Below are 70,702 nucleotides of genomic sequence, written 5' to 3'. Positions count from 1 at the left end.
TATTCGGCTTGGTTGTTGGAGGCCTTGAAATCGAACCGGAGGGCGTACTCGGTGACCACCCCATCCAAATTCGTGAGCAGGAGCCCGGCCCCGCTTCCCTGAGCGTTTGAGGCTCCGTCGATGTGGAGTACCCAGGTGGAGATCGGGTCTGGCTCAGAGACCGCATCTCATCCTGGATCTTCAGCTCCCGACCCTTGGTCGGTTGTCGGGCATTCGGCGATGAAATCGGCCAAGACCTGAGCTTTCAGGGCAGGCCTTGGTCGGTACTGAATGTCGAACTCGCTGAGCTTCATCGCCCACTTTACGAGTCGTCCAGATGTGTCGGGTCGGCGCAGTATCGCCCTCAGGGGCTGGTTGGTGAGCACCACTATGGCGTGGGCCTGGAAGTATGGACGGAGTAGTTGCGCGGAGACAGTCAGGGCAAAAATCATCTTTTCCGTCTCCGAGTATCTGGCCTCTGCGCCGTGGAGCAGCTTGCTGGTGTAGTAGATAGGCTGATGGGTTCGGCACTCATTTTCTCGGACGAGCACCGAACTGATCACCTCAGAAGATGTGGCCAAGTAGAGATACAGAGTTTCCCCGTCCTGCGGCTTTACGAGCAGCGATGGGGAAGCCAAGTACCTCTTCAGGTCTTCGAAGGTCTGTTGGCACTCATCCGACCAAGAAAATCCATTTGCGTGATGCAAAGTTTTGAAAAACGAGAGGCACCTTTCAGCTGATCGAGAAATAAATCGGCTAAGGGCGACGATTTTTCCATTCAGCTGTTGGACCTCCTTCTTGGTGTTCGGATGACGCATGTCGAGGATTGCCTTTATCTTCTCAGGGTTGGCCTCAATCCCTCTCTGAGAAACGAGGAATCCGAGGAACTTCCCTGAGATCACCCCAAAAGCACACTTGGTCGGGTTGAGCTTCATTCGATGTCGTCGAAGGGTGTGGAAGGTCTCCTCGAGATCCTGAACATGGTCCGGGATCTGCGTGCTTTTCACCAGCATGTCGTCCACGTATACTTCCATGTTGCGTCCGATCTGGTCTTTGAAGACCTTATTGACAAGTCGCTGGTAGGTGGCGCCGGCGTTCTTCAGTCCGAAGGGCATCACCCGATAACAGTAGAGGCCCTTGGGAGTCACGAACGCGGTGTGCTCCTCGTCTTCAGGCACCATCCGGATCTGATTGTACCTGGCAAAGGCATCCATGAAGCTGAGCAGTCAAAATTCGGACGTCGCATCCACCAGCTGGTCGATCTTGGGAAGCGGGAAGCTATCTTTTGGGCAGGCTCGGTTGAGGTCGGTGTAGTCGATGCAGATCCTCCACTTTCCGTTGGCTTTTTTGACCATGACAACATTGGCGAGCCAATCGGGATACGTGGATTCTCGGATGAAGCCTGCTTCGAGTAGCTTGTCCACTTCTTCGTCGATGGCCCTCTGCCTTTCTGGAGCGAAGGACCTTTTCTTCTGCCTCACCGGTCTCATCGTCGGGTCGATGTTGAGTCGGTGGGTTATGGTTTCTGGGGGGATGCCCGACATATCTGCTGCCGACCAAGCAAATATGTCGGCATTGGCCGTCAGCAGCTCCGTCAGTCGGCGTCGCTCGGTGTCGGGCAGTTGGGACCCGACCCAAACTTTCCTGTCGGGATTTTCTCCTATCGGGATCGCCTCGAGCTGCTCGACCGGCGAACCTCGTTCTTTCTCCTCCCGTTGGTCCAGCTTGTCGATTGTCAGAGAACCCCTCGACTCGTCGCTTTGAGCGGAGATTTGGAAGCATCGTCGAGCGAGCTGTTGATCTCCGCGCATCTCCCCGATTCCGCTTTTGGTCGGGAACCGAACAAGGAGATGGTACGTCGAGACGATTGCCCTGAGGGCATTCAATCCGGGCCGTCCGAGTATGGCGTTGTAGGCCAATGGAACTTGGACGACCGCGAAAGTTAAGTGGATCGTGCTTTGTCGTGGTTCGGTGCCGACCGTCACGGGCAGGGTGATTTCTCCCTCTGTCGTGACGGCGTCTCCGGCAAAGCCGATCAAGGGCATGGAGACCCTCTTAAGTCGGTCAGTTGACAGTTGCATTCGGGAGAAGGTCGAGTAAAACAAAACATTTGTCGAACTTCCATTATCAACAAAAATTCATTTTACATCATAATTGGCTATTATTGCCGACACAACAACAGCATCGTCATGGGGAGTTTGGATGCCCCGAGTGTCGTCTTCTGTAAAGGTGATTACGTCGTCCGGGCGCGGCTTTTTCGTCGGCTCCCCTCCCATAGACGTCCTCGGGCCCAGTCGCTTGGAAATCATGTTGATGACTCCGACCGTCGGCTGATTGTTCGCCGCTTCTTCAGTCGGCTGGGGTCGTCGATCGGCAACTGGTTGGGTCGGCGGACCCTTCCGAAATTTGCCGAGATACCCCCGGCGGATGAGAGCTTCGATCTCATCCTTCAGCTGGATGCACCGCTCGGTGTCGTGGCCGTGGCTTCGATGAAATCGGCAGTACTTCCGACGGTCGAGGCCTTTTGCCTTCAGAGGCGGAGGCCGTCGCAGGTATTCCTCCCCCTCGATCTCCATTAGGATCTGCGCACGAGGAGCGGAGAGAGGAGTGTAGGAGTCATACCTGGGGCGTGCCGGCCTCGGAGTCTGTTGCCGGGGTGACTTTTGGATTCATTGGGGTGGCGAGACCCGACTATCGGTCGGGGGCCTGCTTGGTTCGGCGGGCTCCCGACCTTTTCTCCGCTTCTCTTTCGGGCCTCTGGGCTCGGCCAAGCGTCGGTCGGACGCTCCTTCATCCGCACGCATGTACTTGTATGCGCGCTCCAGTAGCTCGGCATATGTCCGGGGGAGGGTCTTGTCCAGAGAATAGGTGAATCGGGTCGCCCTCAGGCCCCGCTTCATGGCTGAGACAGCAATGTCTTCATTGAGGTCCCGGACCTCAAGCGTGGCCGCGTTGAATCACGCCACGAAGTGTCGGAGCGTATCATTCTCCCCTTGCTTGAGGGAGAAAAGGCTGTCCGACGTTCGCGGTGGCTTTCGGCTGGTGCTGAAATGGGCCACGAACGAGTGCTCGAGCTGCCCGAAGGAGTGGATACTTCCCGATCGGAGACCGGAGTACCAGGCCCTGGCAGCCTTGCAGAGTGTGGCGGGGAAGCCGATGCAAAAAAGAGCGTCGGTTGCCCCTTGGATCGTCATGAGAGCTTTATAGCTCTCGAGGTGGTCGACTGGGTCGGTGGAGCCGTCGTATGGCTCCACGTGCGGTATTTTGAACCGACTAGGAATCGGCTCGTCGAGAATCAGTCGAGAGAGAGGTTGGGCGGTCTGGAAGTCGACGTTGTTCGAAGACTTCTGGCCGTCCATCTGCAACTGGGCGAGCCGGCGGTCGATTTCCTCGAACCGGCGCTCGTAGTCGTCCGCCCGTCGATGCTGGGAGACCCCGGGAGTGGAGTCTCCGGAAGATTCTGAGAGGGAGGCCGACGGCGTGCGCGGTCGTTTCTCCTTCCTTGCCCGTTCCAACGGAGAAGGGGAGGGCCGCTGGGACCGTCGGTCGTCGCGCCATAGTCGTCCCTCCTCTTCTCCGTGGGAGCGCTGTTGAGGGCGCTCGCACGGAGGCGACGGGGATCGGCGCGGTCGTCGGCGGCTGCTCCTGGAGGGCATCGGACGGGCCGCCGGTTGCTGCCGGAGGCTTTTGACTGCGTCCGTCAGTACGGTCATCTGCCATACGATGGCCGCGATCTGCGCCTCCGTGGTCACTGCGGGGCGTGGAGAACTGGGCTCCGCCACCGGCGGTGATGGGGGGGCCTCTTCCCGGCGGGAAGAGCGCCTCGCCGATCCGGTGACCCTCGATCGTTGAGCTCTTGTCTTTGTCATGCCCCCCCTACCTGGCGCGCCAATCTGTTGCGGCCAATCGCCTCCGTGGTCGCCCGATCGTCGGGGAACGCGCACCTGCAAAAACGAGAAGTCCGCACTGACCGAAGTCGGCTCCGGCGGGGACCCTCCGACGGTCAAGTCAGAGAGGTGACTGGGCAACAGTGAAATGAAGACAGAGGGCTCGATCGAGAGAGAGAGGGAGGGGGAGGAGGAGCAAGCCTGTGGTTTCGAAGTCGAGAAGTGGGAGCGATGGAGCGGATCCCTTGCACTGTTGCCTTCCCCGGTTTATATAGTGGAGCACGGTATGGCGCCGTCATTAATGGCGCAGACAAGTGAGGAACTGTCAACTCACTGTAGACTGTCAGAGTCGCCGTGAAAGTGTCATGTCGCCGTATGGCCGTCAAATCACCAGGGTTGACAATGCCCCCGGCGGGACAATGCCCCTAGATAGCCGTGCCGCATGTCGCTGTCAGCGCTGACAAGGTCTTGCGGCTGTACGGCGATTGGAGGAGTCGTCCGACCCTAAGTCGGTGGCCAGCTGAGTGGCGTCGGGCCCCTCCGATGGTCGGAGAGTCTTACATGAGTCGGCAATCAGACCTCTTGGCTCAGTCGGTCGGAAAAGGTGCGTCCGACACATCCTCAGTCGGTCGTGAGCCGATAATTAGCCGGTGATGGCATCCGTCAGTCGATCGCTCCGACCGCCAATCGGTCGGTCCGGCCGTCGGTCGGTCGGTCGGGCCGTCAGTCGGTCGGTCGGGCCGTCGGTCGGTCGGTTCTTCCGGCAGTCGGTCGGTCGGTCGGTGGGTATCCCCCAACAGGAGTATTATAGAAAAGCCCAACATGAAGGGGAGGAAAATGTAATATTGGTCATGGTTTCATAACTTTGGTGTTATAGATTGATTAATTGGTCACTCCATTATATCATCTCCCGCTGCCATACGTTGAAATATGATTTCCTTAAGCCTAAAATGACATGGATCGAAATGGCTCCAAACTCATTTCTATCCTTGATTGTACTGCATGTTGCACTATCAAATTCACTCAAATTCTCCTTTTCTATTTTTTTTTTCTCGAAGCCATTTATGATATACATGTATATTTATATAAAATTTAATTTTTTTTAATATATAAGTTAGGAGAAACCTTGCAAAGCCATTCTAATAGGGGGACGCTGGACAGTTTTTTAGGTTTGGTAATTAAGATGAAACGGATTCTTCCTCTCATCTTGTTTTATAAATGTGGCTCTGCTTCTGTAGTATATAAGTTTGTATCTGAACAACAGCATCGTGGCTCTCTCTCTCTCTCTCTCTGTTTTAATAGAAGTAGCATTGTGGCTCTTTATTATGCCATTTTGTACAGTTTCTCCTCGTTGATAATCTTTGTCACAAAAGCTCAATTTCTTGCATCGGCCACCATCCTGATGGCGGCCCAGACTGTTGTGAATAGCTCAACTGCCCAAAGCTCCCTTGCTTCTCAAATACTTGGGCTTGCTTCTCAGTGGCGCCAAACCAAGGAAGTCAGACTGGCTCATGCTAAGTACTTGTCTTGTGGAGGCCGACTTACTCTGATTAACTCAGTTTTAACATCACTGCCCCTCTATTATATATCTCTGTTCACGCTATCGGCATGGGTAGTTATAAGAGTCGACTGGTGCTTCTCCTTTCTCTGGATTGGTGCTTCTTCTGCCTCTGGGCTTTCATGCAAAGTCAATTGGAAGAGTGTTCGTTTGCCTGAAGAGGAAGGGGGACTAGGAGTAAAAGGCATCTCTTGCCTAAACAATTCATTATTGGCAAAATGGGCTTGGAGATGTGTGGTCAAGGACAAGGGCATTTGGAGGATGCAAGTGGAGTTGGTCTACCATAAAGAAGTGAAGCTTTCTAGATGTCGGAACCCTCCAAGGGGATGCTCCAATTTTTGGAAAGAGGTTGTACGTCCTTGCGGGCATTTTGGAACTAAATTCATTATCAAATTGGCAACGGATGAAACACCTCCTTTTGGAAAGATAGTTGGATCATGGATGCTCCTCTCAAATCAATTTTTCTTGATTTGTATGCTCTAAGAAGAATGGCACGGCCTGTCCGTTTCGGATTCAACACCAACGTAGCTTATTGTGGTGTAGAAGAAAGAACTTTATTAGTCCCATATTAATTGTGAGCCGAGATAAATTCTTAGTTATATAGAAAGAAATCATGCTTTCCATGTGAAGCACAAAATCATGAGGTTCATGAGCTAAAGCAGATAATATCTCACGTCGTGTCGAATCATAACCTTTTGACTGTAATAGTAGCACGTCAAACCAGCAAAAATTCTCCTTCATATGAAAAAAATGATCTTTTCTTATATAAGTTATAATTATTCTTAACTCACAATTAATATGAGACTAATGAAGTCCTCTTTTTTATACCGTAATACAGATCTTTAGTGGCCCTGCTGCAATCGGTCTTTACCCCATCGCTCCAGAGTGCACTTGCGGCATTAAAAATCAAGTGTTTTCTTTAGCTTGGATGGACGAAGAGGCGAATCTCATAGGACACAGGATCAGAAAGAATTTGGGAGGTTGTTTGCTGTGCCAATTCAAGGACTGGCCGCGACAGCTGATCATTTTTCTCGGGGTGTAGATTTTTTGGTAGCATTTGGATACGCTTATGTCTGGGTGTTCAAATCACTATTCTTTTGACAGCTTTGACTGGAGAATGGAATAGTTTAACAAACAATCCCGGCCTCTAGCCCTAATGTAGGTGGCTGCCTTCTCTTGGGCATATATTGGCGAGAGAGGAACGCAAGAGTCTTCTTAGATGAGCAAGGTTCAGTGGTTTCGGCCTGCGAGGAGGCCCCACAGCTGTTCAATTTTTGGTCGAACCTCTGCAGTGCCAAGCAACTAGCTGAGCATTCCAAGTTCTGGCACAAACTAAGATGGCTGAAAACTTTTCTAGATGGGTGAAGATTCCAAGCCGTGCTCAGGGTGTCTCAGATATTCCCTGGTGATTCAATATGCATGGTGGCTTTTCACGTATTTGTTTATGCACCCATTTTGGAGGGCTCTTTGCTTTAATCTTTGAAGGTATTTGGTTTGCAATCAGAATCAAAATGAGAATAAAAATCGAAATAACTTAAAATCAGAATCGAAACAGTCAAATCTTTCAAAACGTTTAGTTCGTGATCGAAATTAGAATTAGAATCAAAATTGAAATGAAAAATTGAATCCATAAAGATTCTATATAGATTGAGTCATTTTCATTTCATCCTGAAATCGAAATTGGAATGAGACTCCTCCCAACTAAATAGTTAGAATGAGAACCATCCATTTCGATTTCGATTCCAGATCCCACTTCTTTCGATCAAACATCCTTCTTATTTTTTTCACAGTGGATTGATCTCTGATTTTAAAAATTTTTGAGTTTCAATTGCTCTGTTACTAACTCTGTACGAGCGACAGTAACTCTTTCACTGGTGTCTCATCAATCTCCGTACATACGATTCTCTGAATAATCGAAAGGTGGCTGCTTTCTCAATCTCATATTGCATTAAAAAATAATAATAATAATCTTATTGCGAGTCTGTGAAAACACAAATTGGAGCTAAACTTTGAGTTTTTTTCTTTTTTTAAGAGATAAAAATAGGAACAGAGTGCCTAAAAAATATTCTGAAAAAACTTGAATGTGCGTCATCTTTAACATAGATTTTCTCATTTCGCAGTATAGGTGGCATCTCTGAACCATGCTATTGTTGATGCTGGACAAAAATCATATTCAATTATTAAGTACATCAGTAGACATGTCCAAATACTAGCGTGGAGGGGCCCCTATCAAGTGATATCTTCTTCTTCTTTTTTTTTTTTTGTGTTCTTGTGTATTATGTCCTCCCTTTTCTTTCTTTACTTTTTTTATGTTCTTGTGTACTTCTTACAGGGAGGCAGGGGCAGGGGCAGGGGCAGGAGGGTTGGTGATAAGAAAGCTCCACTTAATGTGCTCAATATTTTTTTTTTTTTTAAAAAAGGGGCGTGAAACACATGTCATGTGGGACAACTGATCTCGTAACTATTATCTTATTGTAATAAGTACGGTAAATTTTTGCCTTGAGAAGAACTGATCTATTTTTGTGATGATAATGTTGGCTGGAAAAGTGCTGGCGTTTTATGAAATGTCCAGAATCAAGGATTCGGTATCGGTTGATGTAGCCAAGATATTGGGTTATTCCCAATACAATGTCTTAAAAACCCAACCCTTATTATATTGGTCAGGCCAACATAAACTGATATTGCTGAGATCTTGGGCTGCACGATCTTAATGTCTTGGATCGGATTTTTCCGCCTTTCTTTCATAGAGTTGGTAAATGCTGACCCAGATGTACAAACCCGGAGACTGACTTGAAATAAAAAGGTTTAGACTACGATTTTTCGCAATTGCAGCGGTAATTGTGTTCTTGAGGCTGTGGGATTTGGCTTCAGCCTCCAAACCAATGGATCACCATGCATGGGCCTCTAAAATAGTGATTATAGTGCTGTGGTTAATGGGTTACTTAAGGGTTGATTGAGATAATTAGGAAGAATGTCCATTCTTTTTTGATGGGATGGAAGGTTGTGCGGCTACTTGATAAGAGACTTAACAAAAATATGGAAGAGAAAAGTGGCATTGATATTATATTCGAGATTATTATGTTTTCTTTTCCGCTTTTATTTAATGACTAATCCTACATCTCTTTTGTCAGCATTAATTTTCTTTTGTATTTTAAGTATATGACAAAAAATATTGAAGAAAAGATTTGTGATACCTCTTGGATGTGTTAGAAAAAAAAAAAATCCAAGACCAACCTGGGCCAGCCCGATCTCACTTGCAGCTCGTTGGGCTAACCATCCATATTGGTTGATTACAGGCTGATGTTTGGCCAATTGTCTAGAAATATAGGTCAAGCTGGACACCATGTTGAAGTATTAATCCATCAAACGTTTGAGATCACTCATTCCCATTTTCATCCTTAAATCTGCCCCCACGCACCCTTGGAGTTCAGGTAACCAAGGGTTTCTCATCTTTAGTTCCATGGTACAAGTGTTCCCAAGTTTATATTTATGGAATCATATCTAGGGCATCTTTGATGGGTATTAGGAATGGGAATGACTTTCCTTCGAGCCATTTGGTTGGAAAAGATTCTATTCTTATTCAACTCTAAAGAGAAATAAAAATATTTCAATTCCAAAAAACTTAATCCCCACTCTTTCTATTATTCAAATTTCATTTCAATTCTAATTTTAATTTTAGTCATGAACTAAATATATCAGGAAATATGACTATTCCAATTGCTTTTATAATCCATCCTAATTTAAATTCTGGTCACTAACCAAATATGCCCCTAATGTTTTCTAAATCTAATGAGTTGTTTTGTGAATAAAAAATTTACATGCCATTTGAAAAAGGAGCGAGTAGATTTTATCCACCACTTGATGGCTAGACGAGATTTGAAGCAATATCATGAATATGAAATACAAGTGTTCAATAATGTTTTCAGAGGCACTCAAAATCGCTAGGTCATGTAGACAGTAAATTATATTTTTCTTTAAAAGAATCATCCAGATCAGCAGCTCAATATAATAGTTGGTGTTGGGGGATACCCACCGACCGACCGACCGACTGCCGGAAGGACCAACCGACCGACGACCCGACCGACCGACTGACGGCCCGACCGACTGACGGCCCGACCGACCGACCGACGGCCCGACCGACCGATTGGCGGTCGGAGCGACCGACTGACGGATGCCATCACCGACTAATTATCAGCTCACGACCCACTGAGGATGTGTCGGACGCACCTTTTCCGACCGACTGAGCCCAGAGGTCTGATTGCCAACTCATGTAAGACTCCCCGACCATCGGAGGGGCCCGACGCCACTCAGCTGGCCACCGACTTAGGGTCGGACGACTCCTCCAATCGCCGTACAGCCGCCAGACCTTGTCAGCTCTGACAGCGACATGAGGCACGGCTATCTAGGGGCATTGTCCCGCCGGGGGCATTGTCAACTCTGGTGATTTGACGGCCATACGGCGACATGATACTTTCACGGCGACTCTGACAGTCTACAGTGAGTTGACAGTTCCTCACTTGTCTGCGCCATTAATGACGGCGCCATACCGTGCTCCACTATATAAACCGGGGAAGGCAACAGTGCAAGGGATCCGCTCCATCGCTCCCACTTCTCGACTTCAAAACCACAGGCTTGCTCCTCCTCCCCCTCCCTCTCTCTCTCGATCGAGCCCTCTGTCTTCATTTCACTGTTGCCCAGTCACCTCTCTGACTTGACTGTCGGAGGGTCCCCGCCGGAGCCGACTCCGGTCAGTGCGGACTTCTTGTTTTTGCAGGTGCGCGTTCCCCGACGATCGAGCGACCACGGAGGCGATTGGCCGCAACAGATTGGCGCGCCAGGTAGGGGGGGCATGACAAAGACAAGAGCTCAACGATCGAGGATCACCGGATCGGCGAGGCGCTCTTCCCGTCGGGAAGAGGCCCCCCCATCACCGCCGGTGGCGGAGCCCAGTTCTCCGCGCCCCGCAGTGACCACGGAGGCGCAGATCGCAGCCATCGTACGGCAGATGACCGTACTGACGGACGCAGTCAAAAACCTCCAGCAGCAACCGACGGCCCGTCTGATGCCCTCCAGGAGCAGCCGCCGACGACCGCGCCGATCCCCGTCACCTCCGTGCGAGCGCCCTCAACAGCGCTCCCACGGAGAAGAGGAGGGACGACTATGGCGCGACGACCGACGGTCCCAGCGGCCCTCCCCTTCCCCGTTGGAACGGGCAAGGAAGGAGAAACGACTGCGCACGCCGTCGGCCTCCCTCTCAGAATCTTTCGGAGACTCCACTCCCGAGGTCTCCCAGCATCGACGGGCGGACGACTACGAGCGCCGGTTCGAAGAAATCGACCGCCGGCTCGCCCAGTTGCAGATGGACGGCCAGAAGTCTTCGAACGACGTCGACTTCCAGACCGCCCAACCTCTCTCCCGACTGATCCTCGACGAGCCGATTCCTAGTCGGTTCAAAATACCGCACGTGGAGCCATACGACGGCTCCACCGACCCAGTCGACCACCTCGAGAGCTATAAAGCTCTCATGATGATCCAAGGGGCAACCGACGCTCTTTTTTGCATCGGCTTCCCCGCCACACTCTGCAAGGCTGCCAGGGCCTGGTACTCCGATCTCCGATCGGGAAGTATCCACTCCTTCGGGCAGCTCGAGCACTCGTTCGTGGCCCATTTCAGCACCAGCCGAAAGCCGCCGCGAACGTCGGACAGCCTTTTCTCCCTCAAGCAAGGGGAGAATGAGACGCTCCGACACTTTGTGGCGCGATTCAACGCGGCCACGCTTGAGGTCCGGGACCTCAACGAAGACATGGCTGTCTCAGCCATGAAGCGGGGCCTGAGGGCGTCCCGATTCACCTATTCTCTGGACAAGACCCTCCCCCGGACATATGCCGAGCTACTGGAGCGCGCATACAAGTACATGCACGCGGATGAAGGAGCGTCCGACCGACGCTTGGCCGAGCCCAGAGGCCCGAAAGAGAAGCGGAGAAAAGGTCGGGAGCCCACCGAACCAAGCAGGCCCCCGACCGATAGTCGGGTCTCGCCACCCCGACGAATCCAAAAGTCACCCCGGCAACAGACTCCGAGGCCGGCACGCCCCGGGTATGACTCCTACACTCCTCTCTCCGCCCCTCGTGCGCAGATCCTAATGGAGATCGAGGGGGAGGAATACCTGCGACGGCCTCCGCCTCTGAAGGCAAAAGGCCTCGACCGTCGGAAGTACTGCCGATTTCATCGAAGCCACGGCCACGACACCGAGCGGTGCATCCAGCTGAAGGATGAGATCGAAGCTCTCATCCGTCGGGGGTATCTCGGCAAATTTTGGAAGGGTCCGCCAACCCAACCAGTTGCCGATCGACGACCCCAGCCGACTGAAGAAGCGGCGAACAATCAGCCGACGGTCGGAGTCATCAACATGATTTCCAAGCGGCTGGGCCCGGGGACGTCTACGGGAGGGGAGCCGACGAAAAAGCCGCGCCCAGACGACGTAATCACCTTTACGGAAGACGACGCTCGGGGCATCCAAACTCTCCACGACGATGCTGTTGTTGTGTCGGCAACAATAGCCAATTATGATGTAAAACAAATTTTTGTTGATAATGAAAGTTCGACAAATGTTTTGTTTTACTCGACCTTCTCCCGAATGCAACTGTCAACTGACCGACTTAAGAGGATCTCCATGCCCTTGATCGGCTTTGCCGGAGATGCCGTCATGACAGAGGGAGAAATCACCCTGCCCGTGACGGTCGGCACCGAACCACGGCAAAGCATGATCCACTTAACTTTCGCGGTCGTCCAAGTTCCATCGGCCTACAACGCCATACTCGGACGGCCCGGATTGAACGCCCTCAGGGCAATCATCTCGACGTACCATCTCCTTGTTCGGTTCCCGACCAAAAGCGAAATCGGAGAGATGCGCGGAGATCAACAGCTCGCTCGACGATGCTTCCAAATCTCCGCTCAAAGCGACGAGTCGAGGGGTTCTCTGACAATCGACAAGCTGGACCAACGGGAGGAGAAAGAACGAGGTTCGCCGGCCGAGCAGCTCGAGGCGATCCCGATAGGAGAAAATCCCGACAGAAAAGTTTGGGTCGGGTCCCAACTGTCCGACACCGAACGACGCCGACTGACAGAGCTGCTGACGGCCAATGCCGACATATTTGCTTGGTCGGCAGCAGATATGTCGGGCATCCCCCCAAAAACCATAACCCACCGACTCAACATCGACCCGACGATGAGACCGGTGAGGCAGAAGAAAAGGTCCTTCGCTCCAGAAAGGCAGAGGGCCATCGATGAAGAAGTGGACAGGCTACTCGAAGCAGGCTTCATCCGAGAATCCACGTATCCCGATTGGCTCGCCAATGTTGTCATGGTCAAAAAAGCCAACGGGAAGTGGAGGATCTGCATCGACTACACCGACCTCAACCGAGCCTGCCCAAAAGATAGCTTCCCGCTTTCCAAGATCGACCAGCTGGTGGATGCGACGTCCGGATTTCGACTGCTCAGCTTCATGGACGCCTTCACCGGGTACAACCAGATCTGGATGGCGCCTGAAGATGAGGAGCACACCGCGTTCGTGACTCCCAAGGGCCTCTACTGTTATCGGGTGATGCCCTTCGGACTGAAGAACGCCGGCGCCACCTACCAGCGACTTGTCAATAAGGTCTTCAAAGACCAGATCGGGTGCAACATGGAAGTATACGTGGACGACATGCTGGTGAAAAGCACGCAGATCCCGGACCATGTTCAGGATCTCGAGGAGACCTTCCACACCCTTCGACGACATCGAATGAAGCTCAACCCGATCAAGTGTGCTTTTGGGGTGACCTCAGGGAAGTTCCTCGGATTCCTCGTTTCTCAGAGAGGGATTGAGGCCAACCCTGAGAAGATAAAGGCAATCCTCGACATGCGTCATCCGAACACCAAGAAGGAGGTCCAACAGCTGAATGGAAAAATTATCGCTCTTAGCCGATTTATTTCTCGATCAGCTGAAAGGTGCCTCCCGTTTTTCAAAACTTTGCATCACGCAAATGGATTTTCTTGGTCGGATGAGTGCCAACAGGCCTTCGAAGACCTGAAGAGGTACTTGGCTTCCCCACCGTTGCTCGTAAAGCCGCAGGACGGGGAAACCCTGTATCTCTACTTGGCCACATCTTCTGAGGCGATCAGTTCGGTGCTCGTCCGAGAAAACGAGTGCCGAACCCATCAGCCTATCTACTACACCAGCAAGGTGCTCCACGGCACAGAGGCCAGATACTCGGAGACGAAAAAGATGATTTTTGCCCTGACCGTCTCCGCGCAACGACTCCGTCCATACTTCCAGACCCACGCCATAGTGGTGCTCACCAACCAGCCCCTGAGGGCGATACTGCACCGACCCGACACATCTGGACGACTCGCGAAGTGGGCGATGAAGTTCAGCGAGTTCGACATTCAGTACCGACCAAGGCCTGCCCTGAAAGCTCAGGTCTTGATCGATTTCATCGTCGAATGCCCGACAACCGACCAAGGGTCGGGAGCTGAAGACCCAGGACGAGATGCGGTCTCTGAGCCAGACCCGATCTCCGCCTGGGTACTCCACATCGACGGAGCCTCAAACGCTCAGGGAAGCGGGGTCGGGCTCCTGCTCACGAATTCGGATGGGGTGGTCACCGAGTACGCCCTCCGATTTGATTTCAAGGCCTCCAACAATCAAGCCGAATACGAGGCACTCCTCGCTGGCTTAAGGATGGCGAAGGAGCTGGGCGTCGACGGCCTTCGGGCATTCTCCGACTCTCAGCTGATCGTACGACAGGTCAAGGGCGAATTCGAGATGCGAGATCCGACCATGGTCAGGTACCTTCAGAAAGTGAAGGATCTCGTGGCACGCCTCAAGTATTTTGAAATTTCCCACATCCCTAGGTCGGAGAACGCCCGTGCCGACGCACTCTCCAGACTGGCGACATCGGCCTACGACTCTTTGGGTCGGACGTTCGTGGAGAACCTCGAGCAGTCGAGCATCGATCGGGTCGAAGAAGTACAGCAGCTAACGTCCGAACCAAGTTGGATGGACCCGATCGTCCGGTACCTGACCGACGGGATCAGTCCCGAAGATCCTGCGGAGGCCAAGCGACTCCGATCGTCGGCCTCACAATATGTCATCATGGACGGCCGACTCTACAAGAGGTCATTCTCCCTTCCCCTGCTTAGGTGTTTGGGACCGATCGACGCCGACTATGCTCTCCGAGAGGTTCACGAAGGAATTTGCGGGAACCACTTGGGGGGCAAGTCCCTGGCCTACAAGGTCCTGCGACAGGGTTATTACTGGCCTACCATGAAGAGGGATGCAGCCGAGTTGGTCCGGAGGTGCGAGCCATGTCAAAGGTATGCAAATATTCAACACCAACCGGCCAGCCAAATTGCCCTTATTGTCGCTCCGTGGCCCTTCGCCCAGTGGGGGGTCGACATTCTCGGTCCTTTTCCAGCAGCGTCGGGCCAGAGGAAGTTCATCGTGGTCGCCATCGACTACTTCACCAAGTGGGTGGAGGCCGAACCATTGGCGCAGATCACCGAGCGGAAGATGGAGGACTTTATCCAGAAATCCGTCATCTTCAGGTTCGGATTGCCGCACACCATCATCACCGACAACGGACGGCAATTCGACAACCAGGACTTCAGAGACTTCTGCGCCAGGTTCCACATTAGGCACCGACTGACTTCAGTCGGGCACCCCCAGTCCAACGGCGAGGTCGAGGTGACCAACCGAATCTTGCTCCATGGACTCAAGACCCGACTAAACGAAGCCAAAGGTCTCTGGGTCGACGAGCTGGGCTCCGTTCTGTGGGCTTACCGAACGACCCCCCGCGTTCCGACCGGGGAGTCGCCTTTCAGTTTGGCCTATGGAACGGAGGCCATGATCCCGCTCGAGATTGGCCTGCCATCTTCGAGGGTCGAGCGGTACCAAGAGCCGGACAACTCCGAGAGTCGGAGGGCCGATCTAGACCTCCTCCCCGAACTACGAGACGAGGCCCAAATTCGCATGGCTTCGTACCGACAGAGGGTCGCTCGGTATTACAACGCCAAGGTCAGACCGAAGCTTTTCAGGCTTGGCGACTTGGTCTTGAGGAAGGCAGAAGTGTCGAAGCCCTTGGACCAAGGGAAGCTGGCCCCCAATTGGGAAGGACCCTACAAGGTAGCAGACACCTACGGTCCGAGAGCCTACCGACTGGAGACCCTTGAGGGGAAGTCCATTCTCCGAACTTGGAACGCCGACAACTTGAAGCTGTATTACCAGTGAACTTTGTAATTCAATAGTCGGAATACAAATTCAGTTTGAAAGTTCGGAGTTTTAACTCTTCGACTAATGATCGGTGCTCATCAAGGTCAAGCCCCGACGTGACGATATGGACTTAGTGTCCTCCGGGAACCAACGGCCTTATCGTCGGTGATCCATCGGACCCTTACAAGGATCGATGCACCCTCATGGACGGGAGTTGACACTCCTTCGACGATGCGTCGGACCCTTACAAGGACCGATGCACCCTCATGGACGGGAGTTGACATTCCTTCTACGGTCGAACTTTCAGGCCAAACCATCGGCTGATAAGCTGATCGGGCCCCGACCAAAGAGAGGCGAAAAGCCTACACGACTGACGTCGCGACTTCCGACCAGGCTACGGCCGGTCGAGGGATATTCGGCTTACCACCGTCTATCGCATAACGCGACCTTAGTCGCATCCACGACTTGCCGACCGACCTACGGTCGGCTGGATGACATTCGGCTTGCTACCGTATGTCGAAAGATACAGAACGAGTACCCGACGCAAGAGCATGGGGATCTGACTTATTGTCGTTCTCCCGACACTGCGCCGGGCGACATTCGATTGAACGCGTCTATGGAAGCCCGACTACCGAACCTTTGCCAGGTTTGGTCGGCTCCCGACTCAACAAGACGCGCCCGACTGATGAGCTCGACTATCAAAAGCCGACCCAGAGTCGGGACCTACCCTTCCTTCGTAGCGGCACGAGTTGCCGAACGTCCTACCGACTTATGTGAGTTAGCGACTTACACAAGTTAATGACCCACTAAGGCATTCAACTATACATTGGGAAGGAGACAAAGGGAAAGTAGAAGAAACTTTCATTCAAAATTTTTATTTAAAATGTACGAAGTCGGGTCGAAGCCCGATTACATATATTTTGAAAAGAACAGAAAAAGCAAAGGAGTCGGTATGACCCGATCACCCATCTGAGTCGATCTCCTCGACCGACGGGAGATCGGGGATGACAGGTGTGTCAGCCACAAGCGGGGTCGGGTCGACGGCTGAAGCCGGTCCTTCGGTCGGTGGGGGACTGGCAGTCGGCGCCGCTTCCTCCGGGACGACTTCCTCCGCAGCAGCTATGCCTCCCGACGGTTGGTCGGCCATCTCCTCGGTGGCTTCCTCCTCGGCCCCCGGTGGGACGATGCTGCTAAGGTCGAGCTCCGGATACAAGGCCCGGACTGCCTCCCGACCGTCCTCGTACCCCACCCGGTACGAGGCGAAACCTGACTCGAGCATCTCCTCCCGATATTGGTCGGAGACCCTGAAGTCTTCAACCGCCCGGTCGGCCGACTCCCACGCCGACCTTGCCTCTTCCTCCGCCCGGCCGAGCGCTTCCTTCACCGACTCCGCCTCCGCCTTTGCTATGTCGGCGTCAGCTTGGGCGATCGAAAGTTCCTCCTCGGCCTTGGCGAGCTTCTCCAGGCTCACCCGAAGCTGCTCGCGCTCTCTTTGGAGTTCGGCAGTGGCGCCGTCCCGTTCGTGCCGAAGACGACGCACGGCCCGACCCTTATGTCTGGCCTCCTTCTTGGCCGACCTAAGCTCGGACCCAAGCCGGGAGACCTCGTCTACTAACTTGGCCTCCCGGTCGGTCGATTGCTGAAGGTGGTCGGCCAACATCGCCCTCTCGGCTTCGGCCGCCGCCGACCTCTCCTTATAAGCGGCCCGGACATTGCCGAACCTCCGGTACCCGGCCTCCAATTCCGACATTGTATAGATCAGCTGCCGATTGAAAATGCTTCGTTAGGATCACATAACAAGAAAAATTTCTAAGGAAAAGAGAAGGTGATGCGAAGCTTACCTCGACCATAGTCGGATAGAACCTGGACAGCATCTCGGTTACCTGCCGAGATCTCAGTGACTCAACGTCGGCCGGAAGAAGAATCCCCTGGCACAACCTCCTCGCCAGGTTGTGGTCGGCCAACGCCGACGCGCCTTCGGGGAACTGTGCGCTGGGCGGCACAGATCGGCTCCCCGACCTTGTCTCGTCCGCGGGCTCCATCGGGGCTTTCCCTCGATCAGCTGCCCCGACCGACGGGACCGGCAGCGAGGGGATGCTCGAAGTAGAACGGCACCCCCCGCTGCGGCCACAGACGCCGCCGGATGATGTTCGGTTTCCCGAACTACATCCGGCTCCACCGCCTCCGATGATGCCGCCGACATTCCTTCGACCGCTTCACCCATCGACCTCTCCTCCGAACGCGTCGCCGGAGCCGCGAGCGTGATGACGGGCTCGGATTGATCGATCACCGATGCTTCGATGACCGGCGCCGCTGGAGCAGGCTTCTTCGGGGGGCGCAAAGGTCCGGCCCCCGACGCTGGCCTCTTCCTCATCGCGAACTACCGTATCTCCGCGTCTGTCGGCTGCATTCTTGGAGGTGTCCCTGCAATGCCGATAAAGGTGTTAGCTAAAGGACCGGACCAAGGGTCGGATGAAAAGGAGACCGGGAAATCGGACGATACCTAGTCAGGGGACCAAGCTTAAGCCGGCGTCATAGAGAGCTTGTTCGGTAACAAACTCCCTCTGCTTTGAGACTGACATATCTTTTAGTCGGTGGAAGTCCTCCCGGTCGTCCGCTTCCACCCGACTGTTGTCATTGGCTTCGGTTCGGGGCACGCCCCAATGAGAAGGAAAGCCCTAGGAAGATGGAGAAGAAACAAAGAAGAATTGGTTCTTCCACCCATGAATGGACGATGGAAGACCGGTGATGAAGGAAAGACCCTTCCGGGGGTTGAAGAGCCACCACCCTCGGGCTTTAGGGTGGGGTCGGAGCACAAAGAAGGCCCGGAAGAGAGAAATGCGAGGGTTGGTCGGCAAAAGCTGACACAACAAAGCAAAACTAATGATGAGACGGACTGAGTTCGGCGCTAGTTGCGCCGGACAGAGTCCGTAATAGTTCAGAAGATTTCGGACGAACTCCGAAATCGGGAGCCGAAGACCTGTGCGGAGGTCCTCGACATAAAGCGCCAGCTGACCAGGCGGAGGGCTGTTAACCCGACCGCTGGCCCCTGGGGCGGACAGTTGAAACTGCTCCGGGATGCAGTATTGCTCCCGAAGCCGATCAACATTCGGCCCCGAAAGCGAGGAAGCCTCATCTTCCGGAGTCGAGCGGGAGTCGTCAGTCGAGTTCCCCGACCGAGCTCCCTGAGTCGGATTCCTGGCCATTGCACCGGAACCGAAGGAGGAAGAAACAGAGAAGAGGAAGAAACGGAGAAGAAGAAGAAACGGAGGAGAAGAAGAAGGTGAGGAGGACGAAGAGGAGACCACGAACCGGAGGAGCTCTTCTGGAAGCAAGAAAGCTCTGCCCGCGACGACTGAGAAATCGCCCGGACAGAGTTTCAGCAGCAAAATGGCAGTGGTGGGGTCTTGGATCCGAGGGGTCCTATATATATAGGCCCGACCGACGGCCAAGATGACTCCGCGCCGACCGAAGCTCCATGGATGCGCGACGCGTGGCGGCCTTCGGGTGGCTGAGGATTCGGCGCGCCCCGTCCCAGGACGGCCGCACCGCCCATATTAAATGCGGGGGGCGCCGGCCAACCACCTTCGACACGCGGCACGCGCGGATGCGGTTCCGCATTTATGCGCCCACGCCGATTCGCGTTCCCGATGGGACGCCTGACAGCGCCCCACACTCCCACGATCGGCGCCGGATATCCCATCGTCTGACGCCGTATCGTCCGGCGCTCGATCTTCTGACACCGACGTAACATCTGACGACGACAAGACGCGACGTCTGACATCTGACGCCGACGTGACTTCTGACACCGACTAGACGTCCAGATCGCTTGGCATTTATGAGGCGTCTGACATCGGATCAGCCGGTGGTACGGTCGGATCTGTGCATACGACAACCCCACTCCTAGTCGCCTAGGATTGCTGCCCGAGTAAGAGCATCGGCCAGCTCACCATCCGACTTAGGAGTGGAGGGGGGCAACTGTTGGGGGATACCCACCGACCGACCGACCGACTGCCGGAAGGACCGACCGACCGACGGCCCGACCGACCGACTGACGGGCCGATCTACTGACGGCCCGACCGACCGACCGACGGCCGGACCGACCGATTGGCGGTCGGAGCGACCGACTGACGGATGCCATCACCGACTAATTATCGGCTCACGACCCACTGAGGATGTGTCGGACGCACCTTTTCCGACTGACTGAGCCCAGAGGTCTGATTGCCGACTCATGTAAGACTCCCCGACCATCGGAGGGGCCCGACGCCACTCAGCTGGCCACCGACTTAGGGTCGGACGACTCCTCCAATCGCCGTACAGCCGCCAGACCTTGTCAGCTCTGACAGCGACATGCGGCACGGCTATCTAGGGGCATTGTCCCACCGGAGGCATTGTCAACCCTGGTGATTTGACGGCCATACGGCGACATGACACTTTCACGGCGACTCTGACAGTCTACAGTGAGTTGACAGTTCCTCACTTGTCTGCGCCATTAATGACGGCGCCATACCGTGCTCCACTATATAAACCGAGGAAGGCAACAGTGCAAGGGATCCGCTCCATCGCTCCCACTTTTCGACTTCGAAACCACAGGCTTGCTCCTCCTCCCCCTCCCTCTCTCTCTCGATCGAGCCCTCTGTCTTCATTTCACTGTTGTCCAGTCACTTCTCTGACTTGACCGTCGGAGGGTCCCCGTCGGAGCCGACTCCGGTCAGTGCGGACTTTTCATTTTTGCAAGTGCGCGTTCCCCGGCGATCGGACGACCACGGAGGCGATTGGCCGCAACAGTTGGAAATTAATACAATACAATGGAGCGCCGAATATTTTACCTGACTCCACACTTAAAAAGCTAGCCCATGATTCTTGGCTCAGTCAGCGTCACAGACTACCAGTTACGACTTACGACTCAATCAAAAATAAAAAATAAAAGAAACGAACAATTATATTTTTTTTTGAATTTTATTTTACAAAAAATATAAAAAAATCAATTGATCGGACGTCATTTTCATTGGACAGCAGCTTCAAATGGATAAGATCTGCATTAAAGATGATACTGCTACTATTATTTCTTAGATCTAAAGAAAGATGAAATATCTGAAGGCTCATCCATTCATTCGAGATGCCTGAACTACTATGCATTCTAAATACAGCATGTCTATCGAAAGATAAATATTATTATAGATTGGGTTGCAATTTTTATGGTGAAATATTCTGATGAATGGATTTGAATACAGGATGATATTTATTTTTTGATCTTACGAGATTTTTTATATTTTTATTTTTTAAATAAATTCTCACACCAAAATGATGTGGCTTTTCGTTCGTAAAAAGAAAATAAAATAAAATAAAATAAAAAAAATAAGGGAGCATAGGAACGTGTCCACGGCCCCACAGAAAACCCACCAATCCCGCACCACGTAACCCGTCGACGCATGAGAAAGAAAACCGGATCCAATCACTCGCCCTTGTCCTCCCTCCTCTTGCCGCCGGTGGTGTAGGCGGTATTGTGGAAATTGAGGAAGAGGGCGAGGAGCGAGGCGTTGAAGACGGCGTTGAAGAGCCACCCCTTCATCCCTCTACACCCGCCGCCGGCGAAATGGTACCAGAGGAACACCACCGACACGGCGAAGCTGAACACGAACTGCAGGATCTGGAGCTCCGTCACCGCCCGCTTCCACTGCGGCCGCCACCGCCACCCGGCGCTGCTCGATAGGTAGTACGCGTACATCACCACGTGCACCCCGGCGTTCGTCACCAGCGCCACCGGAACCAGCGATTGCGCTGCCGCCAGCCAGACGTAGCACATCACGACGACGCCGGCGTGGTGGTAGACGTGGAGGAAGGTGAGGCGGCGTCCACCGGCGAGGACGATGAGGAGGGTGTCGAGGAGCTCGTAGATCTTGGAGAAGTAGAAGACGTGGGCCCAGAAGAAGACGGGGCCGACGGCGGCCGGGGTGGGGGAGGAGGAGGGTGGGAAGCAGAAGATCCAGCGGGGTGAGGGGGCCTGGGCGAGGGTGGAGAGGGCGCAGCCGGCGGCCATGGCGGCGGAGAGGAGGAGGAGGAGAAGGTTGTGAGCGGAGGAGGCGAGGCGGACGGCGGCGGCGGAGGGGGAGGGGAGGGGGAGGAGGCGTCGATGGAGGAGGAGGGTGAGGGAGAGGTAGGAGAGGACGATGGCGGCGACGAAGGGTACGGAGGCGCCGGGGGTCTCGTTGGGCAGCCATTCGAAGCCGGTGATCGCTGGGTGGTCCACCAGCCACCGCCGGAGATGGCGGTACACCCACCAAGATGCCATCCTCCTTTCAGTTTTTGGTGGAAGGCGGAGACGGTGGTCTGTGGCAGCGGAGTATGCTTAGAAAGGCAGAAGTCTATGGCGAGAATAGGATAAGACGAGATGTGGAAGTGCCACGGTGTGGTGGGGTAAATGGGCTGGCTCAGATGGGGACGAGCCCAGCCTGATTAAAACCGAGAAATGCGGCCGGAGCCCAAGCTGATTAGGAAACGTTAGAGTGGAGGCGGTCCTGCAGAGATGACAATTTTATCCGACTTCTCGAATATCCAACCTAATCCGGTAGGAATGGATGAATTTTATCCGATCGTACCAAAATCCAGGATGGATATGCGTTTCAGAAGAAAAATATCTAAAATAAGTTCTGATTTAGATCAGCTAATGGTATATCCCATTCTAAATCCGACCTGATATTATTTTGATCTAATTTTTTTTTTAAAATTATAATTATTTTATAATATTTATATAATGAGCTCCTTATCAATCCGATCTAATCCTCTGATTCGATCTGACTCATACTATTATTTGACCAGTCTTAAAGTGGGTACAAGATGGATACATATATATAGTATTTTAATTATGGGATGAATATGGATATTGACCGATCAAATTATACTTGACTCATTGCCATCCCTACTGCCTAAATCCTACTATACGAATCATTCATTTTTTTTTTTTTTTTTTTTTTGAAGTAGATTGTTGACACCAGCCGAGAATGAGTATACAAAGTCAATATATATAGTTATCCTACCAGGAAAAAGAGAGAGTGTATACTTTATTTAAACACAAGAGGAATTTTTTGTATATTACAGGCGATACACAATCGCACACACCGCCCATGATGATTGATTCACGTGCAGAGCCAGAGTGCAATGGATAAATTTTTTTTTTTTTTTTCGTTAGCTCCATATGGAAATTAATCATCGTGGGTGGTGCACATGTTCTGCACCACCTGCGTTGCACAAAGAATTTCGCTTAAACACAAATATCATACATATGTAAAAACTAACTGTATAGGTATGGGTCAGGCCATGGTGAGTTTGGGTTTTTATCAACTTGGACTGGACCTGATATTCATTCAAGCATAAAGTTTAGAGCTGGGTACGATGCAATAAGTTTAAAACTTTGGGTTTGGGTTGCATTTTTTGAGCAAAAGAATGATTAATTTTCTTTTATGGCTTCAATTACTGGATCACATCTTCGAGTGCTCTATCTCTTTCTTATCGGCACAGTTCTTGAAGAGGCCATTACACAATGAGAAATTCTTTGTGCACCATCTGTAGTGTAGAAAATTTGACGTAAAGTGCGCTTCTTCATCTTATTGGACCACATAGCCACTGCTTTCCAACACGTATTTAATATTCGCAGTTCTACTTTTTCGTTCAAAATTTTGAATGACAAAAATACATATCTTAAAAATTATGATACATCTCATCCTATGAAAAAATTATGATATCCCATGCAGAAAGTTATTATTTCAATGCAGGATATCATAATATCAGCATATCATAATTTTTTTGAAAGAAAAAATATGTCATAATTTTTATGAAAAGATGTCATAATTTTTAAGGAGTGCCATAATTTTTTAAGAAAGATATTTTCGTCATTCAAAATTTTAAATAAAAATAAAACTATAAAAATTAAATACATATTGGAAAGCGGTGGCTACGCGATTCAATAAGACAAAGCGGTGTGCTCCGCATCAGATTTTCTACACCACAGGTAGTGCATAAAAAATTTTTATTATACAATATATTGGTGGACGTCATGAAAGAGAATCATTTTTTCTTATGAAAGATATAGCTCAAGCCCTAAAAGTATATTTTTTACAAGCTCGCTCAACTAATTTGCATCTCTATTTGGGATTTTGTTAGTTCAAAGGTTTCGGTCTCCACCTCACATAGGTTTTATCTAAATTTTTGGTGATCTAATTTATAAAAATTCCTAATAAAACATAACATATATAAATAGATAGGTATTTTTTTTAGCATTTTATTTGAATATTTTACACTAATTTCATGGTACAACTTTATAACTAAAAGGTGGATATTTATTAGAAAATGTTAGTAATATCTCTGTACCAATGTTTTCTTTTATTACATTGAAAAGAAATAGAACTTAGTAAATTATGATAGAATGTTGATACATACATATTAAATATATCATATAAATATATACATATTTTTTTCTCATATAATTTACTATCTCTCCAATCACTCTAGATTATATGGAGAAAGAATAGAATTGCTAAGATTGGAAAGATTCACTTAATAGGCCGTTTAGTTGGGGGTAATCTGGCATAAAAAAATGATTCCTATGCCAGATTACCATATTTGGTGTGAAAAAGAGAAGAAAAAGATGGTAAAAATGTTTGTGGGCCCTAAAAGAGAAGGTAAAATAAATACTATGGGAGAGTCGGTATTTGATAAATTCTTAAGTGACAGTAATCTATACTTGACAAAAATACCCCCAATAAAATTTCATATATAATTATTAAATTTATTTTAGATATTTTTCTAAATTCACTCAATAATGAGCTTTTGTAAAAAAAATAAGATAAAAATGATATTATGTAAAGGGCTATGTGATTATGGTCATTACATGAATACTAATTGAAGATAATAATACTCTCTTAGTATTAAAAAATTATTTTATATCGAAGGGTATATTTGTAAATTTGATCATATTCTTATGTAGTTTATCTCCAATCAAACGTAGTAATCTTTTTTCTAATATCATTTTTCAAAATAATTTTTTTAACAATCAAATATAATAAAAATTATTTTTTTTGTAATTATTTTTTTAGATAAATAATTTTTAAAAATTATCAGATTATACTGTAATCTGATATATTCTAACCAAACGGATTCCAAGAGAGCCTTCAATCTATTTACATATTCTGTTGTTTTATTTACAACTCTCCAACTTCAGATGTGTTGATGTTTTACTAGTTTTTACTGTATACTTCTTGTTTGTACTTTATTTTTATTAATAAAATGAGAAGATATTCATTGCAACAGTGATATCATGTTAAAATTGTCATAAGTCAGAAATTGATAGTTAGTATGGGATATCATTTACGAGAATCGATAAAATATATGATGTCTGATGAAATGCAGATGCTTTTATTAGATTGTGACAAATTGGATATAGTTTTCTCCAATAAAACAGGGGTCGTTCATTTCCCTCATTTGACTCGGGAGAAAAAGAAAAAAGTATGCCATTTCGAAGCAGTAACGTGCAAACTTAAAGTTTCTATTGGAAATGAAGAAAATATTGCATGAGCATTTACAGAGAAGAGATGATTGTTGCTTCCTGCATTAAATACTTGGCCATTCCTGCAATACTTAACATTTAATATTTGCAACCATCTGTGACTTTCCTCCATAACCTCTCTTTATTGGGTTATCTCTGCAGTATCATGGGGACTTTCTTGCAGAACTTCCTGTGCGTGGCTACATCTCCATGAATACCCACCAAAAAAGGCATGCATCATTGCCAAATTTCTCCATTAGTTGATCAGAACATTGTTTGACCAATTGAATGCCGGAACACTCCCAACGTTCACACTTTTTTGAATTAGAGGGAAGACAGGTGGATTAGAACCTTTTTCTAAAAAGTATGGATCCCCTGCTATGCACACGATGCACCGCACGCATTATCCATCGCATGATGAACAGTGTGCACAACCACGTGAGGCATGCATCGCATAGTCCATTGCACCTGCGGATGTATGCGCTGTGCACTACACTATGCAGCGTACAGCAGAAGATCCATGCACTTTTCTAAATGATAAAACCTCCACCATCCTATGCTTTTAAATTGGAGGAGAGGAAAAAGAGAGAGAAGAATAAATATTTGTTATAATGGTTATACCACGTCACATTTGTCATAAACCAATAATTTTTTTTTTTTTTTGTCAGCAAGGATAAGCACTAACATCAGCATGTTTTACAAAAACTGACGAGCAAAACTAATCTTAACATTAACGGGTATTAAACTTAATTTTTAATATTAGTTTTTATCATTGCTGGCGAAAAGAAGGGCTTTCAGTAGTTTGTGACAAATGGGACGTGGTATAATCCTTGCAACGAATATCTATTCGAGGGGGTGAGTTTTTTTAGAATCTATATGTAAAATGACTAATCTGTATGTAAAATGAATCAAACCTTGGAATCTATTAGCCTCCACTGATTCTAGCAAGTACTATGCTCATGTTGTCAAGTCCAAGACATCCTCACACTGAGAGGGCTAAACTTTAAATTAAGCTCTAAATTAAGCTCCAATACACCTTATAACTATTGAGGATCATGCCAGATTTGGCTCCGCATGGAATAATTAGTGGAAGGTGGATGGATTGATATAGTAGTTGGGTTCAAAACTAGTGACTTAAGCTTTCAATCGACCTCAGTCAGCTCCGACTTGTATATCAAGGTCTTCTTTTGGTTGGACTCAAACTCCCTCATCTCGCTAGCAAGAGCTGGGTTTGAACACGGGCTTGATATGGCTCGCTGTGCGCCAAGTCAATAAAGTGGGCTAGAAATAGCAAAGTACTGGAGAAGAGTAATTGGGTGCAGAGTTTATGCTTGCCCAGAGAGTGACGAATTAGACTCGAGGGGAGTTTAAATCAGCTTATGCATGAAGTGGAAGAATGTTACAGATCATGAAGGAGTCTTGTATATCCAGGTTTTCTTCTACTTCCAACTTGGATATCAAGGTTTTCTTGAGTTGGATTCCTCCTTTCTCCCCAATAATACTCACTCTGTTTTCTGGGGTGGTAGACAGCATTATGTTAGTTTGATGATGTTTGTTGTCATGCAGACCTAATGATACATGATGCTTTTGGGTAATTGATTTAACATTCTGGCTCGAAACATGTAGGAACATGCTTTCGAGGGACCACATGGTCACTTTTAATCCACAGTAGGTGCACTGTAATGTGCTGCTTGTTTGTTGCGTTTCAGTTCCTTTCTCTCTTCTAGAAATATGGTAGCTGTAGGAAAGTGGCTTTGATCTGATAATGGTACAGAAAGCATGATCTTAACATCGATTGCTAATATCCTCCACAAATATCCGTTTCTTCAGTGTAGTAGGCTAGTTTCTTCACTTCATTGCAGTAAGGATATCTGCAATGTCGTAATAATATGGAAGATGCCTCTTAATTTTGGTGGTCCTTGCATGTCACTGTTGACTGATGGGACGGCAATATAATTCTTTCTCAAATTCTCCACATGAACACTTTTGATATCTCTTGCAATGCATAAACTGTGTCGCAAGGCCATCCGGCCATCCCCTATTTCCATAACAGAGCGTATCCATACAGCGTATCCATGCTTCGGAGCTAAACTAATTTGCAAGCCTCCAGAGGGTAATCTAAATTAAAATACCAACATACTCAACATAGAGGGTGACAAACAATTGATTGAAAGCATTTGGAGAATACCATCAAAGTCATTCATTGCAAATAATAATCCACCTGAAAGAACTTATATGATATGCGATAGTCTTTCTGGGGCTCGTCTTGATAGCCCTAATAGTGCCAGTAATGAAGGCCATAGTATTCTTACCAAAAAAAAAAAAAAAAAAAAACGAAAGGCAATAGTCGAAGCTCAGTTGACAATCTTGATTTTGTGCTTGATGTAATGCTGCTTCCACCTCATTAGAAGCTAAGCTGGCTCGGTACCAGTTTTCACATTGGTGATGTTTATGATTGTCTAAAAGCCCCCCAAAAAAAAAATTGCTGACCTTCTGAGCTAGTGAATTCAAAGATGGTGACCGAGGTATTTGCTGGTACCAAATGGTGACTGCTGGTTTGGGAGGTGAAATCCTGTGCCATGGAATTATTTATATGGAAAAGAAAAAAAAAAAAAGGAAAAAGAGGGAAAAGGGAATAAAGAGGCCGGTGGGAGGTTTTTACGTTACATGGGAATGGCTATCAACTGCTGCCGTTGCAATTGCAGGCGCAACATGCTCGTTCCGGTTTCTGGTGCTCACCCGTCCTACTATACTCGTAATTCCCAGCAAGGATGTCAAAGAGGAAACCAGCTCCGACCCCAACGACCAAATCAATGGTGTAGTGGCCCCTGGAGGCGAGCAACCGCAGCCCCTGCAGAACATTGAGGGCATCAAAGGTCCAGGCCATCCCGTGCCGCCCCATCCGCCGCATGTCCAGAGACGCAATCACCGCCGCTGCCACATGCCCTGAGAAGAAGAGGAAGAAGGAAACATTCCCCACAGGGAAATCCACACCCGAGCCCAAGAAGCCCTGCAAAAGATGCAGCCCAGCGTCATGCAAACTAGTTAAGCAAAAATTATTCAGGAGGAGGACATGAAACAACATTCTTCTTTGGTATACCTGTGGCAGCGGGAGCCGGGTAGCCGATCCGAGTGTACCCCTGCAAGCGAACATGAAGAGAGTTGCGATGGTTGGCCGCGGCCTCCCCTCCACCAGCAACGTCCATAGTATGTACGCGATCTGCATTCCCACGAACACCTGACAAAAAATTCATACATCCACCCGGTTACTGCAGGACACCCCTTCATGCGTTTGTATCGAAAGCAGAACAGGCACTTACAGTGTTGAGGGCGGCGAGGGCCGAGTTGAGGGAGGGCCTGGTGGCGAGGAGGCCGTGGAGGGACTGCGTGAGGACGAAACCGAGGTCCACTGGAGGAGCCGAGGAAGGAACCATTCCATGGGTGTACTCCACGGCCATGAAGAAGAGCAAGGAAAAGCACAACAGAGAGGGAAGGGGATGGTGCCTCACAATCCCGGTCACGTCCTCTATCGACAGGCCGGCGATGAAGGCGCGTTTGGGAAGCAGAAGAGCACCGGTCAATTTGCTGATGCTGCCGCTTCCGCCGTTCATCATACCACCGCCCGGCGGCTGCCACCGACGATGGTGGTGGTGATGGCCGTTCAGGGAGCGGGAGGAGCTTCTGTGGCCGTGGCCGTCGCCGCCGAGCTGTTGCTCGTCACGCTCGGCAGATTCCCGTCTTAACCTTACCTTGTCGCTCCTCGTCTCATGTGGATGGAGCCGGATGACGCTCCCAACTTTGTCGCGCATCTCCCTCGGTTATTCCGGTGCTCCCGGGAGGCATGGCCGCGCGTGCCGTCCAAAGCCTAGTTTTTATAAGGTGGTGCGGCGGCGTTACCGAGGGTAGTTGGCGAAGGCGTGGGGTCTGCGATTTGTTGCGGTTGCTGTCGTCGGTGATTGATATGTGGAGGCAGAGTCCGAACGGTCGATCGATCGATCGAATGCTTGGGTGGAGGACGGTGCAAGAAAATTTGAGGCACCACGCAAATGGTGTTTACCGTGCAACGTGCAAATAAAATTAGAAAGGGTTTGGGGAAGAATGGACCGGGTCACAGAAGAGATGGTCAAGTGTCGTGAGGAGCGTGGGGTGGGGTGGGGTGTGCCGTGTGTGGCGTGGGGTGGTGGTCTGACTCTTGACCGACCACAGGGAGGGATAGCAGAAGTAGGGCTCAAGGTGGTGTGGTCGCGGTAGAAAACACGGTTTTGATCCACTAAACAAGAAAGGGTGGTGGTTGCGGTAGAAAAACACGGCTTTAGGGCTTCCTTTGCAAGTGGGTAGAGACCGGCGGCAGCGCATTCAAACGGGGGCAGGGCGCTGGAATCTGCCACCTTCCCCCCATTACTTTTCCACCGCCTTCGGGGCTTTCCTTGTGACGACAGGCTGGGGGATTAAATTCCATGTTCCTTTCATAATTGCCGTTTTCTCAGATGCAGCTACCCACGTTGCGTCCATTAATCACATGGGCCCGAACCCGAAGTATTTGAGGAGTTAGCGGTCACCCTCGGCTAGCTGGTAGTAATGTTCATCGATTATCTTATCTTGGTTTAGCTTGCACGACTGCCTCCCTTCACTGGGTACGGGATGCACTAATCAATGCCTGACGTGAACCGTGCAAGCATGCCGGCATAAGTGGCATGATTCACAAGGATTCTTACGTACAAGATTGTGGCAGGAGGAGATTTTCACAAGCAAGGTAAAAATCATCACTGAAGAATGAATTGATGAAAGACAAATAAAACTGGATAACATACCACATCATTTCACTTTTTATATTTTTTACTTTATAATTTCTATTTTATACTCTTTATGAATTTTTTTGGCATGCATTCTTGCTAATTTCATAATAAAAAATAAGTAGATCTATCTCGCTTACACTTCGACAATTTATGCATAACTTAACAAGCCTAAATATAGTGCTTGCCTATGAAAATAATTAAAAACTTTTTAACATAAAAGATTTAGTTAGATGGTTGATTTTTTTTTTTTTTTTTTATTTTGTAGGAGGTAGTTGAAAATGTTTAGTGAAAGAAACTTTTCTCTACATCAAAAGCCGTACACAAAGACTAATAATGTGGTGGAGGTTGAGATTAAAATGCCGAAAGTGAAAAGCTCTAGAATAAAGCAATTGAGAAGGTTGACGGATTTGCAACATGAAAGCAACCAAGACGATAAGCATAAGATAAACAAGCATCACATTGATAATGCTACTAGCATATAGCTTACGACATGAATGGAATATAGTTTTTTTTTTCTTTATTCAACTATTTTCAAAATGTAATATAATATTATAATAAATTATAATAAATAAAAGTAACTAAGATATAATAAATATAAGATAGACAAGCATCACATGCACATCCTTTTACACTTGGACATTTTATGCATAACTAAGCCTAAATGTAGTGCTTGCCTGTGAAAGAATTAAAAACTTTTTAACATAAAAAATTTAGTTATAGAGTTGAAATTCTTTTCTTTTTGGTAAGAGGTAGTTGAAAATATTAAGTGAAAGAAACTTTTCTATAAATTGAGAGTCGCAAAAATTTTTTCTATAAATCGAGAATCGCAAACAAAGACCAATAATGTGGTCGATGTTGAGATTAGAATGCTGAAAGTAAAAGGTGCTAGAATAAAGCAATTGAGAAGCTTGATGGATTTGTAATATGAAGCAACTAAGAAAATAAGCGTATGATAGACAAGCATCACATTGATAATACTACTAGCATATAGTTTACGAAATGAACGGAATAATTTTTTTTCCCTTTATTCAACCATTTTCAAAATGCAATATATTATTGTAATAAATTATAATAAATAGAAGCAACTAAGACAGTAAGTTTAAAATAGATAAGCATCATATTTATAATGCTACTAGCATATATCTTATGAGATGCATAGAATATAGTTTTTTTCTTTATTCAAAGATTTTTGATGTTGTTTTTTCTTTCCTTCTTTAGAAAATAGCTCTTTTACTGTGATATGGTATTTAATAAATTATAAAAAGTGGAATATTTCGATAGCTAATTTCTATTCTATGTTAAATAATGAATTTTAATAACTCTCATCATTAATATCGCCATCCAAGATAAATAAAAAATCTTGCACAAATAAATCTCCATTATACATATATACATAATTCACCACATAACCACTCATACCACCGGGTCCACACGGAACTCACTAATTGGTTGAATCTGTCCCTCAATCAGAGAAATAATACTCTATTACGTAGGATATAGGCAAAAATAATAAAAATCTCATACATCAGCTGAATTTTCATTAATGACTAACAATAGTTAACCATGATTTAGCAAAAAATCATTAATGGCTTGAAAGCTTTTATTGTGAGGTAAAGAGATAACCATGATTTCAATAAAAAAAAGGAAGTGAAGCCAACAAGAGCCCCACACATTAGCTGATTTCTCATTAATGGCTAACATGGTTAACCATGATTTAGCAAGAAACAATTAATAACTTAAAATTTTTTATTGTGAGGCAAGAGATGAATCATGATTTCAATAAAAAAAAGGGGGGTCCATCATATTTTGAATAAAATTTACTTTGGCTATAAACGAAAAGAGAGAAAAGATGATATCCACCATGGTAGTGGGGCCTACTATATGAAAAAATTTCTAAATGGGTAGCTTTTTTCCTATAGTGGGCAATATTTTTTTTTTATTCAAAATATGATTCAGCACTTCACTCACAGCCAATAAAAACTTTCAAACCATTAATGATTCTGCTAAACCATGGGTTAGGCTCAATCTCTTTTTTTTATTCAAAATATGGTTCAGCTCTTCACCTCACGGCCAATAAAAACTTTCCAACCATTAATGATTTTTCTAAACCATAATCATGATTAACCATTAACGAAAAATCAACTGATGTATGAAGTTTTTATTAATTTTGTATATATTCTATGGAGAACTAGAGATAAATCTCAAGCTCTACTTTTAACTTAAGAACAGCTCTCCAAATGAGTTTTATATAAAAGTATCTACCAATTTCAAATATAAATTAAAAGCAACTATCTATTTTGGCTGAAATTATCCTTATATCCTTTAAAATACTACAGTATTCCTCTGCAATCGGATAGTATTACATTATATTAGTATAGTATTCTTTTATAATAATAAAATGTTATTTTTTTATTATATTACTATAATATTTCTTTATAATAAGATAATATTACATTATATTAATATAGTATTTTTTTATAATAATATAGTATTATTTCATTATATTATATTAATGTATTATTCTTTTACAATAAGATAGTATTATATTATCATAGTGTAATATTTATTTATTGTAATATTACTTTACGATAATATAATATTACTTTATAATAATATAGTATAACTTTATAATAGTATAATATTATTTTACAATAATATAGTGTTATTTTTATTATAATACAATATTATTTTATAATAATATAATATTATTTTATGATAATATAATATTGCTTTATAAGTTTAAAGACAATTAGATCATTTCATCCTATTTGAATAATTATTTTTAAATTATATTTCAAATAAAAAATATTTTTTACTTGAAACTTATATAGATAATTATTTTTAAATTTAAATTTAATTAAATATTTTTTATTAATTTTTTTATATTCTATGTGGTAAAATAAGTTTACTTAATAATTTGTCCCCCAACTACCACAATTGACTCCTTGTCTACTACATCCATCAATCTTTAACTGCCACATGAGCCCAGTGAGCTAATTGATGATTTATTCTATAAAAAAATAAATACTGCAAAATTGAAAAAGCAAATTACCTACTTCACTGTCACTGTCCTCGTGATCCATAGCCCATAATATTTCTGCTCTTTTTTTTTTATTGACACTTAAAACAACCAGCTTTCTTTACAAAAGGCGCATGCGGGCAGGCGGGGGGAGAGAGAGAGAGAGAGAGAGCGCTATTCTTCCCAGCTAAATCCATACACAGAAAAGTGACACTCCTAGTACTCGGAGATAATGCTTTAACCGACCAGAAGTGCCCGATGAACAGAGAGAGAGAGAGAGAGAGAGAGAGCGCTATTCTTCCCAGCTAAATCCATACACAGAAAAGTGACACTTCTAGTACTCGGAGATAATGCTTTAACCGACCAGAATTGCCCAATGAACAACTGACAACTTCTTCCTGATCAAACCCATCGCTAATCGTCTGTCTGCCATCGTGCATGCGCCACCGAACCCGTTCTATCGATAGGTTAAAAAGATCATATCCATATGCTGCTGAATGCTTCCTCAATGGCCCTCCTTTTGCTCAATTCAATGGTCCATCCTCCAGCTCTGGCCCCTCTCTCCTCTCGTAGCTTCTTTGCCTCCTCGCCCTCGGCTGCATACCCCTGCAGGGGATCGACTGGAGCCATTCCAGTGGGGCGCGGCTGTGCAAGACCACCGCCAGGGACAGCGGCTGGGGCATATTGCCCTTGCATGCCAACCCCTTGAGAGCTTGGTCCAGCACCCTGATGTTTGAGATTTTACCCATAAACATCAGCGTACATTCAAATGTTGATAGCGTTTTACTTATCAGTGCATTGGCATCTAAAAATAAAAATTATATATATAAAAAAAATTACAATATATATATATATATATATATATATATATATATATATATATATATAGATAGATCGATCGATCGATCGATCGATCGATTGAATTTGGACTCAGATCCAGTTAGATCAAAATGGAACAATGAAAGTTCTATATCGATAATCCAAATCGTTAGATATGATCTATTATATCAAAACTACTTGCATACAAAAAATTATATGATTTGAAAAAATTTAATCTATGTCTCAATGATTAAAAAATATATTTAATTTAATTTTATTTAGATTATTCAATGTTTGACTATTTGATACATACATAGATCAGAAATTTTCAAATTATATAATTTTTTGTAAACAGATAATTTTGAGATAATAGATTATATTCAATGATTTGAATCATTGATACAGGACTCTTATTATAGAGTTTTGATCTGATCGAATTTGAATTCAGATCCGATCGAATTTGAATTCAGATCCGATCGACCTGATTCTCTCTCTCTCTCTCTCTATATATATATATATATAATCCGTAGGCCAATTTATGTCAGGTCTATGCTTAAAGTCAAGGCAGCAAGACAGTCATTGGCATAACAGGAGTATTCTGGCTCGACTCTGTCAATTTCTTACAGAACCAATACTAAAGAATAAAGGTATGCACGTGAAGCCTCGGACTAAAATATCATGGGGATAGAGTATATTTTATTAAAATTGAATATAAAGCCAGATATTTAGAAAAAGAAGGCCTAAATACAAAGAACAAATTGGAGGGTTTAACATGATACCATATGGAAGCAGCAATATGCAACAATTAAATTTTCAATTAGAAATTAAGAAAATACGAAAAAAAGGAAGTGGTAACATAAAATAAAAATATTGATTTGACATGCAATTGTTTTATTACACTTAGGACGCTAACTTCATCATAGTTTTCTGAAAAGCATCATACGCCAAGAGTGACTAATCACATGCATTACAGTTGCTTATGTCCGTCAGTTACGCACTTGGACTTTTCCTGAGCTACGGCCAACCTGCATTATTAGTGCACTTAGACTAGAAGTGCACTAGTGAAAGCCTCTATCTTTCTTATTGGCACTCTTTAAACCCTATATTAATCTTCAATAGCTCTTATTTATATATGGATACTCTTGATTGCCTATCCAAGTGGGACTCTAAGCTCAACTACTTAAAGAGATTGAATTTGATCGATGCATCAAATATCCAATGACTGACATAAATGATAAAGTAACTCGAGGAATAAGAATTTTCTAATCTTCTGTTTCAGATAATTGTATGGAACTTATTCTACTTTGACTGCACAAATGCCAAATTCTAATGCAACATCATTAAACTCAAGCAAGCAACTCACCACATCAGTGGGATCAGCCTGTACAGAATTCCCTTTGTTTGCTCTTAGAGCTGCTGCTAATTCTTCAGCCTGTGTCAAATTATTAACATACTCAAAACAATGAATTGGCACCCTGGTAACATTTAAATTAAGACATCCAACAAATGTTAACTTAATAGGGCAACCTAGCAGAGAAGAGGAAGGTACAGCCTCTTAGCATATATAAGATAGGAAATGAAATGAATGCTTCTTTAAAGCACCTTACGAGCTTGGGCATTGATTATTTGTTCAGCGTTTTCTTCTTGGTATTTTGCAATCTTGGCTTCAATTGCAGCAACATCTATTCCCTCAACTAAGTTGTAAGCTACAGGAAAAGATGAGCAAAAATGGACTGCTGTCAAACAACACATCAATACATGTGAGATCAGATAGCAAAATGGGAATTCTCACTCATATCTTCAACTTCTTCCAAATAATCATTGTACTCTCTGAGTGATGGAAAGTCCTCTTCTCGTTTGTTATATCTAGGCATGGAAATAAACATGAATGATAAGTTATAGAAAGAGGCATTTCAGAAGCAAAATCATTGAACTCCCAAAATAGTTCAGGCACTACACTATTGGCTTTAGTGACAAAAGACATTCATCAGCTTGGAGATGAACCATATAGACTGGCCAAAGAGAATAGATTAACCACCTAAAAATTGCAAGTGAATGCAAATGGATGCCTCTATGAAATATAGTGTCAGACTTTCGAGTTCATAAATTCATAAATGATTTCTTATAGATGCAATGAAAAATAACTTGACCTTAGAAGGTGTCCTTTTCCATTTTATATTTTATGAAAGAAGGGGCTCATATCAATTTCAAAGAGTCAAGAAAGACAAGAAAGAGTCAAGGAATACAGATGGCAGTTATGAGAAAGGATTTGGAAAAGCTAGTAATAGCAGTCAGTTTAGCACTAAGCAAGAATGAAAGGCAAAGAAGGATCCACAAAACCAACCTAAATATTTGTGAGAAGGCCTAGTAGTTATGGTTGTGGTCAATTCCATTTATTTAATTTGATAGGTTGCTCATAATTAATGCTTAGATGGTCCATGGTTTATAGAAACAACTGGCATTAAGCATGACACAAATTATAATTCAAGAGAAATTACATAAATGTGAAAGCTTCCTAGAAGTGCTGCCTCTTTATATAAATGATCAGAATCAAATGCTAAAAATCCAAACTTAGATGTCCTAGAGGCATTTGCATACGCATCAACGACCACCAAATGGACAGTTATTATATATAGCGGGGTAGTGGTGGGGAAGTACAAAATACATCTGATGACTGGTCCCGTATGATGTACAATGTGTAGATCGACAATTGCTCTCAGCATTGATGGCCAAGCGCACATTTTGGCAGCAAGGCTGACAATGCTAGTTACAGGACATAAATATTAAAATTATGTACATGTAATACTCCTAGTATTTCATCTTTCAAGAGCCCTTGCCTAAAGAACTTGTAGAGTAGGATAAGGCTCTGCTTTATCCATATAATTTTCATAGCAGCAGATAAAAGTTTCTTGGACTGATATCAAGGATCGTAAAATTGCATATATTAAAAGTGTTATCTAATGTTCCAAATATTCATGAAATATTAAAAACTTCATGCTTTCATGCCATCAAAACCATGATTGACTAACCACAGCCCATCCATCAATGATCAGCTATATCAAACGATAATTATTTGTAGCCACATTACGGACTAAGCCATTAGTCAAAATAAGCTTTCAAAACAATTTCTCACAACTAACATCCAAATTCTCCAGAAGCCTCCTCCTAAACTTTTAAGCTTTTCTCCTAATTAAAATGTGTCAAACTGCAGTAGTAATACTTTAACCGAGACAAAAAGATTCGTGTAACATTGTCTTACATTTGGACTGAAATAATGCATTTACAAATCTGCAGTCTTTTCATGCTTTATGCAGAAATTCAGCAAGATGGGTCAAACCCACAACCAAAGGGTAAATATTCAGCATATGAATCAAGTAATTTTTCAAAAAAATACATGTGGAGAAAAATATGACTTTTGTTTCTGAAAAGAATCTTCCATTACTACAGAGGCCTTCCCACTCTGAAAAACTACATAAAATCCTTCATAAATTAAAAATGGTAATAACAAAAGGGCTCTCTGACAAGTGTTTATCAAAGAAATCCCAACACTATATAAAAGCAGGAATATGCCCAACTTTTCAACTCTCACAATTCTCCTAATAAGATTTTTCTGTTAAATGGTTTCCTCACTCTTAACCTCGGTAGACTCTTCCTAATCCTAGGGTTGTTACCACTAGGATTATTTCCCAATCCTGAAAACCCTTGAGCTGTATCAGTTCAGAAGCCACAACCCCTCTCTTGCAATAACCATTTTTCTAAAACTAGTAGATAATCAATTTTGAATGTTCAATATTCAGAATTTAGTTAAATAGCCCTTTATCCAAAATCTTTAGCAGCCATGTTTTAGGTGCATTATAACTGGTCTAAAAAAGAAGGAACTATAGAAAACAATCCAATAGGTCTTGATGAATGAAGGAGAGAAAGGAAAAGAGGGTCTGACCAGGATGGCAATTTCTTCTTTGGATGGCCCCAAGAAGCTACCTCTCCTCTTGTTTCTTGTGCTAAAGTGGAAACCCACTTATATCATCTGGCTGAATGACCTCCTTCCTTTAATGGATGGAACCTTATACAGAAACATTTTGGTACAAACAAGAAGAGTGTCCGCAGCTATCCAAAGATTGGACCAAACCTTAGGGAAAAGATCACAATTGATCTTATAATTCTAGCCCCCTAGAATGAAACAAAACTGTACAAATCATAAGCAACTTCCTGAAGTCCCTAAAAGGTAGCCAATAATAGAAAAACACATGACTCTCCTGTGACACTTTCATCCACCTTTCAATCCAACCACGAGAATCCTAATCTCAATAACATCAATTCACTAGGATTGAAGGAGCTCAATTCTAACAAATCGGCGTTTACCACTAAAGAACAATTTGTTTCCCTATGTCATTTCTATTTGGCTGGAGATTAAACTTTTAAGGAGGAAAGTATGGGTGCATGAAAATAGTGAATCAACACCTCCTTTATCATAGACCATGATCAGTGCAAAAGAGTGTGATATGTTAAAGACACAATGTTATGTCAAACAAATTTGCCAAGGCGATCAATGATAGAGATCCAAAACAACCAACAACCATGCAATGCAATCCTCTCCATCTGATAACCAAGAGGTTGCATACGTTTTAGCCACTTAACTTTGCAGCCAAGTCCGGAGCAAACCACTTAGATACCATACCAAAACATCCATCATCAATCAAGTTGTAATGGTACCCAATAAACTGCTGTGGAAAAATGAACAGTGTCACTAACTGCCTGAGACATCCCATTATGCAGATATAATATACTGAGTAAGAAGAGAACCAACTCCAATGTGACCAGTCACTTCCCTATCTTCAAGAACTGCGCCATCTTAAACTTTTGTTTTTTTTGTGGCAGTTTTAGCAATCTTGAAACTCTAGAAAAAATTAATGATTTAGATGTTGCAATACATACAATTCAAGTAAATCTTCATTGAGTAAGTCTCCTCATCAACCTTTGTATGCAAAGAGCATCTATATGTTTCTTAAGCATTCCAAAGCCTAAAACCAATTTTTATCATTTTGGATTGTAGTCCTAAGCATTGCTCTGCACTTCCCTACTGGCACTTCTTTAGTAGTATAGTCTCCAGCTCATAAGTAGTTGTGATCTTTTTTATGTATGCTCATTTAGGTGGAACTTGATAAATAAGCTATAGCTCATCTAACTAAAGAAGTCTTCAACAAATCGAAGCAACCGCTACTTCACCTCTTGGGCCCAACTCCACCACATATGTGCACTCCAGTTCAATCCTGTAGCGCCAAACCATATTTTCTGCCAATAAATGTCTTGCAAAGAAATTTTTTAACAGTATGAAAGAGTCAGCCCAAAAGCACCAAAGAATTCATCGTCCATAGATCTTTAGTACCACCAATTTCACACCTCCTTCAATCACAACAGAGGTTCGAACGCCTGCCATGGGGCTTAGGAACCCATATGTATGTCTCTGGAAGCATGATAGTAGCCTCTCGCAGCAGGACTTCCGATTCTACTTGGCGCCTCACCTCTGAACACAAGAAACTCTAGTTGCACTATTTTTGGATCCTATCTCCTTGCTGCCATGGTGTGCCACAACTTGTGATGCACCGCAATCGTCCAAACACAATGAGGTCTCATGGTTCAGCTTGCTTCAGAGTTCAGAAAGGAGATGGCGAACCTGCAGCACCTACTTTACCCGATCCCCCTTGCGCTTCAACAAACTGAGTTCACTCACTACTGCCGTTCTGGCTTGCACAATCATAAACTGGAAGAAAGATACCTTCAGAAGGTTTTGATGACAAACCCGCACAAAATTACATGAAAAAGATCATTTCATATTTCATTGACAGGATTATGCTTACAGTAGGCATGATCGTTTCTTTTATTCACCCGGCTGTGACCCGAGAAACAGGAAGATAGGAGCAAAATTATCTCCCAAAGATGGCAATTACAGGTTCTACCAGTATAACAAGAAATCCAAGAACAGGGGTAAACAACAGCGGCTTACCATCATCCTCCACAGCATGAGTAGATTCATCATCCATATCAACTTCGTGATTGAATGAGTTCTTGTTATTAATTTCGGGTCTCTCGCACAATGTTCAGATATTAAGTGAGGTGGAATGAGAGAATTTTAATTAGGTTTTGTACACTAAATTTAATTTTTTCGATTTTAGAGCGATTTGAATCAGCGATGGGGGGAGAGAGAGAGAGAGAGAGAGAGAGAGAGAGGGAGGCGTACATGTTGGCGATCCTCCTTCGGATGGATATCTCTTTGGCCCAGGAGTTGGAGTTGCTCCCTGACGCCACCACCATCGTTCACGGTTCCGTCGCAGGCCGACCGAATTAGGCACCAAGGGTTCGAGAGAAAGATAAAGAGAGGAGGATTTTGGGTGGCAGGGACGAGGGATTGGCAATATTTTGGCTGGGACGAGGGCCTGGCAATATTTTTGGCTGTGGCTGGGCTGGGACCCGTGCTGCTGCCGCATTTTCTGAGCAAAAAAAAAAATATTATTAATAAATTCTTTTTTTTAATACGAACGTAGCATAGAAAAATAAAATATAAAATATTACATAAAATTCGAGAGCAATTATCGTCTACACATCAGATCCAATCTTCGATGTGCTCGATAATAAAACAATCTGTAATGCTGTTTGCCTCTCAAAATACATATCAGACAGACAATGCAATGATGTGATGAATGGATCTTTAAATATTATGGGACAGTGGATGGATTTGCAGATGCTTCATCTCGTTCCGAATTCAATCGATGATCATAGTTGAGTCATGTTTGATGAAGATTCTCACAGCTCATATTTCGTGCAAATAATGCCCATCCAAATAGCATGAAGCTCCACTCCAAAAAAAGATGGGTCAAAGATATGAGCCCTTTGTGCTTCTGAGAATAACAAAAATGCTTCCAGGAGCCCAGTATGTGCCCATAGAAAATTCATCGGGCAAGAAAAACTCATGGGTAATGAGTCCAGCCCATTTCAAATCTAAGCCCAAATCGAGCTATTAAGTGGCAGTTTTCATATATATAATTTGGACTAATTTTCTAAACTACATCTTTATTTTACAATTAAAAAATTTTATATTTTTCATAATTTAAATTAGTTTATTATAAGTAAATATTAAATAATTTTAAAATTTATAATAATATTTATTTGTATATTCATATATTTCTATATAAACCTAGATATGAATGTGAACTAACTAAATATGACTCTAATTTGGCTCACTTACTGGGCTGAGCTCGAACCAAATTTCAAGCTGAACATGTGCTAGCTCACTAGCAACTTGCTCATTTGCCGACCATACATACTCACTCATGCTATACATAATTTAATTGTTTCATTTTATTATCAATCATATATATTGCATTCATGCCTATTATGTTCCATGATACTGTTTATAGCATTATATTTGCCCTTATCTAAGGGATTCTTCCATACCGGCCATGAGTTTATGGCATCATATCGTCTATGGTTACTGAAGAGGAAAAAGCAAAAGAATAGTGACCAAGAAAAGGGGGGTTACGCCCACAAAGATGCTGTAGCTTGAAAATGTAATTAGCAATGACGCCATAAACTAGAAAAAAGTTTTCAAATAAAATCACGTTTCTATATTAATTTTTTCATTATCATAGTAATTCTCATCAATCATTGCATTAGAAAATAATGGAAATAAAAATGAAATAACAACATTGATGATATCGTCTTACTTCATACATACCTCTGTAAATATCAATTCATTCCGAAAAAACAAACAAGATTAGATAAAAGCAACATCTTGGTTTCATACCTCATATAATATGATGACCAACTATTATTTAAATCATGATACATAAATTTTTCGCTCCTTTTGTTCTTGATTCCTGAACATCTACATCAATGCTGATATCACGCATTTGGGCTTGCCCTCATGATTATCCACACATGCAAAGCACATGCTCAATGCTGGTGGTAACAGCAATTCCAAGATCACTTGCACCCGCATTCCATCTTTTCGGATTCAAACGGCAGCTTTGGACCTCATCCACTTGTTGGAGGTGGCTCCACGTATTCCCCGCATCATCGTGTTTTCTCCCACGTGCCTCTCAACCACCATTCCATGCCACATGAATTTTGGATCCAACGTTTAACCTCGGGCTTACCATCTCCTAGATCCCCTTCACTATCTTCCAAATTTATTTTCGCTTTAAGTATTCTTGAACCTCCATCTTCCAAAGTTTTCACTGTACTAATATGAGTAACATATCATATATTGAGTCACGATATGAAGATATAACGGTCAAATTTAGTTCAGAGCCTCAAAAAAACCGTGTGTGTTTTCATAGGGTCGCTCAACGGATTTGTTTGTGAGTGGCTTGATTTTATTTTGTCTGGTTCCTCTCGAGTTTGTATCTAAACTAGAGAGAACAATTCTCTAATCACAATTTTTCATAATTGGTATGCTAATCGTGATTGGATGGACTGCGCATCATCATGTGGGTTGACCTATTCCACAATGACCGTCTTGGAAATCATGGATGACGCTGATTAGGATATAAAAAGGAGAGGATCCAAACTCCTTTACAAGACATAAAATGAGTTAATTTGATTTTGATTCGATTAGAAAATGTATAAACTCGGAGCTAGTCCTAGCACGTTCAATCTAAAATTGTGCACACCCCAAATGTGACGGCACTAGAGATTCCAGTTCGTATAGTTTTTCTATGCGCACATGCGGGCAAGCCGCTCGCCGTGCTCCGAATCCTCCACGCGCGCAGATTGCAAGAGATGGCCCAAATCCGAAGATACTGCATCCAGAAGACACACTGATCCAACGGCCAGAAAAAAATCTCAACATCATCCAACGTCCATCCAAACCCGAGGACGATGACCCTCTCTGTCGCCGCGCCCGCCCCCCGCCCGCCACCCCCAAAACCCAAAAAAAAAAAAAAAAAACAAAACGACCACGACCGCCCACCGGCCATCGGATTCGAACTCGACGGTCCCTTTCTCTGAGCCCAACGGAGCAAAACAAATCTTCCCGTTGGGAGCCGCTCCCCCTCCCCCTCCTTTCCTTTTTAAATCTCTCTCTCTCTCGCCCTCCGTCTCTATCTCTCAACCCTTTACCTCCTCTTCTCCAGTTCTTTTCTCCCCCTCCTCACGATTCTCCTCTCTCCCAACAACTCCTCTATCCTCCTAAGGGTGGTGAGAGAGTAGAGAAGAGGAAGCAATGGATTCCCAAAGGAGCTCAGGGGCCAGTCTAGCTCGGACTCCTTCTTCCCTCCTCCACTCCTCCCCCCAGAGCCTCTCCACCTTGGCCGAAGAGGACAATGACGAGGAGAAGCCACCCCGGCCCCGCCCCTCACCATCCTTCACACCTCTCCTCCTATCCCTCCCCTTCTTCCTTCTCCTCTTCCTCTACTTCAAAAAGGAGTCTTTTTTCTCCGAGAACCTCCTCCTTGCCTCCGCCGCCATCTCCGTCGCCTCCGTGATCGCCCTCCGATGGAAAGTTCTCAGCGTTGGCCGCACCACCCGGGGGAGTGGGTCGGTCCAGTGGTTTATCAGCGATGAAGATAGGATTTTGAGGAAGGGGAAGGGGAGCATTGGGAGGATAGTGAGGGAAGGAGTGGAGTTTTATAGCAATGGGGATGTATATGAGGGGGAGTTCCACATGGGGAGGTGTAATGGGAGCGGCGTGTATAGTTTCCGTGGGAAGGCAAGGTATGAGGGGGATTGGGTTGATGGGAAGTATGATGGGTATGGGGTGGAGAGCTGGACAAGGGGGAGTCGATACAGGGGACACTACCGGCAGGGTCTGCGGCATGGGTTTGGAGTGTATCAGTTCTACAATGGAGATAGCTATGCTGGGGAGTGGCTCGGTGGGCAGAGCCATGGGAGTGGAGTGCAGACTTGCTCTGATGGGAGCTGCTATGTGGGGGAATTCATGTGTGGAGTTAAGCATGGGCTCGGGTGCTACCATTTCAGGTAAGAATTGCCCAATGGTTTATGGATTTTGATTTGCGCCTAGCTTTTCTTGTGAATTTTAATTGATTGGATTGCTTCATGAGATCGTAAAGGTCGTTTCTTTTTTCATGGATTGGATTATATACATTAGTGCTAGGAAATGATCAGGCTCTTTGGTTTTGCTGATCCTGGAAGTTGATTTATCTGTTGGTATTTGACATCATTGGAATAGTCAAATTTCGTGACCAAGAATTGCCTTCTGATCGATTGTTTTATTTGGGATTGTAATACTGATAGGATGAGATTACGTTTCTGCTTTTACTTTTCTCTTTTTCGTTTGGCAGATGATCCCAATATTTGATCGGTCACAATTATTTAGTGATTTTTGTATGGCATTGTTATGTTGACTTGTTGGAGGAGGTTTGATGGTCTTTACGTACTCCTGTTCATATAGTCTATGCTCTGTTTTTGGTTTTGACCTTAAATTTTCTTAAAGTAACCTGAGACTTTTTATTTGAATCATTTGCAAGCTAATATGGATTGGGAGGTTTAATGGAATTAGTCAATTCGAATTTTTTGTTGGCATGAGGTGCTGATCCTAATTTACATAAGAAAGAAGAACCAACTTATATTTTTGGCCTTAATTCAAAATATGTGATCGGTGTTCCTATTTTTTTTTTTTTTGAGAGAGAGAGAGAAGTAACTAATAGTGTCAAACAAGATTTTCTTAGTCCATTTTCTAATCTTATTTTAGTCTGTGCACAATATTCACTGTTTTCTTTACATGAAATTCTGAATTTTAAATCACTTCTAATGCTTTTTGATAATTTTGGTTCTGCTGTCTTTCACTCATGATATCTGTGAACTGAACACTAATTATTGAAAAAAATATAGACTAGTATATATTTTCTTACTGCGTCACTTTTCTTTTTCTGCTTTACATCTGAAAGTTTTGAAGCTATCCTTTACTTTTTCATACTGCGATTGGCAGAATGTTCTAGTCCTAGCTTTATTTATTGGATTTAGAACTTTATCTCAGTTTTCTAATTTATAGGTATATCACTATTAGTGTTTATGATCAAACTTGGTTTCTTGCAGGAATGGTGACAGATATAGTGGTGAGTACTTCGGAGACAAAATCCATGGTTTCGGAGTCTATCACTTTGCTAGTGACCACTGCTATGTGGGCTCATGGCATGAAGGCTGGAGACAAGGTTTCGGAACATACACATTCCGAAATGGTGAAATGAGATCAGGGGAGTGGGATTGTGGTGTTTTAAAGATCTCCCTCCCCCCATCAGATCCTGCTGTCCAACGAGCTGTTCAGGTATTCATTTTTACATGATGACAACTATTTAACTCTACCTCAGTTCCAAATTCTAACTCTCAAAAATCTCCTTTCCACCAGGCTGCAAGAAAGGCTGCAGAGAATGTTATCATCCTTGCCCGGGTAGATGAGCTGGTAAATAAGGCGGTCGCCGCTGCAAATAGAGCAGCCATTGCTGCTAGAGTTGCTGCGGTCAAAGCCGTCCAGAACCAAATGGATGCAAAGTTGTGTTACACGAATCACAAATGTGTGAGGTTATGCCTCATTTAATCTGTTAACTTTAGCTACTAATTTATAAACTTGTCGGAGAGCTACCAATCAGGCAGGCAGTTTAATACCTACCTGATCTGAGTGAGAGAATAAAGAGTGAGAGAAGTATCTAGCAGCAGATGCTTGGGATCTGATCTACAGACCCACATCCTTCCCACGTCTGTAATATGTACATAAGCCCACATGTATGTGATTTGAATATGAGTTTCTCAGAGCTGCTTTTGTTTCCTCATGTTCTCTTGTTTTCACCATCTTGTGTAGTTCCAATCAAAATCAAAATACTGAATCAATGGTGATGAACCCATGTGCTTTTATCCTCAATTTGGTGCATTATTCCTTTAGCCTTTTTTATGGGTGAGGGGGATGGGTTACAATTCCTATTGCCTTGTTGAGCCATATTCCCTTTCCAGTCTTCGCATAAATTCCAAACAGTCTCAAACTTGGATCTGAAAGGGAATACAATAGCATGCTTCTGTTGCATCTCCTCATATAGTTATATTAGTTCCAATCAGCTCCAAATTCTCCCTATCTGCAATCTTCTAAATATGTTATATGAGAATGAGTGAACAGTGGTGTGATCACATAAAGATATTTTGCAATCTTTTTGATCCTAGCAGGTTGCTCCTCGTAGGCATTTAGAACTACTAATATCTGAAAATCCCAATGCAAGTATGATGGACCTGTCGATTATTGATCGTTACTCAGCCTTGTCGCAAACATGCTGTCGGGTTTTGCTAATCTTAGAAAAGAACTACACCTCTGAAGAATATTTATTTGTTGTTCTCTGTTTATCTGGTCTTGGCACATGCCAATCAAACACCCCTTATTAAGGACATTGTTTCCTTTATAATATTAGAGGCATTGTATCTTTCATCGAACATCTGTGATATTAGATTCAATGTTTATGCCCAAAAATTGCGCAAATGGTTCTAGTTGACTGCCTCATCTGATTAAAGTCCGAGCCCTTGTGTGGAGTTGGTCAATCAACACCAACTAGTCTGCTGGTCTCAGACACCATCCTGGTTTGCAGGGCTGACCTAATCATTTGAACCGGGTTGTTGAGCAGAAATATAAATATCTGATCAGTTAGGTAGTCTATGTGATATCTGCTCGGCCAATTAATTATGTTTTTTGTGTTCTTAACGCTTCCACTTTGCTTGGGAAAGAAGCATTCAAAAAGCAGGTTCTCTTTGTACAAAAAAAGAAAAAGCAATAGAAAGAGTAGGCTCTCTTTGTTTCTTGGCTGATGTCCATCCTTGGCATCAGCTCAAGGGTGGCAAGCGTATCCATTAGTGGGACCCCACAATTAAAGTAGGCCTGGCTTACTTTCGTTGGATTTTAATATCATTTTTATCTTTGGGTCAATCAGCTGATATACTAAATGTGGATTGCATCAAGAAGCTTGAAGGTAACAGTCTTCCTATTTATCATGGAGATTTGGCTTGTTCAAAGTTGTCTTTCTTAGACTTGTATTTTTTTGGGTGTGAGTCTTTGTTAGACTTGTAAAACAAAAGAAAAATAGCTTTCGGTTTGGGGGGAAAAAATGCATTTGATGATACTTTCAAGAGAGCTAGGTGTTGTACCCAAGAAAAAAAAGGGAGAGGGCTGGGTGTTGAAAAATGGTATGGTGTTGAAAAGGAGAGGCAAGGGGAAGATGTGCTGTGGTTTTACAATGGCCATTTTGGGACACTTCTGCTGCAGTTTAAATTTGCATTTTATACCTGTGTAGTACTATTAGTTAAACACACATGATGCAATTTCTTTTTTAGCTGTCCATCATGCCACTGTTCTGCTGAGGTGATCCCTTTCGTTGCTCAATGGTTGTTAAGATCAACCATATCATAATCCAAATAATAAGATCTTTTTTCTTTTTTCTTTTTAAGCCCATCAACAAGCAATTGTGATTTATACTGTCACGCCTCGACTCGAAATTTGTGAATCGAAGGTCGCGGCAACCGTCGTATACTCATGAAGAACTCTCTCCATAAGCATGCAAGGCATCTCATCACGATATCAATACATCACAGCGGAATAAATTCAAATAATTATTATTCAACTGTAATTCAAGTAATTGAATCAAATGTCTTACATCCAATAAAATTTTACTAACAATAAAACAATAGGTCTAAGTTCAATGAAGTTGACAATGCTAAATCTCGCCTCTAAAAGCTCTGTCCCAGTATTTCTTCCCACGCTCGAAATTAATTATCTGAATCTGAAAATAGAAAGAAAGGTAATGAGCTAGACAGTCCAGTAAGTAACAAATATCTCAACAAGATATTTCAGATATTATATAATTTTCAAGAATAATGCTGTAAATAAACATAAGAGTATATTTCATGCTGATTTAATACAAACCAAATATTTTTAAATATTCACATATAATATAATCATAAATCCGATTCGATTCAAAACACTCGTAACTCAACAGCCTTGACTATAACCAACGTTTAACCCCCATTGACGGGATCCACATGATACCAGCGCACAACCCCCACTGGCAGGGTCCACAAATACCAGCGCACAACCCCCACTGGCAGGGTCCACTGAGTACCAACGTATAATCCCCATTGACGGGGCCCACTGAAACATAGTTAGGCTGAGAGCATAAATCCGATCTGTATCAAAATACTTTGTACCATAATATATATCATAATCTTTCACTAATTATGTGCATAAATCGATATACCATAACATTTCAAAAGCACTTTTCTTTCAAAACATAATTTCATATATCATGCATAATTTTAGAGAATAATTATTTATTTTCAGAATATATATGGAATATCTCGAGAAGATGATTCATTACTTACCTTTCACGGAGCACTGAACGAATAGATCGACTAACTTCTAGGAGATTCTTCCGTGCCTATTGTCCAAAATTATATTTTTTTACATTAATTTTAATTCAAAATTAAATCTAACAAATTCCAAAATCAAAACCTCACTTAAAATCAGACTCTTCCCTAAACTCGATCAAGATCATCAATGAAGCCTTCCACTTCGCTAATCCTAGAGGAATAACTTTAGAGAGAGAAAAATCCATCAAGAGAGAGAAACAATCTAGAGAGAGAAAATTCTAGAGAGAGAAAGTCCAATTTTAGAGAGAGAAAGTCAGGGTTCAGACTGAAAGAAGAGAGAGAAGAGAGAGAAACTCTCTCTCTCATCAATTTCAATTTTTTTTAATTTATTTATTTATTTATTTATTTATTTATTTACTTATATATATATATATATATTTTATTATTATTATTTTTTTCTTTTCTTTTCTTTTCTTTTCTTTTTCTTCTTTTCTTTTTTCTTCTTTTTTTCTTCTTCTTCTTTCTTTCTTTTTTTTTCTTGGTTCTTTCCGTGCCGGAACAGGGGACGGTGTGGCCCATCCTTGGCCGGGCCGTTCAGGCCACAGCCGCCGTGGCGGAGGCCGGCGGCAGACGGAGGCCACTCCCCCGGTCACGGAGGAGCGTGGCCGGCGATCGATTCCGATCGCCGGCGCCGGAAAATCTAAGGAAAAAGGCCCAAAAACAGGGTCTCTTTCCTGACGGAAAATCGGCGACTCTCGTCGCCGGCAGCCGTGCACAGGAGCATGGGAGGAAGGAGAAGAAAGAGGGGAAGAAGAAGGAGACTCACTTCGGCCTCCGGTGACCTCGTCGGCGGGCAATCACGACGAGAAGCAAAACGGTGTTCGCGGCTCAACTTCGGGAAAATCGGAGGGAAGGAGAGAGGGAAGAGGCCGATGTCCGGTCTCAAGGGAGAAGGGTATTCTTATAGGGAGTCCTGGGACTCCGAGGGGTTCTAGGAGTCCGATTTTGCCTGGGTTTCGCCGGAGAAGAAGACTCCTACCGGGAGTCTTCTTCCCGGTTTTGCATCCTCTGTTTTATTTTTATTTATTTTTTTTTTTGGACTAGGCCTGCTGGGATTCCTACATGGGCCTCGGGCTAAGTTGGGCTGATTTTGGGCTATAACATATACAGTTCACAACAATCTAGGGTTATGATCCTTGGATGATTGATTCCAGTTTCTTAAGCCATGACAAGTAGAGCCCAGGCCCTATGATGGCTATATGGGGTGAATCTGACTCCTGAAGCCAATATGCCTTTGGGTAATTGTTAGCTAATCTGCTAGTATATTCCAGAGCTTTGAACTTTTTATCAGCATGAGCTAATCGACATTTTGCATTAAAGAGTACATTAAAAGAAAGAATACAACCTATAAGATCAGTGACCATGCTTTGGATCACCAGATCAAGATAGCCTACGTGATAAGGAGATAATTGTGGCTGGAATTCTTTGTAGCAGAACGAGTTTGTGGATTATTTGTAGATAGAAGCATGAACGCAATCTTAACAACACCAAATATAGATTACAGCAAATGCACTGGGTGCAGAAAGTGCCTAGCCACACACTTCTGTTCCCATTCTCAATGAAGCTTCCCCTCCAAAAAAAAAGTCATTAGAATCCGCAGAACTATGTTCCTCGGTATTTGCCTCGAAAACACAAGCAAAGGTTTGAAGAAAAAAGGAAAATGAATATATTATGCAAGAAATGAATCTAAAACTTGGAGTTTTGCAAGTTCCATGTCCTTGTTCTCTCGTTCTTTCATAATCAAATTCAATAACTTCTCTTTTTTCTTTTGAGAATACATCAAATTGGAATGGAATCATAGAAGTTTTTGCAGACACTTGTAGGCAGATTGATGGGTATCCAAAAAAATTATAAGGAATGACCAACAAACCAAAGAAACCAACGTACCAACTAGGATAGACAAAAAGGATTCAAATCACTAATGAGATCCACAAAGTGGACAAATGCATTATAAAAATCATATAGAAGAGATTCATATAGATCTGACTCATATTAGATCTCATAATGAATGCAGAAAGAAATGCCTGGAAGGAAATTGGTCCCAGAAGACTATTTTGAATATATATTTACTTCAAGTTATGATAACTCCGCGGATATAATAGCACAATTTTATATTCTGCTTAGGTATTATGAATATATTTATATTGAACCATTATAAATATAACTTTTTTATTCAGCTAACAAGAGATCTGAAAGCAGGAGTTTATGATGTCGATAACATGCTCAAAGTAGGGCTCAAGAAAAGAAAGAAAAGAAGCACTGCTACAATAAGAAGCTCAATATACATAGTTGAATCTATAATCTTTGATTGCTAAGCATAGAGTTGTGATCATTAGGACAAGCACCGGTTCACTTGATAGCGGGTGAAATCTAATGTTAAAATGGAGACGTTCTGAATTCAAAAGACTGTTTAGATATGCCGAAATATGTATGACCATTTTAGCATTTAAAAAAAAAAAAAAAAAAGCTTCAAAGCAGAGCAGAGAGGTTCCATATTGCAAGTGAGTAGGCCTTGTCAAATTATTAGACTACCAAACAATGATAATTATAGTCCTTTAAGGAGGTGCTTGGTTCATAATTAGAATTAGAATGAGAATGGATCAGAGTCGGAATGGCCAAATCATCCAAAATATTTGATTTGTGATCGGAACCAAAATCGAAATCAGAATGGATGATTCTCATTGTTGTTGTTTGGTTCATATAAAAATAGAAATCAGAATCAACTCTAATTTTTATTTTTATTCTTAACTAAAATTTTTAAAAATTAATTATTTTAAAATTAATATTAAATAAAAATTAAATATAATAATAATATCTTTAATTTTTTTAAAAAAATTAATTTTTTTTCGTAACTAACGAGGGTTCCTCTCCCAAATCTTATCGGCTCGGCCGACGAAGAATCCCAAGACGAAGGAAGCCAGAAAGCTGGTGAAGGCGCGATACTGCGAGCGTGCTGCCGACTGCTGGAGCGGTGCTTCTGATGGACCGGCACCGCCGATGGCGGAGACGGGCTCCTTTGGCACTTGGATTTGAAGCCTCACGCCTCTGGTGACTTCTCCATCACAATCGTCCAGGCCGACCCCTCCCTGAAGGATCAAGGCCAGATCCTCACCTCCCCCTCCGCCACCTTTGTTGACATCTTCGACGCGCATGATGGCCTCGAGGCCTCTTGCTTCGTCAATAACCATTTCTTTTCCCATCCCTATAGTACTCCCTCACTACTCACCCCTCATAGAAGAGATTTTTATTCGATCTATCGCTCTAAATCGGTGGGTTTTTTGGTAGAATTCACATTGGAGCAAGAAACGATATCGATGGAGGTGATAAGGAAGGCGTTCGACGCAACGAAGGAGGATTTCTTGCACCTGGTGAAGCGATCATGGCCATCGCGGTTATAGATCGCGTCAGTGGGATCATGCTACCTCGTGGGAGCGATCGCCGATGACATGCTCTACGTAGCAAACTTGGAGGACTCGCGGGTGGTACTCGAGCGGTGGGGGCACGATGGGAGGGCTGTGGTGGTGAAGCGGCTGTTGAGGGACCACAACGTTGCTGAGGAGGAGGTCAAGAAGGAGCTCGCCGATGTTTTTTTTTTTTTTTAAATCTCATTCCACTGAAATAAGATTTTGATTTCATTGAGATGAGTCCGAATTCGACTACAGAAAGAATGGATTATTTTTATTCCTCTTTAGAATAGAAATCGAAATAAGATTCTCCCGATCAGTTAGAACGAGGATTACCTATTCTGATTTTTATTTCAAATTTTAATTATTCCAACTAAATACCTCCTGTAACTATCACGTGGATTACCCTTTATAAGTTCCATCCCCTTCTCTTTGGGTCAAAGCCGAGCACCCATTAGTGGCCTGACAAAACTAGGCAGTCTTCTGAGACAAGACGGCAGCGTTGATCTTCACCCGACCTTCACTGTGAGTGTTATGATGGCAAGGGAGGTGCAGTGATTACATAAGACGGTTTGCAACCTTTTTGACCTCAAAGATCGGATTGAGATGTTGGATGTCTCGAAAAATTTTGATTTGGAGATCCCAAACGTGACTAGGGCTTGTCACAAACGCGTTCTCAGGTTTGATCAATGCTCGAAAGGAGCTGCAGCTGAAAAAGATGTCCATCTGCTTTCCTCTTTCTGCTTTCTTGTCTCATCATGTCCATCACTCACCCTTCAGGGAATTTGTTATGATGTGCTCATTGCTTAAAGTGCAGTTTCCCAGTGGGATGTGTTTCCAAATCATCATCAGTTATGTGAAGAGATGATAAGCTGTTCCTCTTGTTCATCTCTTAATTGAGATACATCGTGACCTATTAGGTTGCCAAGTGCCAATCTATGAAAATATTTGATGGATGTTTGGTTGGAGAGAATGGAAGTTTGAAATCGAAATCAGAATGGATAACTTCGATTCCAACCATTTGATTGAGAAGAATCTTATTTCGATTCCGAGATAGAATAGAAATGATTTAATCTATATAGAACTTGTTGGGTATAAAATACCCTCAGCCGAAGTTCTCAACGGGATTGACCCTCACGAGTCGTCTCCAACTCCAACGGCAAAGCAGACTCCGCCCGGACTCCTACGAGAGTCGGGCTCGTCTCCAACTCCGACTGCAAGGAAGACTCCGCTCAGACTCCTACGGGAGCCGGGCTCCGTCACCAACTCCAACGGCAAAGCAGACTCCGCCCGGACTCCTACGGGAACTGGGCTCGTCTCTAACTCCGACTGCAAGGAAGACTCCGCCCGGACTCCTACGGGAGCCGGGCTCCGTCACCAGCTTCAACTGCAAGCAGACTCCGCCCGAACTCCTACGGGAGTCGGGCTCCGTCACCGACTTCAACCGCTTGTAAGCTTCGTCCGGACTCCTACGGGAGCCGGACTTCGCCCTTGACTTTAATTGCAGGAAGACTCCGTCCGAACCCCTACGGGAGCCGGGCCTCGTCCCCGACTCCGGCTGCAGACAGATCTCGTCCGGACTCCTACGGGAGCCGGACTCCGCCCACAACTCCGACTACAAGCAGACTCCGCCCGGACTCCTACAGGAGCCGGGCTCCGTCACCAATTCCAACGGCAAAGTAGACTCCGCCCGGACTCCTACGGGAGCCGGACTCCGTCACCAGCTTCAACAGCAAGCAGACTCCGTCCGGACTCCTACGGGAGCTGGGCTCCATCACCAACTTCAACCGCTGGTAAGCTTCGTCTAGACTCCTACGGGAGCCGGACTTCAACCCTGACTTTAATTGCAGGAAGACTCCGCTCGGACTCCTACGGGAGCCGGGCTCGTCTCCAACTCCGACTGCAAGCAGACTCCGTCCGGACTCCTACGGGAGCCGGGCTCCGTCACCAACTCCAACGGCAAAGCAGACTCCGCCCGGACTCCTACGGGAACCGGGCTCGTCCCCAACTCCGACTGCAAGGAAGACTCCGCCCGGACTCCTACGGGAGCCGGGCTCCGTCACCAACTTCAACCGCTGGTAAGCTTCGTCCGGACTCTTACGGGAGCCGGACTTCACCCCTGACTTTAATTGCAGGAAGACTCCGCCCGGACCCCTACGGGAGCCGGGCCTCGTCCCTGACTCCGGCTAAAGGAAGACTTCGTCCGGACTCTTACGGGAGTCGGATTCCGGGCTCCTCTCAAATGGATAGCTAACCACCCCTCGCCGTCAGACACTCCAGCCGAACTTCAGCCGACAGGTCTGCACTCCCTGGCGTGATGCAGCAACGGCCACGATCCTGCTCCACTTCCTGCGACGGATTCCGCGCGGCTCCATTACTCCCTGACAGACCGCTATGATGCCCACGATCCTGCTCCACTTCCTGCGATGGATACCGCGCGATTCTTCCATCCTCTGGCAAGTCGCGACAACGGACGCCGCTCCACTTCCTGCGGCAGACTCCACGTGGCGCGCTTCGGTGATAGCCACGGGTCTACTCCACTACTCTTCGCAACAAACTCCGCCTGACCCTGGGCAGCCCACAACCAGACGGTTACAAACATCGCTATCAGTCTGTTGTTCTCTCCGCCTATAAAAGGAGGAGCCCCAGATACCTTAAGCTTTAAGCTCTCATCTTTACCTAGAAACTCTGCTAAAATTTCTGTTCGAGCACTCCATTCTTGTTGAGGCAGAGAACTGACTTGAGCGTCGGAGGGTCTTGCCGAAGCAACCCTACCTCCGGTTGAGACTTCTTTTGCAGGTCCCGACGGCGACCTCGACTCCCTCGACTCCAGCTTCTCCGGTGCAGGCGGATTTTTGCACCAACAGGATTGGCGCTAGAGGAAGGGGTGAACCTTCGCGGTACCCTTGTTCTTAAAGGAGCGCTCAACGGGACCACCCCCGAGCATCTTTTCCGGTGTCCTCTCCTCCTTCCTCCACTTGGTCTTTGCTCGATGCCTCCCCGCAATGCGTCCACGCGACGATCCACGGCCTCCGCGGCCAGATCTCAGGCTCCGGCCTCACCTCCTATTTCCCAACCTCCTCCTCCTCCTCCAGCGACGGCGGTCGGCGCGGAGCAGTTTGACCTGCTAGCGCAGCAGGTCAGAGGCCTCACTGAAGCTGTGCAGGTCATGCAGCAGCAGCAGCAGCCACATGCATCAGTGCGTCTGGAAAGGGTGTCACCGGAACACCAGAATCCAGTGGTGGGGCGGGCCACTTGGACCAGCCGCCCCGTCTTTCCTGGGAAGACGAACCCGAGGGTGGAGAGCCCTTAATCAGATCATGACTCCACCCCTGGAAGATCCCTGCCCCCATTCTGCCAGAGGACCCTCGAGATCCGAAGTCGAGAGGATTTTCTGGACCGGAGACTCCAAGAGATAAATCGGTGGATCGAAGAACTCTGCCACGCTCCCCCCGCTTATGGTGAGGATATTTGCACTGACCCTCCATTTTCTCAAATGATCATGCAGGAACCGATCCCGCCAAACTTCAAGCTCCCCCAGTTCGAAAGCTACGACGGAACTTCAGACCCGGTTGATCATCTGGAAGCCTTCCGGATGATGATGCTGCTTCATGGCACTCCCGACGCCATTCTATGCCAAGCCTTCCCATCCACCTTGAAGGGAGTGGCGAGAAACTGGTACTCGACGCTGAAGCCGGGTACCATCTTTTCCTTCGATCAGATGAGCCACCAATTCGTGGCCCATTTTGTCAGCAGCCGGCACCCCCGGAAGGATTCGGAGTCCCTCATCAATATCAAGCAGAAGGAAGGGGAGTCCATTCGGGCCTACATCAACCGCTTCAACGTCGCAGTGCTGGAGGTCCGAAATTTGGACCAATCAGTCGCAATGGCCGCTCTGAAGGGCGGCCTTCAGAAGAATGACCTTTTGTTCTCCCTGGAGAAAAAGTACCACAGGAATTTTGCTAATTTGTTGGCTCGGGCTGAAGGGTACGCCCGAGCGGAAGAAGCCTTCAAAATGAAGGATGAGGAGACCGCGAGAGAGCGGCAGGTGGGAGACTCGAGTAAGCCCGCAGTCGAAAAAAGATCGAGAGAAGCTTGGCCGCATTCTCGATTCCCTCCTGGGCACAAGCGTGCCCATACTCCGCCCCGGGTACGCAGGCAGAGAAGTCCGGACCGTGGGGTTCGGCGGGATTCTCCATCGGAAAGATTCTGCAACTACGCCCCCCTCAATACTTCGAAGGCCGAGGTACTGATGGAGGTCAGGGAGCAGCTCCCTAGGCCAGAGAGGATGCGCACACACCCCGGGAAGCGCAACCCCAACAAGTTCTGTCTCTATCACCGCGACCACGACCACGATATGGAGGAATGCATCCAGCTCCGAGACGAGATCGAGGAGCTCATCCAGCGAGGTCGACTCGACAGATTCATCCGACGCCGGCCTGAGGGTAGAGAAGATTGGCCAAGGGCCCTGCCGCAGCTTGAACCGCTAAGGAGGGAGGAGCAGCTCGGAGATCGACCTCCAATTGAGACCATCGACTCCATCGCCGGAGGGCCTCAAGGAGGAGCAGACCTTCCACGACCATGGAACTCGAAAAATCTGTAAATGTATCGCTTATGACTTTGCCCTGAATCTAAATTCCTTTCGACTTCGCATGCTCCTCCCATTTGAAATGGATTTGTTACGACTGGGGATAACCCCTTCAAACAATTAAGACAAGGTTATGTAAGGAACGGGAGGAGAACCTCATCCTAACATAACTAAAATGAAAGTTCGATTATCTTGAGATCGAATTGGGGGAGAGGCCTCACAACGCCCTAATGCGCCCCCACAGCCATGTCAGGAACAGGAGGAGAACCTCGTCCTGACATGAGCAAAGTCAAAGGCCCAGTTCTTTTAGACCGGATGGGGGGAGAGGCCTTACAACGCCCTAATGTGCCCCCACAGCCATATCAGGAACAGGAGGAGAACCTCGTCCTGACATGAGCAAAGTCAAAGGCCCGATTCTTTTAGACCGGATGGGAGGAGAGGCCTTACAATGTCCTAATGTGCCCCCACAGCCATGTCAGGAACAGGAGGAGAACCTCGTCCTGACATGAGCAAAGTCAAAGGCCCGGTTCTTTTAGACCGGATGGGGGGAGAGGCCTTACAATGCCCTAATGTGCCCCCACAGCCATGTCAGGAACAGGAGGAGAACCTCGTCCTGACATGAGCAAAGTCAAAGGCCCGATTCTTTTAAACCAGATGGGGGAAGAGGCCTTGCAACGCCCTAATGTGCCCCCACGGCCATGTCGAAAACTGGAGGAGAACCTCGTCCTGACATGAGCAAAGTCGAAGGCCCGGTTCTTCTAGACCGGATGGGGGGAAGACCCTTGCGATAGCCCTTATGTGCCCCCGCACCCCCGTTGGGAACAGGAGGAGAACCTCATCCTGACGGCGATGAAACCCGACCACCCAACAAGATCGAATGAAGGGGAAAGGCTCCTCAACGGCACCTTCATACTTCTACGCAACCCCGCAAAAAGCAAGGGGAGGGCCCTCACTCTGAAAAGAGGAGAAAAATTAAAAAGGAAGAGCGACGAACTACGACGAAAACAGATGAAGGACAAACTACGCCAAAGACGTAAGGAACCCCGTCTCAACAAAGACGGAAAGTTCCTACCAAACATCCCTGGCCTCTAAGAAGGCTCTCGACATGGGTCAAGAAGACGGCGGCACCTCCGAGGTAGTGCGGAGTTCAGACCACCAAGGAAAGCAGACCAGCGCATTGACGACTGGGCACCTCCAAACGACGCCAACATCAGACAAGTCGAACGACAAGAGAAGTCCGACGGACGATAATTTAATACAATATGCAGACGAGGTAACATAAAATTCTTTTTTCATTCTATTTGCGAAATATACACCACGAAGCCCAGAAGGCCAAAGGAAGAAAAGCAAAGCGACAAAAGCGAGACAAAACAGCAAAAGAGAAAATGTATACATGAGAAGACAGAAGGCCAAGAAGAGCCCTAGGGAAGCTCTGCTCCTTCCGACCTAGAATTATCTACTCCACCCCCTATCCAGGACTGCTTCAGATTCTCAACTTCTTCTTCTAGCTCACCCTTTTTCAGCAGCGCGTCCTGGAGCGCCCGACGAAGTCGCTGGCTTTCGACCTCCGCCTCTCGACGCCTCTTTCTCAGGACCTCAGATTCTGCCTCCGCATCCGTGATGGCCCGCTGCTCGTACGCCAGTTGGATCTTCAGTTGCTGCAGCTCAGCCGTCCTTTCCCCGAGGGTGACAGAAATCCCTTCAACGGTTCCTCTTAGGGACTGGAGTTCATCAGAATCTCGAGCAGAAGTAAGCTGAGCCCTGTCAGCCAGCTACCTCTGGAGACGGACTACTTCGTCGGCCGCCACCCTGAGTCTCCCTTTATACTCGTCCACCTGCCTACGCCAACCGGCCCGATGCACGTCGTAGCTCACCTCGACATCCTGAAGTTGCTGCTGAAGGTCGGAGACCTTCTTCGACCACTCTCGATCGCCGTCGGCCCGGGTCAAGAGTCGGGACGAGCTCCCCTCCAACTGGCCGATCCTCTCCTTCGCAGCCGACAGTTCCACCCGGAGAGCACTAATATTGGCAGCTTGAGCCCAAATTCGGTCGCTGGCGCTCTTCTTGCATTCCTCAAGCTCCTTCGCAAAGTCCGCCTTCCTCCGGCTATACTCCATGATCCCCTTCACGTGGAGATTCCAAAAGCGGGTGGCCTCTGCGATGGCTTCAGAATGACCCTCTCTCAATCTGCGAAGCTCGCCTTCCATCTTCTTTGACTTCTTTGTCAAGTGAAGAACTTCCTTCTTCAGTCGCTGGATCGTCGACTTCAATGGGATCCCCAGGGGCAGGGGAAGTGCTTCGGCAGGGCACTGCCATTGGGAGATAAAAGTGTCAAGACGCGTCTCATTACAGAAAGAAAAGCAGAGAGAAGAAAGGAAGGAGGGAGAAGCCATCCACACTAAGAAATTCAACTTTATTGATTGGATGATTCTTGAAGACAAAAAGAAAAAGAAAAATTGTGGTAAAATAAAAATACAAGGTCAGAGGTCTCAGACCTCAGAGGCAGGAGTTGGAGAGCTCGGCGTTCCTGAAAGGGGGGCTGCGGCAGTGGTGGTAGCGGGAGAGGGACCGGCCTCATCTTCAGACTCCTCACCCAGGAAGCTGAGGTCGAGCTCCAGAAATTTTCTGGCCACCTTCTCCTGGCAGAGCTCGAACCCCTTGATGAATGCCTCCTGGCCGAATTGGATATTCAGGTCCCTCATCTCCACGGAGGTCTTGAACTCCTCTACCGTAAGAACCCTGACCTTCGAGATCAGGACTGAAATCTGCTCAGCCAAATTGGCGACCTCGGCCTCCGCCTTTCTCACCGTCTCCTCCAAGGTCTGCTTTTCCTCCTCCCGAGCTTGTTTCTCTCTCTCCAGGGCCTCTTAGAGGGCGGCTACTTCGGCTGCCTTTTCTTTGAGGTGAGCGACCTCGGCCCGACAACGATCCTCCACCTGGACGGCATCCCTCCTCGCCCGATTCATCACCTCGATATTAGTGAGGAGCTGGTGTCCAATCTGTAAGGGCGACAAGGGGATCAGAACAAGGATCGAATAGCCAGTCAAATGAAGGTTTGTTTACCTCAAGAAAGGACCCTAGGGAGTCCCAAACCCGTTGCTCAGGATCGGCGCGGTCGATCCTCTCGACGACCTCGGGCAGGATGCAGCCGTCGATCAACCGCCTGATCAAGTCCCTGTCATTGAAGGGATTCTCCGACTCCTCTTCGGAACCGAGGGACTCGTCAGCGGCGGCTCGACGGCTACTCACCCTGCGGACCACCGACTTCCTTCTCTTCCCCCTCTCGACTACGGGCGCCTCCATGGAGCGGACCCCCGAAACGGGAGCCCCAGTCGGCAGACTCCTCGAGGAGGCCCGGGGGGCCGTAGGTTCGGCATCCGAGGGAATGTCGATCGTTGGAGCCGCCTGGACGGGCGCGGCGAAGCTCGACTCCTCCGCCCTGGCCCTCTTTGCCGATCCGGAGGCCGCGACACCCTTTCTTTTGTGGGCCCTAAGGCCCCTGGCAAGCATCCGCGCTGCTTCGGCGTCCATTCCTTAAAAAAAAAAAAAAAGGCAAAGAAAGGGCCCCTAAGTGGCGGAAAGAAAGACGGAGGTTCTGGGACTAACCTAGATCGCTCTGAGGGATGCAGAGGGGCGAGGACAGGGACGACTCGAAGGACACCTACGACCCAAGAAGACGCCAAGAGAAACAGGGCTCTCGAAGAAAGGGCAGATACCGCTAGAATTCTGAAGCGGAATAGGGCCCCTAAAGGCGGAAGGACGGGTTTAAATAGACCCTGGGATCCGGCGCCATAATGATCGCGAATCCTCCCAGGCCGGTCCGCACTCGACACGTGTCCCACTCACCACGGCAGGCGGCTGAAAGTGGCTGACGGTTGGCAGGGCCATTATTGCGCCATACTTGGGCCAGTGTACCAGCGGAAATTTTGAAGGGTCCATTCGTATCACCCCGATTCGAAAAGACTCCAGCACGCACACATTTAATGCCAAAATATCTGGAGGCGATCGTACACAGGGTTCGAGGGGACAACTTCGGCTGTGCAAACCTCCCTGTACTTCCTTCATTCGAAATTCAAACTCGGAAGTAGGGGGATTGGTGTTGGGTATAAATACCCTCAGCCGAAGTTCTCAACGGGATTGACCCTCACGAGTCGTCTCCAACTCCAACGGCAAAGCAGACTCCGCCCGGACTCCTACGGGAGTCGGGCTCGTCTCCAACTCCGACTGCAAGGAAGACTCCGCCCGGACTCCTACGGGAGCCGGGCTCCGTCACCAACTCCAATGGCAAAGCAGACTCCGCCTAGACTCCTACGGGAGCCGGGCTCGTCTCCAACTCCGACTGCAAGGAAGACTCCGCCCGGACTCCTACGGGAGCCGGACTCCGTCACCAGCTTCAACTGCAAGCAGACTTTGCCCGGACTCCTACGGGAGCCGGGCTCCGTCACCAATTTCAACCACTGGTAAGTTTCGTCTGGACTCCTACGGGAGCTGGACTTCGCCCCTGACTTTAATTGCGGGAAGACTCCGCCCGGACCCCTATGGGAGCCGGGCCTCGTCCCCGACTCCGACTGCAGACAGACCTCGTTCGGACTCCTACGGGAGCCGAACTCCACCCACAACTCCGACTGCAAGCAGACTCCGCCCGGACTCCTACGGGAGCCGGGCTCCGTCACCAACTCCAACGGCAAAGCAGACTCCGCCCGGACTCCTACGGGAGTCGGGCTCGTCTCCAACTCCAACGGCAAAGCAGACTCCGCCCGGACTCCTACGGGAGCCGGGCTCGTCTCCAACTCCGACTGCAAGGAAGACTCCGTCCGGACTCCTACGGGAGCCGGGCTCCGTCACCAGCTTCAACTGCAAGCAGACTCCGCCCGGACTCCTACGGGAGTCGGGCTCCGTCACCAACTTCAACCGCTGGTAAGCTTCGTCCGGAATCCTACGGGAGCCAGACTTCACCCCTGGCTTTAATTGCAGGAAGACTCCGCCCGGACCCCTACGGGAGCCGGGCCTCGTCCCCGACTCTGGCTGCAGACAGACCTCGTCCGGACTCCTACGGGAGCCGAACTCCGTCCACAACTCCGACTGCAAGCAGACTCCGCTCGGACTCCTACAGGAGCCAGGCTCCGTCACCAACTCCAACAGCAAAGCAGACTCCGCCTGGACTCTTACAGGAGCCGGGCTCGTCTCCAACTCCGACTGTAAGGAAGACTCCACCCGGACTCCTACGGGAGCCGGGCTCCGTCACCAGCTTCAACTGCAAGCAGACTCCGCCCGGACTCCTACGGGAGCTGGGCTCCGTCACCAACTTCAACCGCTGGTAAGCTTCGTCCGGACACCTACGGGAGCCGGACTTCACCCCTGACTTTAATTGCAGGAAGACTCCGCCCGGACCCCTATGGGAGCTGGGCTTCGTCCCCGACTCTGGCTGCAGACAGACCTCGTTCGGACTCCTACGGGAGTCAGACTCCGCCCACAACTCCGACTGCAAGCAGACTCCGCCCGGACTCCTACAGGAGCCGGGCTCCGTCACCAACTCCAACGGCAAAGCAGACTCCGCCCGGACTCCTACGGGAGCCGGGCTCGTCTCCAACTCCGACTGCAAGGAAGACTCCGCCCGGACTCCTACGGGAGCCGGGCTCCGTCACCAGCTTCAACTGCAAGCAGACTCCGCCCAGACTCCTGCGGGAGCCGGGCTCCGTCACCAACTTCAACCGCTGGTAAGCTTCGTCCGGACTCCTACGGGAGCCGGACTTCGCCCCTGACTTTAATTACGGGAAGACTCCGCTCGGCCCCCTACGGGAGTCGGGCCTCATCCCCGACTCCGGCCGCAGACAGACCTCGTCCGGACTCCTATGGGAGCCGGACTCCGTCCACAACTTCGACTGCAAGCAGACTCCGCCCGGACTCCTACGGGAGCCGGGCTCCGTCACCAACTCCAACGACAAAGCAGACTCCGCCCGGACTCCTACGGGAGCCGGGCTCGTCTCCAACTCCAATGGCAAAGCAGACTCCACCCGGACTCCTACGGGAGCCGGGCTCGTCTCCAACTTCGACTGCAAGGAAGACTCCGCCCGGACTCCTAAGGGAGCCGGGCTCCGTCACCAGCTTCAACTGCAAGCAGACTCCGTCCGGACTTCTACGGGAGCCGGGCTCCGTCACCGACTTCAACCGCTGGTAAGCTTCGTCCGGACTCCTACGGGAGCCGGACTTCGCCCCTGACTTTAATTGCAGGAAAACTCCGCTCGGACCCCTACGGGAGCCGGGCCTCGTCCCCGACTCCAACTGCAGACAGACCTCGTCCGGACTCCTACGGGAGCCGGACTCCGCCCACAACTCCAACTGCAAGCAGACTCCTCCCGGACTCCTACAGGAGCCGGGCTCCGTCACCAACTCCAACGGCAAAGCAGACTCCGCCCGGACTCCTACGGGAGCCGGGCTCGTCTCCAACTCCGATTGCAAGGAAGACTCCCCCCGGACTCCTACGGGAGCCGGGCTCCGTCACCAGCTTCAACTGCAAGCAGATTCCGCCCGGACTCCTACGGGAGCCGGGCTCCGTCACCAACTTCAACCGCTGGTAAGCTTCGTCCGGACTCCTACGGGAGCCGGACTTCACCCCTGACTTTAATTGTAGGAAGACTCCGCTCGGACTCCTACGGGAGTCGGGCTCATCTCCAACTCCGACTGCAAGCAGACTCCGCTCGGACTCCTACGGGAGTCGGGCTCCGTCACCAACTCCAACGGCAAAGCAGACTCCGCCCGGACTCCTACGGGAGCCGGGCTCGTCTCCAACTCTGACTGCAAGGAAGACTCCGCCCGGACTCCTACGGGAGCCAGGCTCCGTCACCAACTTCAACCGCTGGTAAGCTTCGTCCGGACTCCTACGGGAGCCGGACTTCACCCCTGACTTTAATTGCAGGAAGATTCTGCTCGGACCCCTACGGGAGCCGGGCCTCGTCCCTGACTCCGGCTAAAGGAAGACTTCGTCCGGACTCTTACGGGAGTCGGATTTCGGGCTCCTCTCAAATGGATAGCTAACCACCCCTCGCCGCCAGACACTCCAGCCGAACTTCAGCCGACAGGTCTGCACTCCCTAGCGTGACACAGCAACGGCCACGATCCTGCTCCACTTCCTGCGACGGATTCCGTGCAGCTCTATTACTCCCTGGCAGACTGCTATGATGCCCACGATCCTGCTCCACTTCCTGCGACGGATACCGCACGATTCTTCCATCCTCTGACAAGTCGCGACAATGGACGCCGCTCCACTTCCTGCGGCAGACTCCACGTGGCGCGCTTCGGTGATAGCCACGGGTCTACTCCACTACTCTTCACAACAAACTCCGTCTGACCCTGGGCAGCCCACGACCAGACGGTTACAAACATCGCTATCAGTCTGTTGCTTCCTCCGCCTATAAAAGGGGGAGCCCCAGATACGTTAAGCTTTAAGCTCTCATCTTTACCTAAAAACTCTGCTAAAATTTTCGTTCGAGAACTCCATTCTTGTTGAGGCAGAGAACTGACTTGAGCGTCGGAGGGTCTTGCCGGAACAACCTCACCTCCGATTGAGACTTCTTTTGCAGGTCCCGGCGGCGACCTCGACTCTTTTGACTCCAGCTTCTCCGGTGCAGGCAGATTTTTGTACCAACAGAACTCACTTTTTACTCTCCTCAATGGAATCAATTTTTCATTTCAATTTCGATTTCGATTCCAATCACGAAGCAAACGCTTCGGAAGATTTGACCATTCCGATTCTAAGCCATTCCGATTCTCATTTTCATTTTCATTATGATTTCGATTACGAACCAAACATTTCTTTGATGGAGTAGCAGGGGTCGTATCAGCAGGATGATTATTCTAGTTATCATGAGTGACCTTATCATTACCCGGTCAGAGAAAAAAAAGATGAACCAATTGGGCAGTTTGGTAATCCATTGATGTCTGCTTTGCTACATGGTTTCTTTTGACGTGTGCCAAGTCATCATACTTGATTCTAATATAATTCCTATTGAAACCTTTTTCTCCCTCTGTTTCAGATTATATACTTGGAATTGGTTCTTGAGTCATGTGGAGCAAGTGTATCTCTTAGTTGGAGCTGGCTATTGTTACAGGTTTCGGTTTGCTTTCAGTCCTTAAAAAAAAAAAGAAAAAAAGATTTATTAAATCAATTTAGTTAAAGTACATCGATGTGAATCAGCAAAATAAAATATAAAGACTTTTTAATTTTTCGGTGAGCTGTTTTTTTTTTTTTTTTCCAGCTGTTTCAAAATTCAAAGATGAGGACTTTGAAGATGCCAAGCAGCGGCTTACGGGGAGGGGAAAAAGAAAAGGCTTATCATCATAACAGCGAGAAATCAGACAGCTGATGTAGGAGTGACTTGGATGATTGGTCTATGTAGCTTATTTAAAATGCCTTTTCTCATTCTTTTTTTCCTTCTTTGGCGTATGTGCTGGACTTTTTGGACAATTATTTCGGAAGTGTTAATCAGAGAAAGAAAAAATCCCTCAGATATTGCAACAAGCCCAACACACAGAAGCTAAAAGGAGGCATCCACCATGCTTTACAGCACAAAAACATCAACACCTACTACATTAAGCACCCTCATCATAAACTAAAAACCTACTTCTTGTTCTATACCAAATGATGAATCTCTCCCGGCTTAGAACAACTCTGGTTACTTGGATATAGACTAAGCTGTATTAGGACCTCACCAGAACTATAAATTTGGTCAGGGGCTACGTGCTGAAACCATGACTAGTTTAAGTTATCGTCTCGGAAACTTGATTTAATTTGACCTGACACGACTCAGACTCAGGTATAAATGGCTCCAGCAAATGCAGCAATCAGAGCATCAAGAAAAATCAAGACAGCAAGCTGAGGCTTCATAGCCGAGTAAGCTGACTAACCGAGCACAGGCCCAATTATCACACCCCTACTCCAGATGGAAGAGGTGCGAAGTCTAAAAACACTGGAGGTTTTAGTTTGGCCTGATCTATTGATACTGGTAGAAGTTAAAGCTCTTGGAGGTCAGGTTTGTTTGTCAAGTGTGAGACTATAGGATATGTGCTGGATCATTTCAACAAGAATCTATAGGATAGATACACAATACATATTGATCATGCTTTGCATGAATGAGAACCAAATTATAGCCAAACCATAATAGACTCTGATGAATTGCACTGAACCATGATGAACTGCACCTAGATCTGGTCAGACTGCATAAAATTATGCCAACCACCACCCTCCATCTTTTTTTTCTTTCAATATATATATGTGTGTGTGTGTGTGTGTAAAAACCCTCTAGGTTGAAACATGCTATCTAATGCTCTATGTGAAGCAAGCTACTGCACTAGCCCTGTGCCCCACTACCAAACTAGGATGTGCCTCTTCATGCTAAGATTACCCACATTCCAATAGAGAGGGGTCAAGAAAATTATTGAGTAGTGATTTTACATTATGGAGCAAGCATTCCTTCAAGATACATTATACATGTATGAACATAAGCAGCTTGGGACAATATCAGAAAGAAACTGTAATTAGCTCACAAACTTTATTGGTGTAATATGTCTGAAGTGCGGAAAGCAGCAGAATGAAACGTATCTATTGCCGCATCAAACAACTTGATCAATTGCCTCATCAAACCAACAGATCGGCAGCTGCTGTGGTGAGCCAAAGTATGCCATGCTATCCTCCACAATGCACTAACTTTCAAGTAACATTCGTTGAATCAAGATCGAATCTTTCGAGGTCGATACAAGCCAACAGGCCTATTGTTAAGCAGCTGTAGAGGCCTTGCATTCATCTCCGCATGCTGCAAAATAACTGGTGGTCAAACTAACAGCTCCACAAACAGTTCAAATATAGGTTTTCTCCAAAATAAATAACCACATCTTCAGTTTTTTAATGTAAACCAGGTAGGCTAGCAATCAATCTTCCATTCTAAACCATATATACCACCACCAACTGGAAGAGCTGGAAACATGTTTCATTAAGCCAATAAACTGGCTCAGTCGGAAGAATTTCCAATAAAAGAGGAATTTAATTCCCATCCCCCTGTATAACTGCCATTCGATGTTATAGAGTGGGTCATAGTTCTGTACACTGTTTTTTTTTTTTTTTGACAAAAGAGGAGAGTATAGTTCTGTGTACTGTTAGTCCTCAAAAAAGAAGAATCTGATAAGTCATTTTCCCCCTTCCTGGTCAACCATACACATTCAGTATTTCTATAAAGCAATGCCACGGTAACTCAGAAAAATCACTCAGCTAGCTTGCACCATTCACTTTGCTTCATTATGTGTCACACTTCTCGATGCCAATTCAAGGGGAGCAATGAAAATACATCACACCAGTTGAGTGATTTTTATGACTCGCCATAGCATTGTTCTCATATGTTTTCATACGATCATGCACTCTGTTTCATGTACATTCATACACAAGCAAGGTACTAAATATCACATGGCTATCACATCCGAGTGTTGGGGATTAACTTCTTATTCAGTTCCTTCACCCTGATTGTTAAATGGCAGTTAAACCACGGCCGTGGAATCAATTTACCTAAGATGTTTTCAGGAGCTACCATATCTAAACATGATATGAGAATGGAAAGCTGAGAAAGATCAGTTCTTTGAAAAGGTTTGGTACTAACTACCAAGACCAAAGAGTATGGATCGGCTTCAGAGACTACTCACATCATGGACGGCTTCTCTCAACAAGTTGACTTGGTGTTTTGAAACTGTTCGCACCTGAAAACATGGATCACCACATGAGTGCAAACCATATGTAAAGCTTTTAGTTCCAATAAGGTCATTGAAGCCATAGACCGGCCAAGTAGGAGGAAATGCGAACCTTCCTAATGATGGTCCACACGACTCCTTCGGTGCAAGGAGGAGTGGTCAGGGAGCCCATGTATCTATAATACTTCCTACTCCCCTTTTTTACGTCCCTTGGATCCACCATGCCCAACTTCTCCTCCTCGGATTCTGCCATGTCTTCCATTTTCTTAATGTATTTCTCCATCTAGATTACAAGCATCACAATTTACTATTAGCACTTCCTCTGTCAAGGCTCAAATCACACAAGTAAAACACTTTAAGCTCTGCTGCTAACCTTGGCAAGGAATGGATCAGGGCGGCCAATTTTGTACAAAATACCGACCACGGCTGTCTTGTTGTCGGTGGTTTGATGAACCATGTGCAACTCAAGTGAGTATCTACAATTATATCACAACATCCGTAAGCTTTCCTCATTATGCTTCGCTTGAAACAATTTCCAAACAAAAAACAGAAAAGATTGGAATAGGCTATACCTGTGCCGGTTGATGGTATGCTCTGATGGTGAGTGCCAATGCAATTGTTTGAGATCGTATTTGGTTCCATTTATCCAGATCCCCCCTGTGTGATTTTCCCATTTGATCTGATACCAGAGCATCCTCCATTAGATCAGTACGCACAAGGCATGGCAATAAACTGGCTCGCAATATTAGTTGCCTTGTACTTATAGATCCCAAGTAGAAAACTAATGTTCAGATGTTTTAGACAAAAAAATTCATGAAATCTTTATTTCCAGACATTAAACTTACAGAACTGTGATACATGTCTAAAACTGGATGTCCCGAGATTGATTGGTGCTCACCTCAATGTCATGGCCACGATTCTTCATGACAGCATCGGCAGGGCGATAGGAACTGCGCAGCTGACCCAACTGGTGAACCACCTGCACCCTTTCGTCGGACAAGTCGATCGGAGACTGGAGTTTGCCCTTCCCACAAGCCGACCATTCCGTGTGGAGCTCGCCCCAGTGCTCGGGTCCCGTCTCGCTCCCGCTCTCATAGCTGAAATCCTTCTCATCCTCTAATGGAACAGATGTACGTAGTAGAAAAGTTAGCACATGAAAGCAATGGGAGTTTTATCATTTAGATACGGATTTATTTGCTTACCAACTTCTTGAGATGTCACAGGGCTTGTGCTGAAGAAGAATAAGATGGCAAGGAAGATGGAGCTGAGGAGAAGAAACCTTTGGGGCTTCATGTTGTACTCAGAGCAGAACGACTCCCCGGGTTTGAATGGGAAGAGAAAAAGCGAAGTGGAGTCGAGCAGATCAATCCTTTTCTTCAGAGAGACTAGAAAGGAAAACCGTACCTTTGCTGCTTTTGTCCCGCAATTAATGGCTTCCATACATATATATATATATATATATTCCTTCCCTCGTGCCCAAGAATGAGTCAAACTTTAAGGAGCGGGTGGGGTGGGTTGGAATCGGAAACGGGGAGGACATGAGGAGCATCCGAGACTGCCGTATGGGAGCATCTGGGGATCCATCGTTGGATTTGCGACACATATTTTCCTTATTTCTCCCGTAGCACAACTTTATTTACAAGTATGACCAAAGACAGCTGTATCTTGGACAGTTAGTCACCATTTCTCTCCAGTCTGGATGCCGAGGCTATGAAGTCGTCGGGCTCCGTGTAACGTTTGGGACACGCGAAAGCAGAAAAAAAACAAAATGCTGACATGAGAATCCGGGTAATTTGAGCATCGGGCCCCCAAGGTACGTTTAGACTCGAAAGAAACGGGGTAAACGTACGGACACAAGCTCCGCCCGGTCCAACTAGCACGCTGTGCATAATTTTGAACATTTTATTTGTTCCAATTGCTGAGGTAGCAGTTACTTGCGAGCAGAAACGAATACGAACAACCCTACATAATATAGAAATTTGTATAAAATTATACACGTAGGTTGCTGGATTTTGAGATTGTTGGTGTATGACGAAGGAGAAAAGGAGAATTGAATCGGGGAGTTTGACTTGAATGGGTCGATCATGGAAACCGACCAAGTAGGACTTGGAATGAGTTACCTGCAACATGGTTGGTTAGCAGGCAAAATAGACGTGTTGGCACCGAATAGCAACATGTTTCTGCTGGATTTAAGAAAATAATATAATAATTAACAGTCATAAATTTATGCAGCACCCAGGGCTTTTTATCATGTTACTAGCTGAGTTTAGTAAGATTAGCTTTTTTTTTTGGTAAATAGTAAGATTAGCTTTTAAGGGAATGGAAACAATCATTATGTAAGTTCATCATACTGACGTGAAGAACTACATACAATATCAGGCTTTTTTTCACAAAACCAAGTAAATCTGTAAGAATTTTCACCAAGTCAATACCTATTTCAATGGGCATTGAGAAGAAAACTCAATACATGCGCTAATTATAACAAATTAATAAGTTTAGTCGTAAAATTCATGCCGGAAAGACATGATCTATGTAGAATATAAAATAAATATTGGACCAATTTGGATGTATCTCATGTGCTGAGGCAATAAATTCAATCATGTCTTTTTTTATTAGCCTTGAAAATTACATGACTAACTTCAATTAATTTTTAACATTGCATATAAAAATAGTACTAATTTAATACATTTTTTCCACACTAATATTATGCTTAATTACAGTTCCAAATAAATTGTTAAAATCTAGAAAATCAACAATTTTATTTTACGAATTATTAATAATTTATTATAATTTATATAATAACTAAAATATAAATAAACAAAAAAGTCAACTTGTTTAACTTAAAACCAGTTTTATAAGGATTTAAATTGTATATTTTATGCCAATGATTGATTTTCTTCCGGGACATCAATCATTAGATTATATCTTATATCTATATCGATCTCCAAACACTTTAACAATTTTCTTTCATCAGTGTACATAGATCTTGAAGCTGTCATTGTGTGAGGCAATGGATGGCGTTGCGAAAGAAGATGAATTATTTTTTTATATAAAATATATAGTCTGATCTATTTTATAATCACCGTAAAAGATCACAATTCTTCTCTTGCATGTACTTAGTATAATGGTTTTTCGTTTTTGATGAGTTATAGACCAAAAAAAAAAAAAAGAGAAGAAGAAGACCTAGGCTCCCTGTACACATGGAGTTCTTTTGAACCAGTGCCAATAGATGAGGAGCAAGCTGCGAAGGATGAAAGAAAGCAGCTAAAATATGAGATTCTCACAACCAATCCGCAGGCAAGTTCGTTTCCCGCAAAAACATGAATCATCCGAAAAGCTTGAAAGGAACCCAACAAAAGTTGAATCTCTCTCACAAGAGGACATGAAAACTTTCCGTATTTTGATCTCCTTCTAAGATAACTCTGCAATTTGGAATTTGAATGGCTACGAGGATGGCTTCCCGGGCCTCACGAAGCTCCATATAAGGAAGGCATAGACAACGCTGGGAAGATTCTCGAGCCTGCGTATACATAGGAAGCAAATTAAAGGTTTATGCTCTTTTATGCGCATGGACATAGGATGCAAATTAGAAGCTTTTATCCAATCCGACAAAGAATTTATTATGAATAATATCTTAAATAACTTTTGAAACCGCAGGATGAGAGAAGTGTGTAAAATATAGAGTCCAAAAACTCTGTCATATGCCCTTTGCTTGT

General features: G+C 46.0%; 5 protein-coding genes across 6 annotated transcripts; 1 reads left to right on the top strand and 4 right to left on the bottom strand.

The window, feature by feature from the left end:
• Nucleotides 1–20,833: 20,833 nt before the first annotated feature.
• On the bottom strand, nucleotides 20,834–22,280 carry LOC105041346 (fatty acid elongase 3-like). The gene has a single exon (XM_010918285.4). It carries the CDS (start codon nucleotides 21,966–21,968, stop codon nucleotides 21,132–21,134), a length of 837 nt encoding a protein of 278 aa, XP_010916587.1. The 5' UTR covers nucleotides 21,969–22,280; the 3' UTR covers nucleotides 20,834–21,131.
• Nucleotides 22,281–27,427: 5,147 nt separating this feature from the next.
• LOC105041347 (phosphatidylcholine:diacylglycerol cholinephosphotransferase 1) lies at nucleotides 27,428–29,633 on the bottom strand. 2 transcript variants are annotated; one of them, XM_010918287.4, is made up of 4 exons: nucleotides 28,538–29,633; nucleotides 28,318–28,455; nucleotides 27,885–28,227; nucleotides 27,428–27,789 (listed from the first exon to the last, which is right to left on the bottom strand). In XM_010918287.4, exons 1-3 carry the CDS (start codon nucleotides 29,024–29,026, stop codon nucleotides 27,898–27,900), a joined length of 957 nt encoding a protein of 318 aa, XP_010916589.1. In that variant the 5' UTR covers nucleotides 29,027–29,633; the 3' UTR covers nucleotides 27,428–27,789; nucleotides 27,885–27,897. The 2 variants fall into 2 exon arrangements, with proteins under 2 accessions (XP_010916589.1, XP_010916588.1); XM_010918286.4 differs by having other exon boundaries at nucleotides 27,880–28,227; nucleotides 28,538–29,630.
• A 3,462-nt stretch (nucleotides 29,634–33,095) lies between these two features.
• Nucleotides 33,096–40,322, bottom strand: LOC105041348 (uncharacterized). Its single transcript, XM_010918288.3, has 5 exons — nucleotides 40,090–40,322; nucleotides 35,644–35,717; nucleotides 35,454–35,557; nucleotides 35,215–35,283; nucleotides 33,096–33,758 (listed from the first exon to the last, which is right to left on the bottom strand). The coding sequence occupies exons 1-5, from the start codon at nucleotides 40,161–40,163 to the stop codon at nucleotides 33,510–33,512; spliced, it is 570 nt and encodes a 189-aa protein (XP_010916590.3). The 5' UTR covers nucleotides 40,164–40,322; the 3' UTR covers nucleotides 33,096–33,509.
• Nucleotides 40,323–42,907: 2,585 nt separating this feature from the next.
• On the top strand, nucleotides 42,908–45,616 carry LOC105041349 (uncharacterized). The gene is made up of 3 exons (XM_010918289.4): nucleotides 42,908–43,826; nucleotides 44,904–45,132; nucleotides 45,214–45,616. The coding sequence occupies exons 1-3, from the start codon at nucleotides 43,072–43,074 to the stop codon at nucleotides 45,400–45,402; spliced, it is 1,173 nt and encodes a 390-aa protein (XP_010916591.1). The 5' UTR covers nucleotides 42,908–43,071; the 3' UTR covers nucleotides 45,403–45,616.
• A 19,824-nt stretch (nucleotides 45,617–65,440) lies between these two features.
• Nucleotides 65,441–68,404, bottom strand: LOC105041350 (alpha carbonic anhydrase 7). Its single transcript, XM_010918290.2, has 7 exons — nucleotides 68,189–68,404; nucleotides 67,885–68,102; nucleotides 67,559–67,665; nucleotides 67,360–67,462; nucleotides 67,099–67,269; nucleotides 66,942–66,995; nucleotides 65,441–66,064 (listed from the first exon to the last, which is right to left on the bottom strand). Exons 1-7 carry the CDS (start codon nucleotides 68,277–68,279, stop codon nucleotides 65,981–65,983), a joined length of 828 nt encoding a protein of 275 aa, XP_010916592.1. The 5' UTR covers nucleotides 68,280–68,404; the 3' UTR covers nucleotides 65,441–65,980.
• Nucleotides 68,405–70,702: the final 2,298 nt, after the last annotated feature.

This window comes from Elaeis guineensis, chromosome 3, assembly GCF_000442705.2.
Source record: "Elaeis guineensis isolate ETL-2024a chromosome 3, EG11, whole genome shotgun sequence".
Taxonomy (NCBI): domain Eukaryota; kingdom Viridiplantae; phylum Streptophyta; class Magnoliopsida; order Arecales; family Arecaceae; genus Elaeis; species Elaeis guineensis.
The sequence above is the reverse complement of the archived record's forward strand: the minus strand, read 5'-3'. Positions and strand labels throughout refer to the sequence as shown.

Excerpts from the sequence above, each read along its gene's own strand:
- LOC105041346 (XM_010918285.4), bottom strand. The coding sequence starts at position 21,968 with ATGGCATCTTGGTGGGTGTACCGCCATCTCCGGCGGTGGCTGGTGGAC.
- LOC105041347 (XM_010918287.4), bottom strand. The coding sequence starts at position 29,026 with ATGCGCGACAAAGTTGGGAGCGTCATCCGGCTCCATCCACATGAGACG. Across the intron at positions 28,456-28,537 it reads CCCTCGCCGCCCTCAACACT|GTGTTCGTGGGAATGCAGAT; the intron begins GTAAGTGCCTGT and ends ATTTTTTGTCAG. Across the intron at positions 28,228-28,317 it reads CCCGGCTCCCGCTGCCACAG|GGCTTCTTGGGCTCGGGTGT; the intron begins GTATACCAAAGA and ends CATCTTTTGCAG.
- LOC105041348 (XM_010918288.3), bottom strand. The coding sequence starts at position 40,163 with ATGGTGGTGGCGTCAGGGAGCAACTCCAACTCCTGGGCCAAAGAGATA. Across the intron at positions 35,558-35,643 it reads GGAAGAAGTTGAAGATATGA|CTTACAACTTAGTTGAGGGA; the intron begins GTGAGAATTCCC and ends CTTTTCCTGTAG. Across the intron at positions 35,284-35,453 it reads TCAATGCCCAAGCTCGTAAG|GCTGAAGAATTAGCAGCAGC; the intron begins GTGCTTTAAAGA and ends AATTTGACACAG.
- LOC105041349 (XM_010918289.4), top strand. The coding sequence starts at position 43,072 with ATGGATTCCCAAAGGAGCTCAGGGGCCAGTCTAGCTCGGACTCCTTCT. Across the intron at positions 43,827-44,903 it reads CTCGGGTGCTACCATTTCAG|GAATGGTGACAGATATAGTG; the intron begins GTAAGAATTGCC and ends GGTTTCTTGCAG. Across the intron at positions 45,133-45,213 it reads CTGTCCAACGAGCTGTTCAG|GCTGCAAGAAAGGCTGCAGA; the intron begins GTATTCATTTTT and ends CCTTTCCACCAG.
- LOC105041350 (XM_010918290.2), bottom strand. The coding sequence starts at position 68,279 with ATGAAGCCCCAAAGGTTTCTTCTCCTCAGCTCCATCTTCCTTGCCATC. Across the intron at positions 67,463-67,558 it reads CATACCATCAACCGGCACAG|ATACTCACTTGAGTTGCACA; the intron begins GTATAGCCTATT and ends ATATAATTGTAG. Across the intron at positions 67,270-67,359 it reads CTGATCCATTCCTTGCCAAG|ATGGAGAAATACATTAAGAA; the intron begins GTTAGCAGCAGA and ends CTTGTAATCTAG.